General features: G+C 33.2%; 2 protein-coding genes across 14 annotated transcripts in view; one reads left to right on the top strand and one right to left on the bottom strand.

Moving 5' to 3' along the window:
* Positions 1-31,078: 31,078 nt before the first annotated feature.
* LOC123200938 (pentatricopeptide repeat-containing protein At5g57250, mitochondrial) lies at positions 31,079-56,611 on the top strand. 12 transcript variants are annotated; one of them, XM_044616337.1, is made up of 6 exons: positions 31,079-34,628; positions 34,802-34,915; positions 35,015-35,152; positions 36,180-37,514; positions 37,603-37,721; positions 56,507-56,611. In XM_044616337.1, the coding sequence occupies exon 1, from the start codon at positions 31,328-31,330 to the stop codon at positions 34,535-34,537; it is 3,210 nt and encodes a 1,069-aa protein (XP_044472272.1). In that variant the 5' UTR covers positions 31,079-31,327; the 3' UTR covers positions 34,538-34,628; positions 34,802-34,915; positions 35,015-35,152; positions 36,180-37,514; positions 37,603-37,721; positions 56,507-56,611. The 12 variants fall into 12 exon arrangements, with proteins under 12 accessions (XP_044472272.1, XP_044472270.1, XP_044472274.1 ...); XM_044616335.1 differs by lacking the exon at positions 56,507-56,611 and adding an exon at positions 44,241-44,401; XM_044616339.1 differs by lacking the exon at positions 56,507-56,611 and adding an exon at positions 37,996-38,511 and having other exon boundaries at positions 34,834-34,915.
* A 14,617-nt stretch (positions 56,612-71,228) lies between these two features.
* LOC123200374 (uncharacterized protein At4g15970-like) overlaps positions 71,229-72,089 on the bottom strand; it is a 15,099-nt gene continuing 14,238 nt past the window's right edge. For both annotated transcript variants that reach the window (XM_044615545.1, XM_044615544.1), the window contains exon 4: positions 71,229-71,488. In XM_044615545.1, coding sequence (XP_044471480.1) covers positions 71,431-71,488 — 58 coding nt within the window. In that variant the 3' untranslated portion in view covers positions 71,229-71,430. The remainder of the gene's footprint in view (positions 71,489-72,089) is intronic.

The raw sequence follows: 72,089 nt of genomic DNA, 5'->3' as shown, positions 1-72,089 counted from the left end.
ATCGGATACAACTTAGATAATCCTACACCTCCAAAGTTTATTAATTCCTTTTTGTGTGACCCATAGATTTTCCACTAAGTCGACAATGACTAGATTCTTATCGGACATTTGACTCAACATTTGTCCAGATATAGATCAAGTTTGGTCTCTAGCAAGACATCATAGACTTCTTAAAGGTCAGTATATGACTTCTTAACCTGCTAGCAATACAATTACTTATATAATTCAATCTTTTCATCATACAATATTTCTTCAAGTCTGAGGTATAGATGAAGTGTCTCCCATAGGGATTCTCAAATTTCATAGACTAACTTCTGTCAATGACTGGATAATATCAGAATGAGCATCAACTCAATCTCATTATAGCCACAAATTTAATTGGTCGTTGCCATCTTTTAGAAGGCCTTAACTGAGATATCAACTCTTATGCTCAGGAGAGACAAATCATCTATTGATCTATGAAGCCTTTGTGCAAATCATTATATGGCCAATCACGATCTTTTTGACAATCTTCTAACTAGACAATGTTAAGTTAATATCAAACCATACCAATCCTGGCACAAGTCTAGTGATCTGAAGTTTAAAGATCACATGTACATCTATTCACTAAAATATATTCCATAAACAATCGAGCAACCATTCATATAGTATCCTCTTAGTGTGTCAGTTTGGTAAACATGTCTACAACGTGCACCCATATGTTACACTAAGTTGTCAACAAACAACTTTACCACGTGAGAACTATCATTATCTTTCAATGAGGTCATTTAACACTATAATAACATTATCACTATTTGTAACACTCCTCTTCAGATACATACCTCTATATAGAATATACACCCCAAGAGATATGTCTAATTAAAACCTTTATCATATTTTGGATTATATGATAAACCAAAATATCAAGGTCTATACACCAATTACAAAATCCAATATGCATAGTCAATCAATACAACCCAAAACTAGTGAAAAATCCAATAATAGAAATGTGCGTAAACAAAAACAATGAACTTGGAATACATGAAATATGGGGTTTGTGGTTTTAGGCATAATTAATTTGTGTTGGTTGAGTATAGCTTACAATTGGGATGCTTAAATTTTTTCTTTAGCATTTACAATCTTTTTATGGTTGATATATTATGGAATATTACATTTTTTTTTTATTGACATATATTCAGTATTCCCAAAAGGATTTATAAATTTCCCACTCATTAAGCCTTTTCAGCTCACCTTTATAAAAATTTTCCTCTTCAAGACATCTTTAAGGTCGTTCCGACTAATGTTCCACTCAAGGTTATGCTACAACATAATTTCTCTAGTAGGTGTCTCATTTTACATATGTGTATATGGATTCTTATTTGAGAAACTTTATGTAAATGTTGAAAGGTCAGTGGCCTAATTGAAAACTTGTTCTCATAATTTTTGAAATGCAATCAAGATGTTATTTTTTGGTGTGTAAATGTGGTAAGGTCAAAAGCTTATACATGATGTTAAAATAAGTATTAAATATATGTTGTAAAATATCTTTTTTAAACAATTTTACAGGATGCGTCTCAACCATTCTAAGTCTCATAAGAATGTTAGGAAGTTATGGGATTAACGAAGTAATAAAAAAGTTGGTCACTAATGGACCATATTCTTAAGTACCACCTATAGACTTAGTTGCACATAGTCATAATATAGGTTTGAACCAATAGTTTAGCCGAATATGGAATCTCAAACTGATGGGATTAATGTGAAGCAAACTATTGATAGATTAGCTTAACTAGTCACTAGAATGGCTTAAAATCAGGTTGTAGTGCGTCAAAAGAGTATCAACACCATTGAACAGGCAAAGAATAAGATCAATCAAACAAAATTTCTAAGGGAATAGTGATCAATATCAAAGACAATAAGGGCCTTAAACTAGAGAAGGGTCTAGTATGGGTATTCAAGGCTAGATTAATAGTACTCATAGTAGCAATAGTTGGCATAAGGGACCGAGATGACCTCAGGTTCAAACATGCATTTTTTCTTTGACATAACAAGAAGCATATGCCTCTCCAGATATGGTTATGGGTATGTTGCTCATCTTTGACTAAAAAGCTTTCATTTTAATTGATTTTATTTTTACTCATTCTTTTATTTCATAAGCATTTGCTAAACATGCCAATAAAGAGTTCAAATCCTTGAAATGTTTATTGGAGGTAGTTACTCTTGTACAAAGGTTGATTTTAGTGGAGGATGTATACAAGGGTAGCATGGTAAAGGTGGATACCTATGAGTTAGAGGTAGATTTGATTCCTTTAAACATTTAGGATTTTGATGTAATTATTTTTGCAAGAAAGTAACCTTTAGAAAACTTGGGAAAGCAGAATTATTCTTTACAGAAAGCATCAGATTATTCCTTCTTATGTTATCTCTATTGCTATTACTAGACAATTTCTTTAAAAAGGATATAAAGTTTATCTAACACATGTTGTGGACACTAGAGTTGGAGAATCAAGTATAAAAGATACCCTAGTGATTAAAGATTTTCTCAATGTATTCCCTAATGATATACTTGGGTTGTCACCTAACAAAAAAATTGAGTTCTTAATAGATTTGATTCTTGGTATAACTCTCATCTCATTGGCCTTATGTAGAATGACTCTTTTTAAGCTAAGAGAATTAAGGTACAATTGCAAGAACTAATGGAGAAGGGATTTATCAATACCTGTATATCTCTATAGGAGCATTAGTCTTATTTGTTAAGAAGAAAAATGGTACTTTTATATTATGCATTAATTATAGACAGTTAACAAAGTGATTGTACATAACAAGTGTCCACTGCCTTGAATTTCAAATTTGTTTGATCAATTACAAGGTGTGAAAGTTTTCTTTATAATAAACTTACATTCATGGTACCATCATCTAAAGATTAAAAAGTCATATGTTCAAAAGGCTACATTCATAAATAATCCACACCTCATAAGTTTATAAACTCCTTTTTGCATGATCCATAAACTTTCCACTAAGTCGGTAGTGACTGGATTTGTATCGAGCATTTGCCCTAACATTTGTCCAAACACAAATCAAGTTTAGTCTTTAGTAAAACATCATACATGACTACCTAATTAGTGAAGGGTCAACATATGACTTTTTAACCTACTAGCGATACAAGTACTTAAACAATTCAATCTTTTCATCATACGATATCTCTTCAAGTTTGAGGTATAGATGAAGTGTCTTCCTTAAGGATCCTCAAATTTCACAAACTAACTTTTGTCAATGACTGGATAATATCACAACAAGCATAAACTCAATCTCATTGTAGCCATAGGTTTAATTGGTCATTTCCATCTATCAAGAGGTCTTAATTGAAATATCAACTCTTATACTCAAGAGAGATGAATCATTTGTTGATCCACCTAGCCTTTGTACAAATCATTATATACCCAATCACCATCTTTTTGGCAATCTTCTAACTAGACAACATTAAGTTGATATCAAACCATACTGATCCTTGCACAAGTCTAGTGATTTGAAATCTAAGGATTACATGTATAACCATTCACTAAAATATATTCCATAGATAATCAAACAATCATTCATATAAAATCCTCTTAGTAGGTTAGTTCGGTGAACACTTTTACAATGTGCACCCATGTGTTACACCAAATTGTCAACAAATAGTTTTGACACGTGAGAATTATCATTATCTTTTGATGAGGTCATTCAATACTATGATAACTCTATCATTATTTATAACTCTCTTCTTTAGATAAATATCCCTATATGGAATATGCACCCCAAGAGACTTGCCTAATTAAAACTTTTACACATATAATCAGTTATTAAATATGTTTTGTTAAATAAAACCCCACAATCCCAAAAGTGTATTTATTATATGATAAACCAAAATATTAAGGTCTGTGCAATGATTACAAAATCCAATATGCATAGTAAATCAACACCACCCAAAACTAGTGAAAAAGTCCAGTAATAAAAATGTGCATAAACAAATATGGTGAACTCGAAATACATGAAATATGCGGTTTATGGTTTTAGGCATAATTAACTTGTGTTGGTTAAGTATAGCTTACAGTTGGGATGCTTAAATTTTTTTTTTAGAATTTAACATCTTTGTATGGTTGATATATAATGGCATATTATTATTTTTTCTCTATTGACATGTGTTCAATATTCTCGAAATGATTTATAAATTTCCCACTCACTAAGCCTTTTCAACCCGCCTTTATAAAATTTTTTCCTTTCAAGGCATATCTAAAGTTGTGCCTAGTAATGTTCCACTCAAGGTTGTGCTATGACAAAACATCTCCAATAGGTGTCTCATTTTGCATATGTCTATGCGGATTCCTTTTTGAGAAACTTTATATAAATGTTAAAAGGTCAAAGGCTTAATTAAAAACTTATTCTCATGATTTTTAAAATGTAATCAAGATGTTATTTTTTGGTGTGTAAATATGGTAAGGTCAGAGGTCTATACATGATATTATAATAAGTCTTAAATATGTGTTTTAGAATTTTTTTTTAAACAATTTTACAAAATGCGTCTCAACCCTTCTAAGTCCCAAAACAGTTTTACAGGTTATGCCTTTGTTCTTTTATTTTTCTTATAAGTCATAATTTTGATACAAATATATATATATATATTATAAGAAGTTGAAATTTATAAATAAAAAAGGTTTCTTAAAATTAATTAAATATGTTTATATTGTAGGAATTTGTAGCCTTCGACAACAGAATTAAAAACAAAAATTTTTTGCAAACATTACTATAAATCCAACTATGGATCGCTTTAATAGAATAATCAATTCACAAATCATGCAAATAACACACATAGGATGTTTAATCAATATACCTACATACACAGTTCATTCGTTTTTCGTTGATGATGAGAGGTCATGAAGTCGCTCTCATAGTCAATATAGGTATGTTCTTTGGTATACACATAGAACAACAACTAGAATAAAGGATTGAACTATGCTCAAGGTTTGATGGAGAAAGGGTAAAACCATCTCTGTGTGGCTAAGGTTTATGTATATAAAGTGAACTGTGAGAAAACAAGTGAAAAGACATGTATTTATATAAATACACATAAGCCCACCCAAGCCTAAAACAAAGCCTGAGTGGTCTTTTACATGTACACCCAATCTAGGTGCAAGGAGTGGGTGTCCTTTTGCTTGTACACCCAATCCAAGTGTAAAGGGCACATTTACTTAGCCTTGTACACCTCGTTTTTGTGCCAAGACCAAGTTTACACCTTCTTTTCTCTTATATTTCACGCTTTGGCTATGATTTTGCTAAGGCAAGCTTGTCTCGCCTAGTCTTTGGTGTTTGGATTGGACAGTCTTCCTTGATGACATATCCTATGATTTTAGGTATCAACCATAGTTATTAGTAAGTATTATATGATACATGATACATATCCTATGATACAATACGATATAGGTGGAAAACAATCATAAGATATATCATATTAATATGACATAGTTGGTATATCATACGATACAATACATATCCTATAATACGAGTTTATAAATCCTTTTAGAGAAAATAATGATGTATATGAGAAATGTTAAATTTTTTGAGTGTTTGTGATATTCTTCAAAATTAAGGCGTGTCAATTGTAATTTTTTTATTTATTAATATTTTTTTATTTTATTATTAAAAAGTATATCATATGATATAATACACAATATATAATACATAAAATTAGGTTTTCAATACATAATTCTACTACCATAGTATCAACCAAAATCATGGCCTAGATAAAAATCAATCACACTATTATCCAACCATATGCACTTAAGCTTATTGGGTTTAGGTTTATCTAATTGGATAAGTCTAATCCTATATCTTCTCAGATATAACCCCAACTACCAAGATTATTTTGCCTAGGTCCCAAAGTACCATAAAGTGTACTTTTGGTAATAATGTCCATTCCAAGGCTTTAAATCCTCTATCCAAAATTCAGCCCAGATCCAACTTGGATAATCCTACACCTCCAAAATTTATCAACTCCTTTTTGTGTGAGAACCATAGACTCTCCACTAAGTTGGCCATGATTGGATTCGTATCGAGCTTTTGACCTAATATTTATCTAGACACAAACCAAGCTTGGTCTCTAGTAAGGTATCATGGCCACCCAATTAGTGAAAGGTCATAATATGACTTTTTAACCTGCCAAAGATACAATTACTTATATAATTCAATCTTTCTATCATACTATATTTCTTCAAGTTTGAGAATTAGATAAAGTATCTCTCTTAGGGATCCTCAAATTTCATAAACTAACTCTATCAATGACTAAATGATATTGGATCAAGCATCAATTCAATCTCATTATGATGATAAGTTTAATTGGTCGTTGCCATCTATCATAGGGTCCTAACTGAGATATCAAATCCCATACTCAGGAGAGAAGAATCATTTATTGATCCATCATAGCCTTAGTACAGTTCATTATATAACTAATCATCATCTTTTCAGCAATCCTTTGACCATAATATATTAGGTTGATGTCAAACCATACTGATCCTTACACAAGTCTGGTGATCTGAAGTTTAACAATCACACGTAAATTTATTCACTAAAAGGGTATATTCTATAGACATTAGAGCAACTATCCATATGAAATATTCTTAGCGGTTAGTCCGGTGAACATAACTACAACATGCATCTCTGTGTTGCACCAAGTTGTTGTAACACGCCCTTCCATAAGTATTGTCTTTTGAAGGAATATGTTACTAGATTGACTATTTTGGGCATGTATTTAACAAATTTCATAAAAACTTTTACATAAAACTTTGTTTATTATACTTTATAAAATTACTAAAATACCCTTATTAAAGCAAAAGTCAAAAGCATACAAAAGATGTATCAAACCCAAACATAAACTGAAAGACCATAATGTTTATTCAATTACATAAATAAAAGAATTGTGATAAAATAAGGAAACTGGTAAAAGATAAATAATGGGAATGCCCTCGTTGCTCTATGCCCACTAACCATTGCTTGTCCCACAACCATCACAATCACTTGCACTTGCACACATAAAAGTAAGAGAATGAGTGATAAAACGCTTAGACTATAGGAGACTTTACTATTAACTTTTACTTTAATCCCTAAAATACCCTTGATTTCAATCGATATTAACTCTATCATCTAGAGTCGATATTAAACTCTCATAAGGATAATGGTGGGTCTTATTTATCATCTTTATTCTTATACTATATTTTAGAGAAGGCAACATATATTAACTTTCAAGTCAAACTATGTCATGTACGATCACTAAGGAACCATTCCCCGGGTCCTGATATGGTGTGACCATAACTTAACTCGATGGAAACACCTCTATTTGGAAGCTAAATTGAAATTGTATACTAGGTCAATTCCTTTGGATCGAATATAGCATTTTGGCACCTTGGTTATGTAAACTATCTCTTTATTTCACTATACTTAACTTATGTTCAACTGGGCTCTACTGCAACGATTATCTTATTGCAATACAGTATTTTACTATAAATAGTGTAATGAATGTGTACTCATGGTGACTCTCGTAAAAATCCTATAATGTTAAGTATATATATGTCTTAAGCCTTAACTCAACTCTGCTTTCTCTTGCTTCCACTTAAATGTACATTTTGTTCCCTATTAAAACTTATTTCTTAGGCACGTAAGGTATTATTGCGTACGTGGGTGTGTCTTTCTATCACTTGCATATAGCCAACCTCCTCATATGGTATTTTCTTTATACACATAAGGGGTGCACCTTAGACACATGGGCATTTTCCCCTTGAGATATTTATTACACTTTATTTTCTAGAACTTATCTCAACCGTGCCATTTTATAGGGGTATATCAATCATTTCACCCCTATATACAATTGTGCTAAAGCTAGTTGACCACTTATTGGTCAATGGCATCTAATAATCGTCAAAGAACCAGAAAAATGTAAATTGAATTTTGGACTTCATGCATACGATTGTGTGTTCCATACCATATAGCCATATGGTGAGTCCAAAACATAGACTACGTTAAGTTCAAACCCCATTTGGTCTTTACAAAAACTCCTATTTCCCTATGAGTTAGCATTATCTAAAACAAGTTCTATGCATGTAAGTTCATCACTAGATTTCATACAACTATCCATACCACAAATAACATTTGTCATAATTGAATGAAATACATAATAGTGCCATTAACACACAATTTTTTAATACCATATTCATCACTCTATATACATCATATCTCAAACAGATCAATATCATCATAGGCCTGTTACATATCAATCTCAATAAATTATATCAATAGATCATGATTCCACTTATTTATTCATATGCATAAGACATTATCACTACAATTCATAACAAACCATCTCAATTGTCAAATCAATAGCCTTTTTATGATTATAACACTTTATTAAGTATTAAACATAGTCGTACAAACATCCAGAAGCTTTATTAAATCAGATCAGATACAAATTAAATAATAGAAATCTACTTACCTTTGTATGTCCCAAATCGATTACACAAGGGGGCCTCTTTCTCTCTTTTTTCTTTATCAACACATCGCTAAAATTGAGTCATTAAAGTTGCCAGTGAAAAGTTTGAGGATCAACCTTCAAACTTTCTCTCTCTCAAAATGGTGTGTGCGTTTGGTTAGTGATAAAAATCTCTAAAATGGAACCATAATGCCTTTTTTAAAAACTAAAACCGCATATAACACACATGTGCATGTATCTAGGGCATACGGTTATGTCTCTAAATTTGAAAATCATGCAAAAATCATCCTATTTGACTAACGTGACAATGACACATGGGCATAACCTTACTATGCATAGTCATGTGTCATTCGAAACTTATACTTTGACTTTAAACCATATTAACTTATTCAAACATCAATTAAACTCATACATAAAAACTATTTTGCCCACGAGACCTACTTGTGGGTGTTACAATTTCTCTCCATTGGGAGCATCTCAAGATGTTTCTTTCTCATAATCAACTTCATCTCCCAGGTAGCTTTTTCAACCTTAAGATTCCTCCAAAACACCTTGACCAAAGAAATTTACTAGTTTCTCAACTGTTTAATCTTCTTATCCAGAATTTGAATCAATCTTTCGTCATAACTCAAGTCCTCATACAAATAGATCTCTTTTATCTTTAACATATAGGAAAGATCACCAATATACTTGCATAATGATGAAACATGGAACATATTATGAATATGATCTATGTTTACCAGTAAAACAAGTCTATAAGCTACCTTGTTGACTTATTCCATAATCTCACATAGGTTGACGTACCTAGAAGCTAACTTATCCTTTCTCTTGAACCTCATCACGTGCTTGAAAAGGGTCACTCAGAAGAAAACTCAGTCACCTACACTGAACTTTAGTTTTTGACATCTCTAATTAACATAACTTTTTTATTGATCATAGGCTTGTTTCATCCTCTGTCTAATCAGTTTGACATCCTCAATCATTTTCTGAGTTAATTTGATCCAAGAGATTAAATTAAGACATCTCTCTCATCCAACTCATCCCAGTGTAGAAGAGAATGACACCTTTTAACATAGAGTATCTTATTGGGCACCATTTAAATCATTGGTTGATAACTGTTATTATAGGCAAACTTTATCAAAGTCAACATCTTTACCCAACTAGTCTTATGGTCCAAACAATAAGCTATCAACATATCTTCTAACATCTGATTAGTCATTCTAGTCTAACCATCTATCTAAGGGTGATATGTTATACTAAATGTCAAATTCATTTTTAATGATCTGTGTGAACTCTTTTAGAAAGTCGACATAAACCATGTGTCTTTATCTAATATAATTATTTTAGGTACCCCATGTAGTTTAACAATCTTTCAAATATACAAGTTTCCTAGTTGATTTATAAGGATGAAGTTTTTAATAGGTAGAAAATATGTTGACTTAGTCAATTTGTCTACTATTTCCCACAAAGCATTGAAACCACTCTAACTCTCAAGAGCCCAACAAAGAAATCCATCAAGATATGCTCATACTTTTGTTCAAGTATGTTTAGAGACTGAGGCAATCATAATGGTCTTTGATGTTTGGCCTTAATTTGTTAATAGGTAAGATACCTAGTAATGTACTTACCCACATCTTTTTTTGTGCTAGACCACCAAAAACTCCTTCTCAAATCTTGATACATCTTTACACTTTTAGGATGGGTTGTGTAAAGAGAGTTGTTAGCCTTTGCAAGAATCTTTTGCCTCAATAGATCCATAAGTAGAACACATACCTTACCTTTGAATTTAAGAGTACCATCCACAATCTAAACGTCTATCTTGAGACCATCTTGAATCTTCTAGACTTTTTGCTTACACTAGTCATCCTTAAGTTAATTTATCTTGATTTATTCCACTAATGTGGATTTGATCTCCAATTTGGCTAGGGTCCCGATCAGTAACTTAATCTACTCTTGGTTTAGATCTATTTAAATCTCTCTTTGAACCATCAACTGTGATAAAAACACATTTTTGCTAAGAGCATCTACTACTATATTTGCTTTACTTGGATGATACTTAATATCACAGTCATAATCCTTCACCAACTCGAGTTATCTCTTCTATCTCATGTTAAACTCTTTCTAAATGAAAAAGTATCTAAGACTTTTACAATCTGTGTAAATTTTGTATCTTACCCCATATAGGTAGTGTCTTTATATTTTAAGGCAAATACTACCACTGTTAACTCTAAGTCATGAGTGGGGTATCTACTCTTGAAATCTTTTAACTATCTTAAGGCATATGTTATTACCTTGCCTCGTTGCATTAATACTACTCTTAAACCACCATGAGATCCATTGGTATACATATCATATTTGACCTCATTCTAGTAGGGCCAACATTAGAACATAAGTCAATCTTTTCTTCAACTTTTGGAAACTCTCTTTGCAAGCGTTTGACCATTGAAACTAAGTTTCCTTCTTTGTGAGAGCTTTAAGAGGTCTCGCTAGCTTAACAAGCCTCTCAACAAATCTTTTATGGTACCCTACTAAACCCAAGAAAGTATAAACTTTTTTTATAGTCTTTGATCTCTGCTAGTCTAGCACTACTTCAATCTTGCTTGAGTAAACTAATATACCCTTTGTTGATACTATATGCCCTAAGAAAGTCACTTTATTAAGCCAAAATTCATAATTTGTGAACTTTGCATACAACCACTTCTCCTTCAACCTTTTTAAGGTAAACTTTAAGTATTGCTCATCCTTATGACTCTTAGAGTACACAAAAATGTCATCTATGAAGATTATAATGAACTTATCATGGAAAACTCAGTTCATTAAATCCATGAATACTGTAGAGGCATTTGTCAATCCCAATGGTATCACAACAAACTCAAAGTGACCATAGTTCATTCAGAAAGTGTCTTAAGTATTTCTTGCTCAGTCACTCTTACTTAATGATAACCTGACCTCAGAAATATTTTAGAGAACACCACTAATCCTCTCAATTGATCAAATAAATCATCAATCCTAGGTAACAGGTACTTGTTCTTCAATATTAATTTGTTTAACTTTTTGTAATCTATACACATTTTCATGGATATGTCATTCTTTTTCACGAACAGAGAATGAGCTTCTTAAGGAAAATCACTCAACCTAATTTTTAAGTAACTTTTGGAGCTATTTCCTTAACTCATATAATTCAGTTAGGGCTATTTTATAAGGTATTTTTGAAAGAAGTAATATGCTCGTCACCAATTTGATGTTGAACTCTATCTCTCGCTCAGGAGCTGATCTTAATAACTTTTAGAAAAAAACATCTAAAAACTCTTGAATGATTAACATCTCATTTATACTTGGGCCTGACTCCACCTTACTCATCACATGAGCTAAGAAACCTGTGCACCCTTTACTTAACATTTTTCTTGCCTTTATAGCGCTAATCATCATGTTTCTTATTGTAAAACCACTTTTTGGAAATATTACCCTATAGAGAATATAGCCCAAAAAGACGTGCACTACTTGATTTCTTAATTAAGACAACAAAATTTAAGAGCATGTAATTAATTCATTTATAATTAAAAACATGCAAAAAGGTGTCAATTGAATAAGTACTTTAAACATAACAAAACTCTTCATTATTACAAAATAAATGTCTGAAAGTAGTTGAGAATCATTTTAATGCATAAATAGAAATAAAAACACATGTATAAGATAATTTCTAAAAATAACAATTTTACCTCTCACTTTCATGCAATTACTCGGTTGGACCATTGGCTCCCTCCCATGCCTCGCTGGTGATAGCTAAGCACTTTGCACAAAGTGTAAAACTGAGATCTTAGTATTCCACTGTTAAATATACTTATGGTTGAAGCAGATTTTTTTTGGCTCTCTACCTTACTCATTTGTTTATTCTCGACATCCTCGTGCCCTATATGCATATGTCATCTGACACAGATTGGTAAAGTCTAAACTAATATCAGTATTTCTGATGCCCTAATGAAAACAAATGACACCTTGTGTGTTTACTCAACATCGTCCTTTGTGCATGTGTCATATGGCCTATTGGGCTAACTAACTGTGATACCCTAAATAATGCATAAAATTGATCAACTTAGTGTTCCATTTATGAATCTTGGTGTGGTCACAATTGTTTCTATCAAATATCTATTTCCCATTTCCAACCAGTAACTGGTAGATCTATAAGACATACACGAACACATACTCTAAAGTAATACATTCATCAAATTCAAAATGAATTCGACTACAAAAATGCTCTGATGTGATTAATTTTTCATAAGGAAATTGAATAGTTACAGGTAAACAATTTGCTTGGGATAAGGTAATTAGGAAACTTTGACCAATGTACCTTGCAGCCCATACTGTTTATTAACCATAATTGATAAACCCAACTACCATAAAGAACATATCGTGAATAATTATGAATAATTTAATTTTCTTTCTTTCTCTTGTTTGAAACAAGTTAAAAATATAGTATTCCTTTTTTCTTTACAATGAAAGAAGTTGGAAAGAAGTTGTTGGTAATAGATTACCAAGAGAAATAGGTAAAAGAACTTTCCAACCAAGATTTAAGAATTGGTTCATTCTTAATCTAGGTAAAGTCTGTCTTGTTTTGATATAAATGAATAAAAAAAATAAGTTTTAGCTAATATAATACAGATACTAATTGTCGTTACAAAAATTTCATCTGTTTTATTTATTTCAAATAGCTTTAAAACAAATATGTATGAAATAGAAAGATTCCAACCACCCAAGTAAAGAATTGTTACATATAAAGAGGAAACTAATAGATTTAGATAAGAAACAACATAAAATAAACCAAATTGGATCCTTGAATATTCGGTTTGATAACCTGCTACTAATTATTCTTCAACTTTTGGTAAATAAAAAGGCAATCTCTCGCATTCTGCTAGAGAAGAAATTAGAAAAACTATAAACCGTATAGGTTGATCCACAAATTCCACTATAACCAACCATATTTTGATTGCATGCCAACTATATCAGTTGTACTTGAGCTATTAGATAATCATAGTCGGTGATAACATTCATGTTCCCATCACTATTACAAAACCATACATGATGTTTTCACCTCATACGACTCCTTAAGGCCATAAATAAATGTAAAGATTGAACCAGTATTAGTTGTCTTGATATGGTTATCGGATAAAGTCAAAATCTATTGGAAGGTCCCCAATTATATTATACTAATGGAATTATATATGTTATAAACTATAAAAATAAAGAATTTTTCTGAATTGATTTCATCCTTTACGAATTTCAATTTTTCTGTCTTGAGTAATAACTTAATCACTCCTTGTATAAATATCAATAGATATTTCAACCCATCATTTTATTTTCAATTATGAAAAAGAATTAAGCATTGCATTAGTTGATGAATCAGAATAGGAATTTGATTTCTATGAATATATGAAAGAAAGAATAAAAAGATCTTTTTTGTTTAGATTGGAATTTTATTTTTTATTTTTATTTTTGCTCTTCTTCATTCTAAGAAAAGGAAAATGGGTGCTTAAAAAGGGTAAAGTATTATTTCATTCCTAATAGTCATTTCTTTAATTAGTGGATATAAGCATACTCTAGATTGGAATCGGCGAGAGTGCTACCTGATCATTTCTACCAATTTAAAGACCCAATTAGTATTCTTTTTATGATATGCAGAAGTATCCTTTTAGATTATTTACATAATTTCCATTACTAATCCTTTGTGTGTTTTTTAGTGTTCCTTCCTACTCACCCATCTTTTTTTAATCCCCCTTTTGTAATATTTGTATTGTAATACATACAAATGATAGTGAAAACTCCATAAGGTTGATCCTTTGAGTTCAATTCAAGCTAAGATGACCAATCAACCAATCTTAGGGTAAAGGGCTTCCTCCATGTTTGTTTACTTCGACTTAACCTAAACTCTTGTACTTAAGAAATAAGACTCAACCGAATTTTATGATGAATTTCGAAGTTATTTTCTATCACTCATATAAAACTACCTAATTAATTTTATTAACCTAAAGAAGAAATGAATGAATAAAAAGATGAAGATATCTATTAAATTTCTTTTTTTTTTTTTTGTCAAAAGAAAAACATAAGGAAAAGAAAAGTTTTTGTTTTAACGAATCGTATGTAGAGATATTAAAGCCTAAGCTAAGATAAAACACCTTACATGTCACTATCTATCTTAACTTGCGCACATGTCATACAAGCTTTTGGGTTAGCTATTTAGGACACTCTAGTCACACAGAGAATAATCTAACAGTAATATTTTCTCTTATCACATAAGTTAATCGAAACTACCGTCTAAACCATACTAGAATGGCCTCTATTGTAGGTACATATATGATGCATCTAACTGACCAAATGAGAAAATATTTGAGAAACCATAATCTTTACCATACACATCTGAATAAACTGAATGGCTATATGCCTTGACATCGAGTGCATGATGCATCTCATAGGTATCTAACCCTATTGCTTTCGCAAATCTTACCATTTACATACACAATTGGCGGCTATTTGGATGTGAACCACTTTCCTTAACCTTTTTTATTTTTGACCTAGATTTGACTCGGTAAAGGTCATTTTTTGTCTTTCATATAGTCAGACACCTCTTTTATCCCTAACTATCTTAACTTACCTTGCTAAGGTTTTTTATTTTTTTTTTCTTTCTTTCTTCTTCACTATCCTTACACTTAGCTTAAGAGTAAAATATTGTTTTTCTTTTACTAAAATATCTTATGTAGGCGTCTCTTATCTCTTTTTTCCCATGACCTTCACTTAGTCTTACACAAGTGTACTCTTAATTTACTTTTTTATGCTTTTCTTTGGACTAAACATGAGGGTATACTTGGTAAGGAATGAGCATTTCTCTTATTTAATTCTATTTTGTCGTTCTTCCATCAACATGCTCGTCCACTTTTGGAAAATCACACATGGGTGTGTGTCTCATACCGCGCAATCGTGTATGCCCTTCCTCAGAATGAGCTCATGAAAATTACAGAATTTTCTACTTTGCTTAAAGGACACATAAGCATTTATAAGACCATACATAATTATGTTTCAGAATTTGGAATCGCAACCTATCATTTTCCTACACTATTTCAACAATCTTTTGATGGTCTATTAACGCAAAATACTTTACAGTATCCTTAAATAATTATTTATACTTTCCTTTAAACAATAAACACATACAAGGCCTTATCAAACTTAAATCATAACAATATCATCATCTAAGCATATTTTCATCTTAATCAATATATCAATCAATTTATATAACAACTAGGAAGGTTTACAAATATGCCAACATGATTTAGTTCATTATAATCCTTCGTAGAATGATTAATAGAATACATAAAACATTTAAACATTCATGCGACAGTAATTCAACTAAACCAACCATTACATTGATTCATCAATCTCCATCCATACCATCAATAAAACATCATTATTTGATCATCAAAAAGGCCCTTAGGACTCTATAAATCATCATAATTTTTTTTAGCAAACTAACTCATGCTTTAAAAATCTTTAATCAAGCCAAGAGCCACTACTTATCTAACTTTTGAAACTTGCAAGTTATTGGCATTGCTACAAGGATTTTGATGACCGTGGGCTCCTCTTCAATGATTGTAATCCTCTTCTCTCTCTCTTTTCCTTCTAAGTTGGGCGGTTGCTAGGGTTAGTTCCTTACAAAATAATCAAACATTATGTTTAAATACAAATCTTGCCTAGCCACAACACACAGGCATATGTCATAAGGCAGACGGATGTGTAACCCTTTTTAATTAACAACTTTCACACACTCACGTGAAATGACCTTTTCTCCTTTTTCAAGTATGAAAAAATATCACTCTTGTGATGCATAATCGTTCCCATTGTAAATCCATTTAAATGACATTCCAAATATAATTTTGAATATAAAGAAAAGACTAAAATGCCTTTGGGCTTACTTGTCGATTTTACACTTGTACGCCCCCCATCAAACTCAAACAGGTCTTTATCTTCAAGGTTAAACTGAACTTTCTTACACCAATAATTAATTTAAGGTCTTTTTCTCCTTAAGAAATCCATTCCTAATGTCAAAATCTGATATCTCTAAAACTATTAGATCTACAAAAAGTTATCTGCCCTATAGTTTGTCCTACAAGCATCTTATTACTTATCACTAACTCACTATCCTGTAACTATATCTTGACTCTTTAGGCCACCTTTACTAGTTATACTCCTAGTCTCTTAACTAAACTCTTGGATATAAAGCAATTAGTAGCACACAATCAATTAAAATAATAAAAGAGTACTAAGGTAGGAAATCTGACTAGTAATTACTTCCAGGTTAGCCTTAGTTGGCTCATGGTAATGGTGAACACTATGATAATGACTCCTTCCATTGGTTGATCGACTCAAATTGGAATCCTGGGATAAGATCTAGCCATATGCCTTAGTTGACAACCTATAGTAGACTTTTTACCTAGTCAAACACTCTACTCTATGATACCTACTACATTTTTGACAAATTGGATCTGTAGTCCCCTTTGCTTTTTGCTACTCTTTTAACCCTTCTTATTCCCTTTGGGTTGGAATGGTCTATTTCCTTTTTTTTTTTCCCTAAAAGAGAACCCCCTTGCATTGGGGCATTGCTGTTACCCAACTATGATACTTGTATTGGTATTAGTACAAGGGCTAATTAGGTTAGAGTCTAGCCATACCCCTATTTGAAAAAAACCTTAGCCTTTGAGGCTCTACTTAAGGCTTTACTATAAGTTTAGGGTAGCTATGTACCTATCATAATGTCTCGGGTTATCGCTAGATTAAACCTGTATATAAACTTCTCTATTTGCCCTATCTTTGTATTTGTTATCTCAGAGGCATATCTTGTTAGATGATTAAACTTATTAGAGTACTCTTTCATAGAGCATGTGCCCTGAGTTAAAGTGAGGAACTCTTAAGCTATAATGTATGTCACATCTACTTCTTTGTACTTAGCCTCAAATCTCTTCTTGAATTCTGATCATGACATCTTTAAAATCTTTGTTATCTCTTAGACTAGGTTCCACCATGTTTTAGCACTAAACTTGAATAAATAGGTAGTGTATATGGCTTTCTCCTAATCCATCATGTTAAATAAGGGCATCAGACTCTTTATAGACTCCAATCATTCCTAAGTTGCAATCAAGTACTTAACACCATCAAATTTCTAAAACTAATGCATACTTGACAGTTTGAAGATAGGGTGCAACTAAGTCTTAGCTAATACTACTATTGGTATGAAAGTCACCTTAACTAAGCCTTGAACCTATGACGATGGTATCTAAGCTGACTTATTAACCTGAGTTGTAGCACCTCTGCTTCCTAAACATCTCTTTGAATATGTTCTTGACATCATTAGCATTTATACCTGCTTTGAGATCTTATGGTACTACCCTCTCATTTTGAGTCCTCTATGTTAGGGTATAACCCTCTTACTCCGAGTCCCTTATAGGTTCTTAGTTTAATTGTTTTTGTGCTAGCTTTGGTTCACCTCATTTTTTTCCTGAAAAACCCATAACTATGAGTCTTCATACAATTTAGTAGTCATAATAAAATTTTACTTATAGTGATCGACTACAAGGTATTATCACTGCAACTTATAACAAACAATCTCAATTGTCAACATTAATAGCCTCTCTATAATCATAACACTTTATTCAATATTAAACATAGTCCTATAAACATTTGGAAGCCTCATCAAATTATGTCAAATACAAATTAAGTAGCAAAAATCTACTTACCTATATATGTCACAAACCTATCATATAAGGGAGTCTTATTCTCTCATATTTCCTTGGCACCACGTCACCAGAACTACCAACAAAAAGTTTGAGGATCAACCATCAAATTCTCTCTCTAAAAAAAAAGTATGTGCATTTGATTAGGGATAAAAATACCTAAAATACAATTATCATGTCTTTCTAAAAATTGAAATTACGTTTAATACACTTGGTCGTGTGTCACTAAATTTGAAAATAATCTTATTCGATTGACATAGCAATGACACATGGTATAACCTTATTATAAACAACCATGTAACATTATAAACTCATACTTTGATTTTAAAACCATATTAACTAATTTGGACATCAATTAAACTCATGCATAAAGACTATTTTACCCTCAAGACGTACTAATGGATGTTACATTTGTCAATAAACAAATTTGACAATGTTATCATCTTTCATTGAGATCGTTTAACACTATGATAATTCTATCACTATTACTTATGCCCTTGGTTAAGATTAACCACTTAATAGGCATATATGGTTTTCACGATTAGGTGTTATGCAATGATCCCTTTGTCATAACTTAACCATTCTAAGGACATCTGTCTAAACATAAACTAAAACACCTATAAGTAATTTCAAAGGTAAAATAGTCATTTCAAATATTTTCAATTGACTTAAGTTGACCGTGGACCTAAATAAGTCAAAATTGAATAACAACCTATGAACAAACATTTGTAAGTCCATGAACATTCATACATAGTCTTCCACATCAACAGGATGGATTAGGGCCATGTACATAATTTTAAACAAAAGAAATGGATGTTAGCTTGTAAGAAGAATGTAACAGCTATAGGTAAGCCCAAGGGCATTTCAATCTTTTTCCTAGTTTTAAATTTGGCGATTTCTTTAGATTTCAGTAGTACACGCCCTTATGTAGAGATATACACGATCATGTATGGTTAATAAAAAGTTAGTAAGTGGATTAGATTGTGATCATGGTGAAGCATAAGGTTGCCTTAGTTGTGTAACTAGAGACACGGTTGTGTATGGTCCATACATGTCTGTGTATTGCTTCTAGAAATTTAAATAATAATGTGATAACCTTAACTCTCTTATATTATCTTTCATAGCCATAGAAAGCAGAGAGCGTGGGAGAGAGGAGGGGTATTTTTATTGCCTGTGGAGTGACTGACAGTCACCAGAATCACTGTTACAATGTAAGGAGAGGCTTTATTGTTGGAATCCAAGTAAGTAGAGCGAAATCCCTTATATTTTTATAAAATCCTCAAAGTTTGTTTGTTATATAGATGATCCAAATTCAATTAAGCATGGATGAGATGATATGTATGATGTACTTTTTTTGTATGTGATTATAATGAACCATGAGAATGCATAGCCTTTTCAGTTTAAATATTATGTGCTTTGAGATGATAATTTGATAATGTCGTTGATGTGATGCGTGTACTAGTTATAAAGCATGATTTCCATTGAATAAACTATTTAGAGGACTTAAAAACACTTTGTATTGGCTTGAATGTTTGCTTGGATGGCTTTATGTGTGATTGGAACAATGTAGAAACCTTTGGGTACACATATCACATGCCCATGTGTAGTTTCATACATGCTCATGTGTCATTCCAAAAAATTTGAAAGTTCAAAGATCCCATACTCATTCTAACAGGAGAAATGCACAGTCGTATGGTATAAGACATACACTTGTGTATGACTTTCCAAAAGCAGACCATGTGCACTAAAGGACACATGGTCGTAAACGTGGATCTACGTACATTAGAGTGTGTCTAGATTAACTCCTCGTGTGCATTTACTCTATATATGACTATATATTGAGTGTCACATGCCCATGCATATGGTTTAAAAGGCACACGAGCGTAAGTTGAGAAGCACATGACTAAGGATGGTAATTGGGAAGGGCGGGGAGGGGATATCAATTCCTGTCCTCATCCCCGTAGGGGATATCAATCCCCGTCCCCACCCCGTCTCCATTACGGAGATAACAAAGAATCTCCGTCCCCTCCCCGCGAAGGAAAATCCCCTCCCCATCCTCTCCCTGTCCTCACGGGGAAAAATCCCCTCCCTATCCCCGCCCCGTCCCTACGGGGAAAAATCTCCTCCCTATACCCACAAATATAAATTTTAATTCCTTTATGTATTTCAATAAATAAAATAAATCATATTCTCCCAAAATATCACTTGCTACAAGAGCTACAAAATATTCATTATTATTTTAGTTCAAATACAAAGTTTTCATAAAATCTAACAATATGCAATAATCAATCTTTTTATTAGTAGCTCTACATATATGTGATTTAAGGTAATTTTATAATAACATTAAATTTAACATTTTTCATTCACTTCAATTGATTTTATCAAGTTTATAATTTGTTTTTTTTGTGTAAAACCTGGTGGATTGACTGACTAAGTTTTGAAGTTGAAATAGAATTAATTTGGTGCATTTGCATTTTATGATAATGAGATTATGAGGTTTTTTTAATATATTAGATTAATAGTTCAGAAATTAGTAAAAACTGATAATTGATAATTCAAAAATTAGTAAAATTAAAGTTATAGTTTTAATAAATCATAATGTAAAAATTTCTAGAATTTAATAGTTTAGAAATTATTATATTATTATATTAGATTTAAGGGGTGGGAAGGGGAGGGGTGGGGACATATGTATCCCCGTCCCCGACCCATCCCAGATTACGAGAATTTTTTTCATCTCCATCTCTATCCTTTTCCCGTTTTTATCGAGGAATCCCCTCCCCTTTAGGGTCGGGGAGGGTCAGGGCCCCTAAAATCGGGTCCAAATTGCCATCCCTACACATGACTATGTATCCCTAGACAAAGTCAAAAGATAATTATACCCTTCGGTTATGTGCATAAGAGGGGTAAGAGTTATATAAAAAGAATAATGAACCAATAGAGGATAGAGAATTCTAGAAAGACATAGATGAGGTACCCAATTATGTGAATGATAACACAAACTCAAATCGAGTCGAATGTAAGTCAAAAAGTCAGCAATCTTAGGGCCAGTGTCATATAACTAGATAGTCACCAATTATGTGCATAAGTGATGATATTTGTGAGAGCAACAAGGTTGGATACCTATGAGATGTATCATGCACTCAACATTAAGGCATATAGCCACCCAATTCAATTCAGGTGTGCATGGTAAGGATATGACTTCCAAATATTTCTCCTATGATTAGTGGGATGCACCACATATGTACTCGAGCTAGGGGTCATCTTTAAATGGTTAGTCAATAGTTCCAATTAGCTTATGGTAAGGGAAAAAGCTACTATTAGAAATTTTCTCATGTGATTAGGGTGTCTCAATTAGATAGCCCAATAGGTCATTTGACATGTGTGTGAGGTACCTTGGCAACTTTCACTAGGGTATCAAATATACCAATTCCAGTATAGGTCTCTATTATTTTCATAAATGATCTATGTTAAGGTATCTAGGTGTTGTAGTGTAACAATATTTAACTTACAAATGGAACGTTAGTTTTACTTCCAGATAATTTAGTATCCAAGGATGTTGAAAGGTCTCCATTTACTAAGTTTTACTCACACGTTTTATTTTATATGTTTTGCAAGTAAAGGTGAGTAGTGGGGCAGGTAGGGATCTAGTGGTCTAGCAAGCAACTGCATGAGGAAAAGGTGTTTATGCCATTCTAGTTTTACCAAACATACATTTAGCATTTCTATTATTATCATTATTACTTTAAAACACATTGGTTTACTCATGATTTATATAGTTATTTTATAATAGAAATTTCAGATACTTTATTTTATGAATTTGATTAATAAAGTAGTTATTTTTATTACATCATCTTTTTGCATGTTTTATAATTATAATCATGCATTAAAGTTTTTAAATAGTCTAGTTGTACACGTCTCTTCTGGTATAAAGAACCTATGTTCATGCCATTATGGAAATTGCTTTTAAAAATGGCATGTTCTTGTGTTTTTTATGTATATTTTCCAAACGCATGAAAATAGAAACCCCAGAGGAAAAGTTGAGCTATAGAGAAGGCATTTAACTTTGCTACTTTTTACTGTAGGTTGCGATCTCCAATAGAGTTTTTAAGGCAAAGATCGTAAATAGGGAAGAGATTATGTGCAAAAGGTAAGTAGGAACATCGTTTTAGTCATGTTCTTAATTGGAAATGATTTGATAATGATATTTGAGGGTTGTATGTGATTTCCTTGTGGTGTAAATTGGATGACATTTTCTCTCAATTTATATAAATATGTATGAGTGTTTTTGTATACATATGATAACTGTTTGTGATGTAGTGCTTGATAGGGAATTTTAGGCATAACAACATTAATTTAATATTTTTGTAATGATAACGCATGCAGATGTTTGTCTATGTTATGCTTGGTGTGACATTGATGAACACATGAGGCCTAAGAACATGATTAGGGTTTGGTATGTTGTTTGAATATATGTTTAGTTTATGTGCATGTGTGGTTGTGTTATGGCATAATCTATAGTGCTATATTAATGTTGGAATGTTTTTGGCTTTGATGGAATTTAGTAGAGTATATAATAGTCTCAAAAATAGTGTATTTTAGATTTTCCAAAAATTAGAGAGGAATAGATGTTTCATCCTTGGAAGTATACTTTTTTGTATCATGAACATTCATGTGCATGATAGCAAACATCTTTTCATGACCTGTAATTTTTTGAATAAGGTAGGACGAACATGCACGTGTGCTACTTATCGTTCTTTTTCATAGAAAAAGACATCACGTAGAAACGTTCATCACGTAAGAATGAACTTGTTAGTGTAGAAAAACCAGGATACCCTTAGAACCTAAAAACGAGTAAAGAGGATGTAGTACCCACAAGTACATCCAAGATCAATTTAGTCTTTTTGTCTTTTGATTATGCTTGTTTAAGTGTTTTTGGAGTTGTATGACATGTGAGAAAGATCATACACCTCTCTGTGTGTGTATAATGACAAGGGCAAAATAGTCTTTTTTGTGTGATATAAGAAATTGTCTAAATCAAGGAGACATATACACCAGTTTATGTTGGATTATACACCTGTATATAATCAATGAATTTAAACTTTGGATAAGAAGCGATTTGTTATAATTACACAAACTGGCATTTTTGTGTAACAGCTTAAGCACTCGTATGTAAGAAGATACATGACTTTGTAGGGTGTTATTTATGGAAAATAAAAAGAACTCAAACATGTTTGGTTAAATACTTTTCATCATTTTTAATAGCTAAACAAAGAGACTTAAGAACATTGAGTGAGTTTTGGAGTCCTAAAATGCAAAGAATCACAAAGGATATGCGAAAGACCTTATCTAAGCCACGTGAAGACTGACATTTTTATTCATTGCTATTTTGATTGATTATGAGATCTTTTAGTTTTGATTTGATTATGGAGTAGTTAGTTGCAATTGTGAAAACTGACATTTTTGTGTAACAACTTACACACTTGTGTGTAAGAGGACACATGACAATGTAGGATGTTATTTTTTGAAAATAAAATGAAATCAAAATCATTTGGTTGAATACTTTTCATCATTTATTATAGCTAAACAAAAAGGTTTGATAGCACTGAGTGAGCTTTGATCTAAAGACCTTATATAAGCCACGTGAAAATCATATAAATGTCAAAAGCGAGGTAAGTAGCATGACCTCTTTTTATTTGTCCCTATTTTGATTAATTATGAGATCTTTTAGTTTTGATTTGATTATGGAGTAGTTTGTTGCAATTGTGGAAACTGACATTTTTGTGTAACAATTTACACACTCGTGTGTAAGGGGAAACATGACTATGTAAGGTGTTATTTTTGGAAAATAAAAAGAATTCAAACACATTTGGTTGATATACTTTTCATCATTTTTTATAGCTAAACAAAGAGACTTGAGAGCATTAAATGAGTTTTAAAGGCCTAGAATGCAAGCAATCACATAGGATTTGCTAAAGACCTTAGATAAGCCACATAAAGATCATATGGATGCTGGAAGCGAGATAAGTAGCATGACCTCTTCTTATTGGTTGTTATTTTGATTTATTATGAGATCTTTTAGTTTTGATTTGATTATGAAGTAGTTTGTTATCATTACGGAAACTGTCATTTTCATGTAACAACTTACACACTTATGTGTAAGTGGATACATGACTATGTAGGGCGTTCTTTCTAGAAAATAAAAAGAACTCAAACGCATTTGGTTGAATACTTTTCATCATTTTTTATAGCTAAACAAAGAGACTTGAGAGCATTGAGTGAGTTTTAGAGGCCTAAAATGCAAGCAATCACAAAGAATTTGCTAAACATCTTATCTAAGCCACGTGAAGATCATATGGATGTCGAAAGAGAGGTAAGTAGCATAACCTCTTTTTATTCATTACTATTTTGATTGGTTATAAGATCCTTTAGTTTTGATTTGATAGTGAATTCATGCTTTGAAATGTGTATAGTTGAAGTAGAGTAAAGTGAGTTAATCTATAGTTATAATGTGTTGGCAATTTTAATAAGAGGAACAAAGTTTTGACTTAATAATATGATGTTTGAACTGTAAAACATAAGGATTCCATAGTATATGGATAATTGGTGTTGATATGTAGTGTACAACAATGTGATCATTTGTATGGCTAATAAGTTGATTAAATTAAGGTTAGAATGGTTATATTGTTGAGACATTTACTTAAGGTAGGATGTGATCTTTGAGCATATGAAGTTGAGGCTACAATTTGTTGTTTGATGTGAATCTGTTGTTTTGTGATTGTAGACGCATGTTTAGACTTAAGGTGTGGTTAATTGAAATGGTGTGGATGCCTAAAATAGGTTTAGGTAGCTAGAAGAGTTAAATTCAAATGATAACGAAATTCTGTAGAAATGACGTTACACGCTTGTGTATGGTGGGATACACGATCGTGTATAATTAGAAATAAGTAGTTCTCATGTTAGGTTAGTTCACAGACATATTAATTTGGTAGAAGACAAATACCTATGTGGTATAGGACACACGGTCATATACCCTACCCCAAGTTGCATGCTCATGTAGGTGAGATGCATGGCCTTGTATAAGGGACAAAACACACCTTATGTGTGAAAGGTATACCCTTGTTTATAATTAGGGGAAAATGAGAAAAGAAGTGTAATACGTTGCAATGTTCATAAATGAATATAAAAAAAAGACTAATTTACCCCTGAAGGGATGAACATGGGAAAATAATTTTAATATGGCTCGAACAAAGGCAATGTGAGATGAAAATCTGATAAGTGTGCCAAACTGTGTGTAAGATGACACGAAGGGTAATTTGGGTGTTTCCAATTGTATGAATGACAACACGAACCCCAATCAAAGTGATTTCGAGTTGAAAATTAGGAACGATATATCATCTTATTTTGTTAAATCACTAAGACTAGTCTGTGTGACCTTGATATCCAGTTGATGATTATGTATCGATGTTAGACGTCTTAGCATTTGAGATACTTATGCACATATTGACATTAGGTGTCTTAGCATCTGGAATGCTTATGCGATATTAAGAAAGGCCCAAGGTCTTACTGCTCTTATGATATGGTATTTGTAACCCAGAACCTAGTCGACAAATGATTGGGTGCACTTTATATTTAAAATCTGGGATGTCATATGCTTTCACCAGACATCTAGGACATTGATATGTATCGTTTGGCATTAGTCATTTGGGATGACATCACCATTATAGATTGGAAGTTAGGCACTAAAATAATTTGGATAGGTATATAGGATGTTAGGAAAACATCTAAAATTACCATAAAGAGTTTGAATATGGAACACTGTATATGTTATGCATATTATTTATTATAATGCTTAGTACTTAGATATCACCTTCTTATTGAGTGTTTTATCACTCATCATGTTCTTTTTATGGTTTTTTAGATAAGATTGTGGAGTAGTAAGGTAGCAAGGAAGCCAACGAGTCAACTTAAAGCGATGCATGAAGCGGGGCATTTTAGTCATTTGTTCTTTGGAAATTTATTAATGTATTTTGAGATTATTCATATTTATTTTTGTACTCTAATTTTATGATTTGGTTTTTAGACATTCGGATATATTTGGTATTTGAATATGTATTGAATTTTATGCAATGATTTTTATAATTACGGTGTTTGTGTATGAAAAGTTTTGAGCTAACACGTCTCTTCGAGTGTATATTTCAGGTAGGGGTATGTTTCTGAAGAAGAGTGTTATAGAGGAAGAGTAATGGACATTCATCAAAGGATAATGAATAAATGTTCATAAGACCAAGAACATTCATTTGTCATGAATGAATATTCATAGGAAAGAAACGTCTGGTAGTCATGTTATTCATATAATTTTAGAATAACAATGAATCTTGAAAACTCCAAGGGTAGGAAAAAGACAGGTAGAGAAATATGCTACCTTAAGTGTCCAAGTTCCAACAGTGAAAAGGTGAAAACATAACAAGGGCACAACTCGGTAGTTAAGTTAGCATGTATGGTTAATATAATGGTACCATAGTTAGAGGTCTAAGTATTAAGGTCATTATGAAGGGGTACTGATGAGATATTCCTTATATTGCTGACAGTAGGGCACAATCTACAGTAGGGCCAATGGTGTATAGAACTTGATCACCCTAGTACTATGTGGTGAACTATAGTAGGCTCAAGTTCAATAACAATCCAACAGTGGTATAAGGAATGGATTGCATAGTTATAATACTCAAGTGGTCGAAGTGCCAAATACCTATTTTGACTTAGTCTGATCAATAAGTCAGTTATAGTTCAGTTAAGATTAAATGAGTTTTCACCTATAAATGCTCAATATAAAATTAGATCTTCAGAGATCATGAGATATGAGACACAAGGTCAAATTAGTGAGATAGGTTAGAGAGACCCAATAGGTCTTAAGAGTTCATTTAGTTCAAAAGTGGGTCCACATCATCCAAATGAAGTAAATAGCTTACTCTTGATTACCAGTTAAGGTGAATTGTGCCTAAGGGCAAAATAGAAATTTAATATGTTTTGCATTATGTTCTTACTTATTAAGTGTTTATCATTCACCTTCTTCTATTTTGTCTGTTTTGTAGGATATAGAGTTAAGTGATGGATGTAGTCCGAGGCTATAATGACATAAACAACAAGGGCAATCATGTCATTTTTACTTTTATATGTGTTTTAGACCCTTTTGTTAAATCATGGATATTCTATTATGGTATCTGAATATTTAAACCCATTTTGACATAGTAATGATATCTTTTGCATGTTTTCATTGTACATTTTTAAATTAAGAATTTTAGTATTGTTATTAATAAAGATGATTTAATGTTTTGTTCTCATTGAAATGACTACACTGAGGGTAGTACTTTTAAAAAGGGTGTTATGTAAAATATATGCTTTCATGGACAAAGAATGTCACAAAAAATTACAAATATGACCTTTATTAATTAACTTGTATCGTCGTAGGGATTCACTTTGAAACACCAACCGTAACAATCTTTCACTTACATTATAGTCAATCATCTATGCAAACAACATCGGATAATTGTATGTGCCCATCATAACTTCTACTATGACAAAGCATTCATTGATATATTATGTTCAATGAGTTTTCAAAGATTAATTAACCTTTTCCTGTGTCAGTCATTACTGACAAGATGAATTGTCATAGTATGCAATCAAATAGTTTGGTGATACTATGACTCATGAAACATTTGTTTGGCACTAATGGTACCAAATCAATGATGCTAGAAGTCAAATTTTACGGTCTAATATGCCTTTTTAAAGCCTTGCATTTTGAATGTCTCATGCTCGACTTTCAATTATAATTTATTTAAAATATATGACCAATAGTTTCATTTATATTATGTATTTCACAACTAGATTTATCTTATGTCACTGCTCCCAATTCAATGACTTCATCCTTCACAAACCAAAAACTGATCCATATTTCTTTTTAGAATTTCAAGGATATTTCTTAATGTGTCATCCAACAATGTTTATCTGGACATAACATGATATTTCTAAAAAGTTGAGATATCAACTTTGAATGTATATCATGATACTCATGATTATTCTAATAGCTGGTGCAAATAGAAATTTAATCATCTTTGTCTCTTAATTTATGTGTTTAGTGACACATATCCACGAGAGGTATATGTCATCATGACGAATAAGAATCCTTTCAAATTCTTGTTTGTTGAATTTGTCTACTATAAACACTTTGACTTTAATTAATAAGCTCATACGATCAATAACAATAAATCAGATGACATGGACTAGTTAATTTAAGTCCTTTTACAAAGGATTACTTGGTTATCATGGTATTTCTAAAAAGTTTAGATATCAACTTTGAATGTATATCATGATATTCATGATCATTCTAATAGCTAGTGCAAATAGAAATTTAATCATCTTTGTCTCTTAATTTATGTGTTTAGCAACACATATCCACGAGAGGTATGTGTCATCATGACGAATAAGAATCCTTTCAGATTCTTGTTTGTTGAATTTGTCTATTATAAACACTTTAACTTTAATTAATTAGCTCATACGATCAATAACAATAAATTAGATGACATGGACTACTTAATTTAAGTCTTTTTATGAAGGATTACTTGGTTACCTAAGTCTTATGTATGCTACAAATATGACATTTTGATTATGATATGTTTATTATCTTATGGATATACAATGTCAAAATTGTCATTGTAATCTCACTCTTTTTGTATACATATTTCATATTCAGATTAAGAAAACCGAAAGATTTTATGGTTTTATTTGTATGAATATTTCTAGATTCCAACATTCACATGAGTTCTTAAATAAAACTTATTAACCTACATACCCGACCAACTCCTTTTCAAGGTTAATACCATTGGTTGTGATATGGTCACAACCATTCTAGATTTTATCCATTAGAGTTATTCTTGACAATTAATTGTCAAACTTTTAATGGTATGCACCACTTATGAATGCATATGATTTTAACGTCACTTGTAGGTTTCAAACTTTAACGTCATGAATGACCTATGTGTTTATCAAGAGTTATAAAAATTTTAATTTCTATAAACTCATAATGCACCTCATCATTTCAACATTATTTTGTATACATATGCTAATAACCTGTTTCTTTTTAGGAGTGATTAATCTCCTGTTGTGATGTTCAACCATCTTTTAATAACACATTCTCTGTTTTACTTCTATCTTTCTTGTGAGTTAGAATCCCATTTGTTCTTTCAAAGAATGACATTTAAAAGAATCTTCTGAAACAGAATTAAAATTTGTTCGATACTAAAAGGGCAACATTTTTTAGTTTCCTTTAGAATATCATACAAGATAATTTATTTAACATATTGTTCAATTAAATCAAGTTAGTTGTTTAACATTAATGTTACTATCATTGTCAAATATATCATTGGACTTCAATCCAATGTGTACAAAAAATATTAAACATGTTATAAATATAAACGTGGGTTACAATATCTAAGGTATTACTTTAAAATATTTAGTGGATATTAAAACTCCCATTACACCATAGGTATTAAATTGGGTTATTTATCTTACTTATTCACCTTCTTAGTTTAACCAAATTGATTGAATGCACGTATTAACAAATTCTTTATTTCATTTTTGAATTCCTTGAATTTTTTCAAGGAATTTAGATTTGTATTTTTGAAGATTTACAAATCATATTAATTGAAATTTTCAATGAATCATATGAAATTCAAACTTGTTGTGTTCAACACTAACTGTTAATTCTCATTGTTTAGATAAAATTCAACAATCAAATAATGCTTCTAGTAAAAACAGGGAAAGATTGACGTAGCTACCTTTGTTTAAATGACATAATCAATATCCATCCTTCGACAAAAATTGAATTATTCAAAATTCTAATCATGATGAGATGTGATTGATGAAGTTTTTTTAATGAAGAAAAAAGTTTCGAGATGAACCCTAATGAGTGGTTGTGTGCAAAAATACATTGATGAAATGAATCAAAGCGTCATGTTTTTGAAAGAAGGGATAAGAGAGAAGCCTTTAAGACTTAGGTTGTGTGCATAATTAATCTAGAAATAGAATCAAAGGGATATTAAGGTATGAGATAAGTTGTGTGCATGTAAGAGTATCTGATAGGTCATCTATGACACTCATGTATTCCCTTTTATTGTTTTTTAGGTTGGAGGTAAGATGGTAAGGTTGTGGGAAGAGTGCATGTCAGTTGAATAGGATTGCATATTTTATGTTTTTATGAGTCTATTTATGTTTATGTGATGAGTTGATATGACTTGATTTTATCTTATGTAGCTCATGTACCAATTATAGATTTTGAGTATTTGAATTTGTATTATCACAAACACTTTTTACATGTTTTTTTATAAAATTTATTTATACTCATTTATTAAAATTGTTTTATATTCTACTACTTTGAAGAAATATATGTTTTCTGAAAAATCAAGCCAACACATCTTTTAGGATGCAATTATATTTGAAGGAATTTATCTGAAAAATAGTACTATAATTTTTTGTCCATAAAAAATATTAAAATTAAGGTTAATATTATTATTTTTTAAAATATATTATTAACAATGTATTGTATTAGATCTATAAAGGGAGAGAGAAATGTATTGTTTTCGATGCACATAGAGAGGGGAGCGCATACACACCACTTTTTATATTTTTCCGGTATCATTCCCTTGTAATTCTAATATATTTTTTTTCCTCATATTTAATAATTAAGTGCTAACACAGCTTAGTTACTACATCACAGGCAATCCGTCGATGAGAAGTGAAAATTACAAGTTGTACCCTTTCTTTTTCATTTTTGCGAAAGCCGTCTAAATTTGATATGTAGAAATAAGGGAGTAGCCCGCTGCAATAGCTATGGCGTTTCATCATGTTCTCCTACACTTTTGGCCACTATTTCTCTCACACTCTAGAAGGGATTTTCATCAGTCACAGTTAAATTGCCGTAGCTTACAACAATCAACAGTTGAGAGCTCTTTATCATGCATGGCATACTCTTAGTTACACCAAAACCTTGAAACACTCCATTAACTTGCCTATAATGTTTCTCTCTAGGTCTTTCTCTTCTTCTACTCTTTTGAATTCATATAACAATCTTCCAAAATCAGTTTCTCTTCAAACTCTGCTCAAAAGAGGTTATACTCCCAGTCTCAAGTCAATCAACAAATTCCTTCTCTTCCTCTCGCAAACCCGCAGATTCAATTCAATCATATACTTTTTTTCGCAAATGAATTCCGAACAAATCAAGGGTAATTCCCAAACTCACTCAATCTTCACCTGGGCTCTCCTCAAATTGCACAAATTTGAAGAAGCCGAGGATTTTATGAATGCCCAGATGAGAAAGAATCAATTTTCCCCCAAAAGTCGCATGTTTGATTTATTAATTCAAGGGTTTTGTATTAAAAGAAACAACCCAGAAAAAGCATTATTAGTTTTGAAGAGTTGCTTGAGGAATCATGGTACATTGCCTTCTTCTTTTACTTTTTGTTCGTTGATATATAGCTTTAGTTCTTCAGGTAATATGAATAGAGCGGTGGAGGTGTTAGAGTTGATGGCTGATGAAAATGTTAAATATCCTTTTGATAATTTTGTTTGTAGTTCTGTAATATCAGGGTTTTGTAAGATTGGTAAACCTGAATTTGCTATAGGGTTTTTCGAGAAAGCTACAGGTTTAGGAGCTTTAAGGCCTAATGTTGTTAGTTATACTGCTCTTGTAAGTGCCCTTTGCAAGCTGGGTAGAGTTAATGAGGTTAATGATTTGGTTAGTAGGATGGAAAATGAAGGTTTGATATTTGATGTTATTTTTTTCAGTAGTTGGATTTATGGGTGCTTTAGGGAGGGTAATCTGCTTAAGGCATTCCGTAAACATAGGAAAATGGTAGATCAAGGAATTAAAATGGATGCTATTAGCTATACTATACTTATAGATGGGTTTTCAAAAGAAGGACATGTGGAAAAGGCAGTTGGGATTTTAAACAAAATGATAAAAGATGGGTTGAGACCTAATTTAATTACTTATACTGCAATCATCTTGGGATTCTGCAAGAAAGGGAAATTGGAAGAAGCATTCAATGTGTTCAAGAAAGTTGAAGATTTAGGAATTGTAGTGGATGAATTTATTTATGCAACTTTAATTGATGGGGTTTGTAGGAAAGGTGATCTGGATTATGCTTTTCATCTACTGGAAGAGATGGAGAAGAAGGGGATTGAGCCAACTATTGTTACTTACAATACTATTATGAATGGATTGTGCAAAGTTGGCAGGACATCTGAGGCAGATGAGGTCTCAAAAGGGATTCTTGGAGATGTTGTCACGTACAGTACATTGCTACATGGGTACATTAAAGAAGACAACATGAAAGGGATCATAGAAACAAAGCAGAGATTGGAAGAAATGGGGATTCAGATGGATGTTGTCATGTGTAACATACTTATCAAAGCACTGTTTATGGTAGGTGCACTGGAGGATGCTCATGCAGTTTACCATGCCATGCCAGAAATGGATTTGGTTGCAAATTCTGTTACCTATTGTACAATGATTGAAGGCTATTGTAAATTGGGGAGAATTGATGAGGCACTTGAGATATTTGATGACTTTAGAGGGACATCACATTCTTCTGTAGCATGCTATAACTGTATTATTAATGGGCTATGCAGGAAGGGAATGGTGGATTTTGCCACTGAATTTTTAATTGAACTTGATGAGAAAGGATTGGTTTGTGATTTAGGTATCTTCAAGACATTGTTTGAGGCAGCTTTTACTAAAGATGGCGTGGATGGAGTTCTTAACTTAGTTTACAAGGTTCAGAATTTGGGTTCATGGTTATGTGACGTAATGTATAGTACCCTAATATCTTTCTTATGCAAGAAAGGTTATTCGGAGGCTGCAATTAGAGTCTGGTTGATAATGAGGCGACAAGGTTCAGTTGTAACAAGCAAGTCTTACTGTTCCCTATTGAAAGGGCTTACTGTTGATGGAAGAAGATCACTGATTGGGCCTATGTTAAATATATTAGTCAAAGAATATGGCCCTGTTGAACCTTCCATAATCAAGATGCTAATACATTACTTGTGTCTAAATAATGTGAAAAGTGCCCTTCAGTTTATCAAGAAGAGGAAAGATAATGCCTCAACTGTCACCTTTTCTGTTTCTGTTCTCAAGGAACTTATCAAGGATGGCAGAGTCTTGGATGCATATAAACTTGTCATGGGAGCTGAAGGTAATCTACCCTATATGGATGTATTTGATTACTCACTCATTGTTGCTAGCCTCTGCAAAGAAGGGCATCTCAGTAAGGCCTTAGATATTTGTGCCTTTATGACATATAGGGGGACTGCTCTTAATATTTTAACTTATAATTCACTTATAAAGACCTTGTGTCGCCAAGGATGTCTTGTTGAAGCATTTCGCCTATTTGATTCATTAGAAAAGATTGATTTGGCTCCCTCTGAAGTCACATACATCACACTGATTGACAGTTTGTGTAAAGAAGGATTTTTGTTAGATGCCAAGCAATTGTTGGAGAGGTTGGTGCTCAAGGGCTTTAATCCTAGTACACGCATTTATAACTTGCTAATTGATGGTTATTGCAAGCTTGGTCGAATGGAGGAAGCCTCAAAATTTTTGCACGATCTGGAAATAAGATGCCTTAAGCCTGATGAGTTCACTGTTAGTGCTGTGATTAATGGCTTTTGCTTAAAGGGTGAAATGGAAGGGGCTCTTGGACAGTTTTTTGAGTTCAAGAGACAAGGTACATTACCTGATTTCTTGGGTTTTTTGTATTTGATAAGAGGACTATCCACCAAGGGAAGGATGGAAGAGTCGAGAAGCATCTTGAGAGAAATGCTTCAGTCAAAATCTGTTCTGGAGCTAATAAATGGAGTTGATTCCGAGGTTGAGTCAGAGTCTGTATTAAAATTTCTTTTCTCTTTATGTGAGCAAGGGAGTATACGAGAAGCTATTTCTATCCTTGATGAAATTGGATCTATATATTTCCCTGTTCGAAGGTTTAGTACTGATTCTGTATCTCAAACACCAAACAGGCTTTATGAATGTGAAGCTTGTGCATCATCCAGTGAAAAAAATGATTTGGAGATGGTAGAGAACTCCTATAATGTGGGGAATAGAGCTCAAGTTCTTGATTTTGACTTTTGCTACTCCCAAATAGCTTCACTCTGTTTGAAAGGGGAGCTGCAGAAAGCAAATGGTGTAGTGAAAGAGATGCTCTCAAGGTTGAATACAGATTCTTAGTTAATGTGAAGTGCTATTGCACACTGCCATAAAGTTATGAGCTTTTTCTGCCTCGGCATTTGAAAATAAGCGTCAGAATGACATCCTGCTGGTAAATATATACTAGTACTCTTGTCTTCATTTTATGCCTTATTGTTTAGGATGTGTAGGAAAAAGTATGTTGCTATTAAACTAATCACACAAAACATCATCTGAAATTAATTGTCTTCTCTGATAAGTTTCTGAGTGGCATGATACTTATTTTTTGCTCGTGCTTGGATTCAGATTCGTCTTAACACTTTCATGATGGTGCTTAGGGTCAGATTGCTCTAGGCACTTTTATCAAGTTAAAGGGTGCCACTAATTTTTGCACATCCTAATCTTTCTCTGCAAGAAAAGGTATCAATAGAAAATTATTTTTTAATTGGATGCTTCTTGAGGATTACTTTACAGTTCCTGCACCTTAATTTATCATCAAGATTTCTTGTTTTATTTTAGGGAATAAACATGAATACTGCTCGGAAAGCTTTTAGTGAATCAACAGGAAGACTGCTCAGGAAGTTATCTATCCTAGTGCCCTCTCGCAAACGAGCAGTTAACTATGAAATTCTGATGGGATTAACTACATTAGTACTGGTATGGTTGCTTTTGAATTTTCTCATGTGAACAACATTCGACTATTTTGTGTATTTAAACTTTTTTTTATGTCACAGTATTTTTAATTCAAAAAATTTGTGCACGTAGATTTTTTGAAGTAAAAGTAGATCAATTATAAGTCGAAGTATAATAAGAGTTACTGTTGAAAAACAAAGAACTCTGCTAAGAGTCTGCACCATAGAGTTTTCACCCACACACACGAAGACAAATTATAATTGATTTTCATATTATACCGCATTTGACACTCCAAATTTGAAGTTTCTGGCAGGGTACCAGATAAGATGTTAATATAATTTAAATCTCATCAGAAAACCTTTTTAAGATATTTCAAAGTTCTTGAATGGTTAGTTAATGCTTAGAAGCAGTGAATACAGAGCAGTAAATTCATCATAAAAAGTAGCTTAGCAACTTCAAAGTAAACCCTTTGAGGTTAATTTATTGCTTACCTTATTTTTGAAATTCGACTGGCTGTTCTCAACTACTGACAATAAAAATTATAGATCTAATTAAAATAGCTTTAGTGGAAAAAACCAGGAATAATTATCAAAAATATATAATTGAGGCTATGTATCAACTTTCTGTAATAAAATGGTGACATAATCCTTGGTCCTTTGATTTGTTATAATCCAATCTCTGTGAAATAGAAAGTTAAAAAGTAGTTATTTCATTAGCTGCTCATAAATTGTAATCAAACTATTTTAAAAGATATTTAAGTTGATATAGCCCATTATGATTTTTTTTTAGGTGCAGACGCCCACATTCTTTTTAAACCCAAACAATGGCAGTTAATGGTAGACAACAATTTAGGCAGCAAGTTTTCACATTGAGAATTGCAAAATTTTCTCTCTCTAAAGTTAAAAATTCTTTATATGCATTAATTGTTGCACCAGTCACATCATCTCTGTCTTTTCAAGGACACTTTCTCCTCCACTCACTCTCATTACAGTAAACTATAGAGTGCTCTCTATGTTTATCCCACTTACACTCTTAATTTATTTTCTTATAGAATTCACACATGGTTTACCATTCCAGTCTGGAGGGCTTTACAAACCAGTGGTTAAGGCAAAGAGTTCTTTGACCTTTAGCTTGGTTTTCAAAGTGCTTTTTTGAATTTAACATTCCAATCTGGAGGGGTTCTCTTTGGCCATTTAAATGCTGGTTTAACTTCAAAAAAAGTGTTACAGAAAAATTCAGTAAAATCAGACTTCCTAAATTATTTGCAATTGTTTCTTGTCCTTTATATTGTTGGGAAATTCCGCTGGTAAGGTAAAGGAAAGGGAGCCCCTTTCATCAACCCATTGGGGAACTTGTCACTCACTTCCTATTATGCTCTTCTCTCTTCATTTTTGTTCTCTGGATGAAGAGCAAGCAGTAATTTCATTTTCTTCCACTATATATACACAATTGTTTAGAAGTGTCCACAATGGATAAAATATCAGAGGATGGAAAACCATTTTTTATACATCTGAAAACTGCATTAAGTAATCATCTTTTTTCTTTGCAAGTGCTGGAACTTTTATATGCATGACAAAACTTATTAAAATCTACTTCTTTAAAAAACTTTTCTCTTTTACTCATCAATTCTCCTTTCTGCTTATGTTGAATGCAAACATTTATCTTTTGGCTTATTTATACAGTGTATAAGGTAATACAAAAACTAAGCTGAATTTGTATTATCTGAGCTAAAAGAACAATGAAAAGAAAGGTTACTATACTTTGAACAGCCTTAAGTACATATTTAGAGTCAGCCAACAACTCACAGCTAATTGAGATTGATCAAAAAACAATAAATGTCTTGAAAGTCGTTTGAGACAATTCCATGGAAAGGTTAATAATATGGTTTTGTCCTGTAAAACAGTGGCTGTCCATGTTTCAAAAATTCTTTTCTTTCTTCCAGCTGAAAGGAAGAATGAAGAAGCCCTAGTTATCATCTGGAGGATTGTATTTTCCCAGTTGAATTTGAAGTATCTAGCAAGCATGAACATACTCACAAGCAGATAAGTCAACTGATCAACCTGTGTTGACACTATAGTTTCTGTATCTTTGGCGATCGCATTAAATATTAGTGATGAACAGTAAACTAACACACCACCTAATAATCCTACTTATATCAACTAGATAATCAAAAGCACTCCTAATGGACCACGAAAATAAATTATTGAACCGAAAGAAAAAGATAGGCATAAGTCTTTAGCTACTGAAACTTATGATTTCATACAAAGTAGAAACAAATTTTTTGCCCATGCTGCATATGAAAATTTTGAAATCGACGCAGGCTTTGGCAGCCGTGGTTCCTTTGGTGAATGATATATTGTCAAGACTCTCATAATTCTTTCATGAGGTGCTTGAACCATTAATTCTTTTTGCAACCATTTATTTACCATTTCTTTTTGGGAGTTTTAACTTGTTATGCTTTCAACATCTGTCAGGATCTCAGGTTGTTTCCGCAATGACCATGGATATTAACTAGCTTAGTCAACTAGTGGATATTTTCCACACGCGTACTATCACATTCTACATGGTTATTTCTTGGCACATAATTCAACAGGTACAATTCCACTAATCACATAATGGACTGTTAAATGGTTCTTTTTCATGCTTTTATCAAATTTATGCTCATTGCTTTTAGCCTTTGACATTGGAATAAATAACTTGAATAGAGAGGGTGATAAATTAATTGTCTCAAAACAGTTCTTAAATCTTGTTAAATTATGCATTTCTTTTGAAACTATGACGGGATATCATTTTGAATTCTCCAGCCACACCCTCCCCTTTTGTGACCACAAAATTATTAATTAATTTTTTTTTTTTGTCTCCTGTAGGAATATTTATCACCAATTTTTTTTTTTATGCCGGTCTGCTGCTGCCAATTCATGTCAAAGGTTTAATCCTACTCTGACCTAGGTTTAATTTGAGTGGGGTGACCGTAACCAATTTGCATAAAAAATTCTGTACTGGTAGTTTTTATCAGGGAACATTGGCTTCAGCATACTAGTATCAGTGGTAGTTTAATTTGAGCAGATAGGGGTTTAAGCTGTTGCCAACTAAGAGCAATTATTTAGGCATGGGAGTTTGTTTTTATTGAAATTTGGCTTATATTTTGATGGCTTAGAAGTTTGTTAGAAACTGTTACAGATCTGGAACAAGGCCACAAGATTTCCCAGCTGACAACACTTCTACGACAACTTCACTCAGCTTCTGCAAGCAATACGTGCAGGATAATCACAATGGAATAATATTTGTTGTGCAAATATGATTTTGATATTTTTTTGGAAATGTAAATCGGATATTTTTGTACTCAATATTTTGGAATGATAAACAAAGTTTCTGTTCTTCTACACTCTTTTGACAATAAAGCAGTGAAATAACAAATAACATGAGAACTAAATCACTATTTGTGAATACTAATCAAATAGCCAAAACAATAGCCTGAATGACTTGACATTCCGCACTTAGTTCCTCCAGCTTTCGAGAGGCTGAAACTCTCCCATATACTATTTTTCCTTCAAAATGCTCTCCTCCCCTTTCTTTCCCCCTTCCAGGTCTATTTCAATTTCCCTTCTTTCATTAATGCTTGGCCAATCCTGAGTTGCCACCTCATCAGTCATGTACGTACAAATGGTCCCCTGTCTCTGTTGCTCTGCAGTAGTGTCTCCTTTATGTGCGCACTGGACTATTTCTCTTTTCATAGCCTGCTGTCTGCTGTCTGTTTCTATACCTTTAGTCTGCTGGTTGCCCACTATTCTCTCTAATTTGCCGCCAGGTGTCTCCATGTTATTTCCTCTCCTGATTCTCTTCCTTGCATAAACTTTGGACCTAACATTACCCCGCCCATCCAGAGGCACCTTGTCCTCAAGGTGCAGGTAGGGAAAAGGCCTCCTAACATTCTCATATAGCTCCCATGATGATTCAAAATCTGGCAGGTGCTTCCATTTGATTAATAACTCCAGGTTCCCTTGAGGAGAGTATCAAAAGTCTTTCACTAATTCAGGTTGTACCATTAGCTCTCCATCTTCACATAAACCTTCTGGTAGAGGTTGGCTCTGAGCTATAGTCCCAATTTGTTTTTTCAGCTGCGACACATGAAATACAGAATGAATTTTAGCCGTTGTTGGAAGCTTCAATTTATAAGCAACTTGACCAATTTTCTCTTCAATCTCGAATGGACCATAAAATCGGGGGCTTAGTTTTTCATTCGAGCGTGATGCCAATGAATGAAATCGATATGGTTGAAGCTTCAAAAAGACCCAATCTCCTTCATCAAACTCTACCTCTCTGCGACCTTTGTCTGCTATCCTCTTCATGCGTTCCTATGCCTTCTGCAGATTGAGTTTCAATTCATCTAGCACTAAGTTTCTTTCTCGGATAAGAGCATTTACTCCTTCTATCCTTGAGTCTTCTTCTACCCATCTGAAAATTGGAGGGGGATCCTTCCCATATACCGCTTTAAATGGTGTCATCCCGGTTGAACAATGGAAGGAGGTGTTATACCAATATTTTGCCCAAGTTAACCATCTAAGCCATTCTCGTGGCTGTCCACTGCAGAAGCATCGAAGATAAGTCTCGATACTTCTATTAACGACCTTCGTTTGTCCATCCGTTTGAGGATGGTACGCCGAGCTAACTTTAAGAGTCGTCCCTACGGCCTTAAATAATTCTCTCCAAAAACTACTCATAAAGATCTTGTCCCTATTAGTTACAATCGATTTCGGGAACCCGTGAAGACGTACTATCTCCCTAATAAATACCTCCGCCACATCTTTAGCCGTGAATGGGTGTCCCAAGGTCACGAAATGCCCATATTTAGAGAGCCGATCAACTACCACCATAATTGTATCGATTCCCTTTACCTTTGGTAGCCCCAAAATAAAATCCATTGATAATTCTTCCCATATTTGATTTGGAATGGGCAATGGCTGTAACAACCCTACTGGTGACGTGGCCTCATACTTCATCCGGGGCGAATAGGCTTGTAATTCCTCCACAAATTTTGGATTTCGTGACAATGTGTCAGCTGCCTTATTCTCACATCCGGGGTGATACACAATCTCGAAATCGAATCCCAACATTTTGACAAGCCATTTTTATTGATCATGGTTTAATACTTTCTGTTCAAACAAAAATTTCAAGCTTTGCTGATCCGTACGAACCTTGAAATGCCTCCCTAATAAATAATGCCGCCACTTCTAAACCGCAAGCACAATTGCCATCAACTCCTTTTCATATATAGACTTGCATCGATTCTGTGGAGAAAGTGTTTTACTCAAGAACGCCACTGGTCTCCCTTCCTGCATCAATACAGCTCCCAAATCCACCCCTGAAGCATCCGTTTCAACTATAAACTCTTTCGTAAAATCTGGCATGGCTAGAATCGGCACTGTCACCATGACCCTTTTTAAAGCTTCAAAAGCTCTTTGTGAGTCTTCCCCCCAATAGAAGGCATTTTTCTTGAGTAGGTTGGTTAATGGCTCGGTGATCTTTCCATATCCTTGAACAAACTTACGATAGTAACCCGTCAACCCGAGGAATCCTCTAAGATCTCTAATATCTTTTGGTCTTGGCCAATTCTCCATATCCTTTATCTTCTGTGCGTCAGCTTCAACCCCATTCTTGGATACTATGTGGCCTAGTTCCATTCGTTCCTATCCAAATAAACATTTTTTTTTATTGACGACGAGCTGATGATCTCGGAGCAAACTCAACACGACTTGTAAGTGCCACAAATGATCTTTAATCTCTCGACTATAAATCAGTATATCGTCAAAAAATACAAGAACGAATTTTCTCAAATAAGGGCGAAAAATTGTGTTCATCAGGTTCTGAAAGGTGGCAGGAGCGTTGCTTAGGCCGAAAGACATTACTAGAAACTCGTAATGTCCCTCATGTGTTCGGAAAGTTGTTTTCTCTATATCTTCCTCCCTCACACGAATTTAGTGGTACCCAGATTTAAGATCCAACTTGTTGAAGACTGTTGCCCTCACTAATTCATCCAATAATTCGTCAATCGTTGGCATTGGAAATTTATTAGGAATGGTTACTCGATTTAAGGCTCGATAGTCGACACAAAATTGTCATCCTCCGTCTTTTTTCTTCACTAAAATAATGGGACTCGTAAAAGGACTCAAACTGGGGCGGATTATACCTACTGCCATCATCTCCTGCACAATTCGTTCAATCTCATTTTTCTGGAAGTAAGGATATCTATATGGCCACAAATTTGAGGGCTGAACTCCTTCCTTCAATGTAATTGCATGATCTTGGGGTCTTTTGGGAGGTAAGCCCTTTGGTTCTCTAAATAAATTCTCAAATTCTCTGAGTATTTCTTCCACAACAGGTGAAATTTTCTCTACTTCCGAATCCTTTTCGTTCGTCTTCTTAGCTCCCTTCACCCAATATCCTTCTTCTTCAGGGCTGATTGATTTCACCAATGATTGCAGAGACGTTTCCCTCATCATCAAAGATGCTTCTCCCTTTAATTCAATTCTTTTCCTTTCCCAATTATATCGTATTGTTTGCTCTCTCCAATTAGTCTTGACCTCACCCAATCGGTGTAACCAATCCACACCCAATATCACATCCACCCCTCTAAGTTGAAAGGGGAGAAAATCCTGTGTAATCTGCACCCTCTGTATCCATAATGTGACCTTCTCACATTTTCCTTTCCCTTGGACTTTACGATCATCTCCTAACACAACAGCAAAATTGATAGTTTTCACTGGAAGTTTCAGCTCATCCACCACTTTCTTTTAGAGAAAGTTATGGGTAGCCCCACTATCGATTAGCACAATCACCTTTTTCCCTTTGATTTCACCAATCATTTTTAAAGTTTTCAGGTTTCCAATACCTACAACTGAACTGATGTTGAGGCTCACGGTCATCTCCTCCTCTTCAACTTCCTTCTCTTCCTCTTCTGCTTCTATTCCCTCCTCCTGTTCTTTTTCTTCACTGTAAATCATTATTCGAAGTTGACGAAATTGGCATCGATGACTTGGAACGGAAGCAAAGCCCTCTTTCAACCTTAGCACGAAACTCTTCATCTGTGAGGCATCGATAGTTACCTTTATGCCATGGAAATGAGGCTGATGCTCCAGAACTCGTTGGAGCTCTAAAAGTGGATGATTTGTTTGTTAGAGAAGAACGTGGGTCATAAGAGGGGCGATTGGATCCAGGTTGGTTGCTTTGATTTGGGTTTGTATGTGTTCGGGTTTGGGCTACATTGGAAATGAGGGTTGGGCTGGTTACTGTAGTGTAATGGGGTCTAGTATTTGGGTTGTTAGTGGCTAAAGGGACTGGGTTGGATTGAGCTACATAAGAAGGCCGAGTCAACCCAACGATGTTTTTAGGATAAGCTCGCCTTGGACGTAATACATATTTGGTGTCGATGATGCCGTTTTTCTTCTCTACCTATCGTGCTCTGTCCATCATCTCCTCTAAAGTGTGCGGGTTGAACAACTTCACTTCTTCCCTAACCTCCTTAATCAATTCGTTCATAAACACTACTTTCAACGTATCTTCAGACAACCCTATGATGTAGTTCAAACTTGGAGTGGTATTCTCGGATAGTTCCGATCTGATACAGCGAGAATAACTCCTCTTAGGGTGTCTTTTCATCTGGCGGTGGGAATCGTTGTAGAACCTCTTGCTTAAAGTCGTCCCAACCAACAAACGCTTGGCGTTTCTCCCTCCATTGCAACTAGTGGAGTGTTTCGTCTTCCATATAGACACCAGTAGCTGTAAGACGTTCCTATTCAGTTAAACGATTCACATTGAAGTATCTTTCACTCTTGACACCCAATCTAAGGCCCCTTCTCCATTAAACAGCGGAAGGTCCAAATGTCGGTATTGTAGATCCCTTCTGTTGCCTCTCATTTGTTCTTACCCTACTGACATGTTTTGGTTCATCCTTTCCTCTCCCACAACTTTTTCTGTCGTTCCTAACGGTGGTCTAGATGGTTCCCCCATCGACGGTGAGTATGAGGGGGAGGTTTCTGGATGCATTATTGCCTTGCCTTTATCTCCACCATCTCTACCAAAAGTTGTCTCTCTAAGATCTCTCAAGTACTCTTTAATAGTCTCCACATCAGAGCCCATGTTTCCTATTTTAGAATTCAACTCCCCTATATGCATTTTCGTTCCATCCATTCTTTCTTTTACTGCAGACATCTCTTTCTCTAATGCTTCAACTCGCGTCTCCATTCTCGTTGCCATGCTCTGATACCACGTTTGTTATAGATCTGGAACAAGGCCATAAGATTTCCCAGCTCACAACACTTCTACGACAATTTCACTTAGCTTTCGAAAGCAATACGTGCAGGATAATCACAATGGAATAATATTTGTTGTGCAAATATGATTTTGATATTTTTTTGGAAATGTAAATCGGATATTTTTGTACTCAATATTTTGGAATGATAAACAAAGTTTCTGTTCTTTTACACCCTTTTGACAATAAAGCAATGAAATAACAAATAACATGAGAACTAAATCACTATTTGTGAATACTAATCAAATAGCCAAAACAATAGCCTGAATGACTTGATGTTCTGCACCTAGTTCCTACAACTTTCGAGAGGCTGGAACTCTCTCATATACTATTTTTCCTTCCAAATGCTCTCCTCCCCTTTCTTTCCTCCTTCCAGGTCTATATCAATTTCCCTTCTTTCATTAATGCTTGGCCAATCCTGAGTTGCCACCTCATTAGTCATGTACGTACAAATAGTCCCCTGTCTCTGTTGCTCTGCAGTAGTGTCTCCTTTGTGTGCGCACTGGACTATTTCTCTTTCATAGCCTGCTGTCTACTCTCTGTTGCTATACCTTTAGTTTGCTGGTTGCTCACTATTCTCTCTAATTTGCCGCCAAGTGTCTCCATGTTATTTCCTCTCTTGATTCTCTTCCTTGCATAAACTTTGGACCTAACAGAAACCTCCCTCACAATCCTATAAATATCTATAACTATTTCATGAAATCATTAATCTGGTTATGTTGAAATCATTTGAACATTTCTAAAATTTTCCCCTATAGATAAAGTCATTATTGTTCAACTTGGCTTATTTTTCTACTTATACAGTGTTAGAGCTCGGGTATACGTAAAGAAAATAAGAAGAAGCAAAAACATCAATCCAAATGTACAGGCTGTGAAAATGCTAAATAACTTTAGCAATAGAAGTACAAGTGGCAAAGGTGTGGATTCAACAAGTGGCAGCATTTCAGAAATGAGACAAATAGCAAAACATGATAGAAAGCCTGCAGGTGACAACAATTCATGCGGGCAGCAATTCAGAAATAACACAATCTGTAGCACATCAGCAAGAAAAGAGGGATATGCAGAAAAAAGAGGGAGCCACGATTATATTGGCTGATGAGCTGGCGAATCAAGACTGGAGGAGCAACAGTGAGGAGAAAGAAAAGATAAAGAGCCTGGAGAGTATGAGGGAAGAGGAGGTGATTTCAGAGAAAAGAGAAAATTGAGAGAACCAACTTTTCGAAAACTGGAAATGGTTCTTGGTTGTTCTTGTTGGTTTTAATTTGTCTTTTATGCTTTTGGTTTGTAAACAAGATGCAAATGGCACCAGTTATGAGTTGAGTTTCTGGTATAATTACTCTTTTGTTCTGAATTTCGTATGATAAGTGCTCAAGCTCGATGCTACATCTTTATTTATATAACATGATCAATACAAATAGTATTATCTTCAATATTGTTTCATACAAAGTTACATTTACAGTACTAATATCACTGAAAACTTAACAATTAAATAATAGTCTTGTGAAGATTTGTAGTTGGGACAGGGTTGAGCGATATAAGCAGCCTCCGTTTACTCCAAATCCCTATCATCTGGTATCAGAGCATGACGAGAATGGAAAGCCGAGTAAAAGGATTAGAGAAGGAGATGACAAAAGTTAGAGAGAAGATGTCCGAAGTGGATAAGCGATTGGAAGAACTGAACAGAGACATAGGAACAAAAATGAACGAAAATAGGGTAAGGATGGAAGGATTGGAAAGTAGTGTGGAGGTCATGAAAGGATACCTCCAGGACTTGAAAGAAGCTATGCTTGGGAGTAATGGGGGTGACAAAGGGAAAGCTCCTGTAGGAGTCGGACCTTCTTCATCTCAGATGCCCACTCAACAAAACACAATGCTCATTGATAGAGAACTATCTCCATTTCATAACCCATCCATTGGAGAGAGGCCAACACCTTCGTCAGCAAGAATGGAAGAATTGAGGGATGATGAAGAGGCCACGAGAGATGACAAAAACAACAACAATTATCGGGGAGGGACCAGAAGGGATGTCCAATTTCAATGGCTAGATTTACCCTTGTTTGATGGGGAGAAAACCTTGGAATGGCTAGAAAAGATTGAACGTTACTTCGATGTTAACAGAATAACAGAACGGGAGAGACTTGCAGCAGTATAAGTGTGTATGGAGGGATCAGCCTTTCACTGGTTTCGATGGAGGAGACGTAGGCAACCATTTAGCAATTGGAGAGACTTCCGAAGCGCGACACTTAAGCGCTTTCGATCAGATGATGAATGATTAGCCTAGGAGGAGCTATTTTCCATTCGTCTTATCGATTCAGTTAAAGAGTATAGGTGTCGATTTGAGTTATTACCAGCGGAGGTAGAGAAATTATTAGATAACACTTTGATGGTAATTTTCTTAAGTGGGCTAACAGAAGAGCTTAAGGAGGAGGTCCGTTTATTTCTACCAACGACATTGGAAGAGACCATGGAAAGAGCGTAGGAAATAGAAAAGAAAAATGCAGTGATTGAAGAAAAGGCAAGTAATCGATTTGGAAAACTCTACTCAAAAACCCATTAACCGTTGACCAGCCACACATTTACCTCAAACCCAAACCCAACATCTACCATAAGTTACCCAGTTCATTATCCAAACTCACGGCCTAATGCTTCCAATAATCCCAACTTATCTTATACATCCACTACCCAGCCCACTCGTCCTGTAGTTAACCCATCCATGAATCCAAGTCTTAGTCCAAACCATCCCACACTAAGCCTTCATCTATTTAGCTAAAACAAAACAGAGAACGTCTTTCCCTACACTAACACAACATCGATGACCAAAGCTCCAATCCAATCGATGGCTTCAACTTCCAATCAACGATGAGAATATAACTCATATCGGTTGTCAGATGCAGAGTATCGATCTAAGATAGAAAAAAGGGCTATGTTTCAGATGTGATGAAAAATACACGTCAGGGCACCAGTGCCGATTCAGACAACTTCGTGTAATGGTATCCTACGAAGATGATTCTGAAAAAGATGATGAAGAAGGGACAAAAAAAGAAGTAATGGAAGAGAGAGAGTTAGAAGCAAGTTTAAACTCTAGCTCCACAGTGGGAATTGACTCCCCAAAAAAAATGAAATTCGCTGTAACTGTGAGAGGAAAACAGGTGCTGGTGTTATTGAACAGTGGTGCGGCACACAACTTTATTTCAGATAAAATGGTGACTGAATTACAAATCCCTATTAAGCTTGCAAAATTCACAGTATTGTTAGGGGATAACAGAAAAATGTCAGGGATTGGGAGGTGCAAGGATGTTGAGTTGATAGTTCAGGGAGTTTGAATAGTTCAGGATTTCATTCCTTTCAAATTGGGAGGAGTGGACATGATACTTGGAATTAATTGGCTCAGTCGACTCGGAGAGGTGAAATCAAATTAGGGTAAGCAAACCATGAGATTCAAATAGAAGGGACGAGAAGTGGAATTGGAAGGGGATGTTTTGTTGTCTAAATTGGAGTCTTTTGTAAGTACGCTATTGAAAATTGTCATGAATAGGGGTCATGGGTTTTGCCTAAAATCAGGAGAAGAACTTAACACTTGTGAGGCTGAAGTTGACGAAATCCTTCCTGCCTTAGTGCCTTTGCTAAATGAATTTGAGGGCTTATTCAGGGAGCCCCACGGACTGCCTCTAAAAAGGGAAAGGGACCATGCCATTCGCTTGGTAGAAAGAGCGCAACCGTCAAACCTGAGACCATACCGTTATCCGTATTTTCAGAAGAACGAGATTGAAAGAATTATGAGGGAGATGTTAATGGCTGGAATAATATGATCTAGCGTAAGCCCTTACTCAAGCCTCGTGTTACTAGTAAGGAAAAAGGATGGAGGATGAAGATTTTGCGTGGATTACAGAGCGCTAAACCGGATAACCATACTTGATAAATTCTTGATTCCAGCGATAGATGAACTTCTTGATGAGCTAGTAGGAGCTTTGATTTTCAGTAAAGTAGACCTTCGATTGGGGTACCACCAAATAAAAGTGAAGGAGTCAGATGTAAAGAAAACGACTTTTCGTATGCACGATGGCCATTACGAATTTCTTGTGATGCCCTTCGGGTTATCGAATGCACCAGCGACATTTCAAGGCTTGATGAATGATATATTTCGTCCTTATCTTTGAAAATTTGTATTGGTTTTTTTTGATGACATTTTATTTTATAGTAAAAGACTCAACGATCACTGCTAACATCTTAGAGAGGTATTTGGTGTGTTAAGAAATCATCAACTTGTAATTAACAAAAAGAAGTGTTAGTTTGGCAGGGACAAAATAAATTACTTAGGCCACGTTGTGTCACGAGAAGGAGTTGAAGCTGACCCTAAAAAAATTAGCGATATGCAAAATTGGCCAACACCCCGTGACTTACGGGATTTGAGAGGTTTTTTGGGATTAACTGGATATTACAAAAGGTTTGTTCGTGGATATGGAAAAATCGCCGAACCTTTAACTAATTTATTAAAGAAAAATTCTTTCAAGTGGAGCGATGAAGCATAGGTAGCTTTCGAAGCCCTTAAGAAGGCCATGGTGACGGTACCGATGTTAGCAATGCCCGACTTCACTAAAGAGTTCATTGTTGAAACTTATGCATCTGGGTCAGGGCTAGGAGCAGTTCTTATGTAGTTCGGAAGACCAATTGCATTTTTGAGCAAGGCGTTGTCACCCCAAAACAAAGGAAAATCAGTCTATGAACGTGAACTAATGGCGATTGTTATGGCTTTTCAAAAGTGGGGTCATTATTTGTTAGGGCAACATTTCCAGGTGAGAACTGACTAAAGAAGTTTCAAGTTCTTGACTGAACAGAAAATTGTGGGGCATGAATAGCAGAAATGGCTAGTAAAAATGCTTGGATTTGACTTCGACATTGTGTATAGGCCAGGGTGCGAGAACAAAGCAGCGGATGCTCTATCAAGGAAACTAGGAAATGATGGGGAATTAAAAACTATTTCTGTTCAGATTCCTGTTGGTATGAATGTCATACAAAAGGAAACACTCAGAGATGATAAGCTTCGACAGATTATTCAAGATTTATTGAAGGGCTCTAATTCACAAGGAGGTTATAGTTTGAAGAATGAGAGCTTGATGTACCAAAGCAAAATGGTAGTGTCGCATGGGTCTAGGTTGGTTCCAATTTTCTTAGCTGAATTTCACTCTTCTCCTATGGGAGGGCATTCTGGTTTCCTTAGAACATACAAAAGAATATCTACAGTACTCTATTGGTAGGGAATGAAGAACGATATCAAACAATTTGTAGCCGAATGTGAAGTGTGTCAGCAAGCCAAGTATGAGGCCATTTCCCCTGTAGGACTTCTTCAGCCTCTTCCCATTCCTTCCAAAATTTGGGAAGACGTATCTATGGATTTCATAACGGGGTTATCGAAGGTGAAAGGCTTTGACATTATACTCGTAGTGGTTGATAGATTAACCAAATACGGACATTTTATGGTTGTACACCACCCTTACACAATAAGAGATATCGCGGGTATCTTTATTAGGGAAATTGTTCGGCTTCATGGGTTTCCCCGCACTATTGTTTCAGATTGTTTTTATGAGTAGTTTTTGGTTTGAAATGTTTAAAGCGTCAGGAACAACATTTAAATTTAGCTCGACCTACCACCCTCACACCGACGGGCAAACCAAGGTAGTAAACTAGGGTCTCGAGACTTATCTTAGATGTTTTTGTTTTGATCAACAACGCACATGGCTGAATTAGTTACCATGGGCCGAATATTGGTTCAACACCACATTTAACACTTCGATAGGTATGACACCATTTAAAGGGGTTTACGATAGGGATCCCCCGTCACTTCTGAGGCTGGTAGATGAGCCTTCGAAAATAGATGACGTAGATGCAATGATTAAACAGCGGAATGAAATCTTGGATAGACTAAAGAGGAACCTGCATGCTACCCAAGAAAGAATGAAAAAAATAGCAGACAAGAACATAAGAGAATTAGAATTTTCAGTAGGTGATCAAGTCTTTTTGAAGCTACAACCGTATAGGTTTCGATCCTTAGCTAGGAAACTGAACGAAAAATTGAGTCCTCACTTATATGGACCTTTTTAGATTGAAGAAAGAATTGGATCAGTTGCTTACAAATTAAAACTTCCTGAGACAGCAAAAATCCATCCTGTATTTCACGTATCACAGCTGAAGAGGCGAGTAGGACCGTCAGTGCTAAGTCAACCCCTTCCACACTGCTTAAATGAAGAAGGCGAGCTGGAGGTCTAGCCTGAAGAAGTTTTAAATTTCAGATATTCACAGCAGGGGGATTTGGAGCTACTCATTAAATGGCACAACCTACCAGACCATGAGAATTCATGGGAAATGTACAAGAACTTAATACAGACCTTTCCCCACTTACACCTTAAGGACAAGGTGCCTTTGGATGGGCGGGGTAATGTTAGAGCTCGGGTATACGTAAAAAAAATAAGAAGAAGCAAAAACATCAATCCAAATGTACAGGCTGTGAAAATGCTAAATAACTCTAGCAATGGAAGTGCAGGTGGCAAAGGTGTGGATTCAACAAATGGCAACATTTCAGAAATGATACAAATAGCAGAGCATGATAAAAAGCCTGCAGGTGACAGCAATTCAGAAATAACACAATCTGCAGCACATCAACAAGAAAAGAGGGATATGTAGAAAAAAGGAGCCATGGTTATATTGGCTGATGAGCTGGCGAATCAAGACTGGAGGAGCAACAGTGAGGAGAAAGAAAAGATAAAGAGCCTGGAGAGTATGAGGGAAGAGGAGGTGATTTCAGAGAAAGAGAAGATTGAGGAGAGAACCAGCCTCTCGAAAGCTGGAAATGGTTTTTGGTTGTTCTTGTTGGTTTTAATTTGTCTTTTATGCTTTTGGTTTGTAAACAAGATGCAAATGGCACCAGTTATGAGTTGAGTTTCTGGTATAATTACTCTTTTGTTCTGAATTTCATATGATAAGTGCTCAAGCTCGATGCTACATCTTTATTTATACAACATGATCAATACAAATAGTATTATCTTCAATATTGTTTCATACAAAGTTACATTTACAGTACCAATATCACAGGGAACTTAACAATTAAACAGTAGTCTTGTGAAGATTTGTAGTTGGGACAGGGTTGAGCGATGTAAGCAGCCTCCGCTTACTCCAGATCCCTATCATACAGCAAGAAGGATCTCTGCAAAATAGCTTTAAAATTTAGCTTTACAGTCCTAGCTGTAACTTATCATCTCTGTTAGTTTGAATAAAATTATGAGTTTAATGTGCAAGTTAATTATATATGGGCTTGGCATTGTCCTTAACTTCTGTATATCTTTAGTTAGGTCCACAAATGATCAAAGCCAGCTCTGATACCTGAGATAATGTTTATATGATTTCAAGATAATATTTTGTGCATAAGGATATGACACAGAAAATGAAGCAGTCTGCTTTATCTTTTTTCTAATGAATATGCTTATGTTTTATTAAATGAGTAAATATAAAGGTGTGGGAAAACATTTGGGATGGAACTGCTTCAAGTTTTTCTTTTGAAAATCAGTAGTGTATACATATGTAAAACAAAGCAAAGAACATTTCATTTTAATAAGACTTAAAAGAACATATGAAATTGAATTGTTCTTTGGGTTATTAAGTTGAAACACCAAATTGCCGCAACATGTTTTTGTTAGTGCGTGTTATTGTTTCCTTTGATTGTGTTGTCTCTCTGACCATAATTCATTTTAGTTGAAGAAGTGGAGTTGATCTATTTATAGATATTGAAGGAATAACTGCACTTTACTGATCTGAGATTCAAATTTCTGATAGAAATAGTTTAATAAGAGACTTGATAAAGCTTGCTCCTTCATTGCAAATGAAAAAAAAGTAATGTTATGTGTATACACTTTTGAATATATAATTAGCTATATAAATGATGTATTGGGTGTTATTTTTTCCTTAAAATCAAAATAACTTAAACATATAATGACATAATCTGTATGCCCGATTGTATATATAAAAGTGTGCAGATAATTTTATTAAATAAATAATGGGAGATTTGCTTTTATGCTCATCTATCATGATTTCATCCTAATCAAGTGGATTAAAGTCTATTAAGTTGTCTTGTTATAAGTTTTTTATTTTTGAAGATAAAGTAGTGAAATTTGATAAGTTAAAATTAGTTAAAATGTCTTTGGAAATAATGCAGTACCACCTTATTTGTTTGATGTAATCTTGTGCTACGTATACAAAAGATATATAGTTCATATTTTATTATTAATTTAGCAATTTAAAATCTTACTTTCTGTTTCATTTATTTTATTTAGATGGAAAGTTGGGGGACTTTAACAAAATTAGGGTTGGAAAGTTTTTTTTTTTTGGGTTAAGTTTGCATTAAAGAACAAAAAGAAGTCGGCCAAAGGGCACAGAAGGAACAACCCAAGCTCATTCAGACGATAAAATGACCCATGACAACTCACAAAGAAAAAATTCTATACAAGAACGAAACAAAGGACAAGCCTCGAAAACATGGGGGACTAACCAGCCCAACCGGTAGAAAAGGAAAACGTAGCCACCTATTCTTGAGAGTGTATCTAAGTTCCTCCAATGATAAAACTTGAGCAGGAACATAATAACCCAAGATAAATAACGCTCTAAATTTCTAAATACCAACTTTTGCCTTACAAGCCCACATGATCCACCCTACAGACCAAAATCCAGTAGAGAGTAGTACCAAGCCTGAGAAAGGAATCTTGTAACAATCTAATATGAGGAGAATATGAGAGCTGTGCAATCCTTAATATCTTGAATAAGGCGAGATGTGTTAAGCCTATCCAAAGAGATTCCATCCTGCTAGCCCAAAGAACAAAAATCGTTGCCTGAAGGGAAACACATATGGCCTGAGCGGAGATACAGGGGACTACAACACGTCCTTGAAATTAATTCCATGAAGAAACTATCCGCTTCCTCTTCATAGACATGAAGACTCTTTTAACTTCTAAAAGCACAAAATAAGACTGCTTCAAAAGCCAAGAGTTGAAAGACGAAGCAGATAGAGGGAGAACTGGACCTTTGAAATCAAAATGACCAAACCAAAAGTTGCCACAACATTGTCTCCACAAATTCCAACCCAAAGTAACAAGCATCTCAGTGTCGCACCTAAGAAGATTTCTTGGAGGAGAAAGAATTCTTTTCAGACCACCAACGGACGAGAACCAAGGATCCTGAACTATTATTCCAGATAAGAGATTGGTCTTCATGAAATTTGTGATGCCTTTATCCAACCAGCAACCTAAGAAATCAAGCAAGCCAAGGAAACCATCTTCATAGGAGAACTAGGGATTCATTCTTTCATGCATTATGCAAGAGTTCTTCTGGAAATTACGTTTCTGGAAACAATTGCTAAAACCTGCAAAACAAGAGCACATGTTAGGAAAATAAAAGTCAACCAAGCAGCAGGAGTTCTCAATTTCTCCTTGCAAAGATGCATTATGGCAAACCTAACCCCAATTTTGAACAATTGCGTCATCTCCATTCTTAGGTTGGATCTTCCTAAAATCCATAGCTCTTTCTCTGATGAATATTCTGATCCTTTTGATTATCAAAAGGTTTTCATTTTATTCATTCATTGGAGAACACCTTTTTGTTCCTTTCCACCCAAATAAAATAGATGGTGGCACCAAGGCTTAGCTTTGCCATTCTGTGCATTACGCTATTAGAATTTTAGTTAGCCGCCATCCACAAAACATAATCTTTCCAGGCCATTCTAGAATAATAAAGACAACTCTAGCTAAAGACTTCTTTCCATATATTACCTGTTACTTGACAAGAGAAGAAGAGGTGGTCAATGGATTTCGTAGGCCTATCACAAAATTTACAAGCCAGGACGATAGTTTGCTGAAAGTAGCCAATTTATCTTTTGTATAAAGTCTATCTTTTGTTGCAAACCAAAGGATAAATAAGTGTTTTGGAATGAAGTTTTTAGGCTAAACAAGATTGCTCCATAAAACTTTTGGATTTCTACTTTTCAATGTGTTCCAGATAGAATTTATAGAAAGTTTCTTCAAATTATTTACACTCCACTTTTCTACGTCACGACCCTCCCTTTGATTGAAGGTTATGTTATTCTTTATTTCCGTCAATCCTTGTGTTTGCCACCGGCCAATGCCATCTTCCCTCCCTTATAATATCACTAATCTTAGCATTTTTCTTCAATTTGGAATCATAGATGATTCTAGTCTCATACTTTTCACAAGGGGGCCAAAATTGTGTCAATTGTCAAACCAAAGATATGTACCCTCTCCATTCCTATTATCAAGGAGAATATGTTTTTGTATGTCTTTCCTAAGATTTAGAATACTTCTCCATATCCAAGGACAATCTTGAGGGACCTTAATTGCCCATAAGGAGTTGTATCTAAGATAACGCCTTATTACCCATTGGACCCAAATGGAATCTTCTATTCTACTGGCAATATTCCAAAGATGTCTTACCATTGTTGCTTTGTTCCACTCTTTGGTGTTGATAATTCCCAACACTCCTTCATTCAATGACATACAAATGTCCCTCCAAGCCACTTTTGATTTGGTTTTTTCAAGGTTAATCCTCGACCATAGGAAGACTTTAGTGATGTTCTCAATCTCCTTATGAACTTTTACCAGAAGGATGAAAATAGACAATCAATACACTTGGATGTTGAGAAAGAGGATGGACTTGATGAGAACAATTCTACCAACATGAGAAAGGAATCTACTTCTCCAAGATTTAATTTTTCCAATGGTTTTCTCCATTAGAGGTTTGCAATCTTCATAGCTCTATTTTATGGTAATCAATGGAACCCTACGGTATCTAATAGGGAGGGAACCAATGTAATGGAGTATTTAGGGGAAAAAAATGCATGAGAGAATCCACTTCACCATTATGATTGGAAAGTCGAAAACCTTCAAAACATAAGAAATAAAATCCCATCTAACCGATTCATAAGCCTTCATTAGGTCAATCTTCATTGTACAATTCCCTTTATTGGCTTTCTTATGATAGTTGTAGAGAAAATGTTGACAAAGAGGAATGTTGTCCCCTGTTCTTTACCCTCTTACAAAAGCAGCTTGAACTTTGTTAATTATATTAGGAAGGACATCTTTGATCCTATTAACCAAGATCTTTGTAATGCATTTGTAAATTGTTTTACAACAATAAATAGGCCTAGTTATTACAAAAGAGTGGGTTAGCACATTTCGAAACAATGACTATGATACTACAGTTAATTTCTTTGAAGAGGTCCCCTAAACTAAAAACTTTGAATAACATCCATCACATCATTGCCAACAATATTCCAAACCTTTTTGAAAAACAAAGTTCCATAACCATCCAAACCAGGTGCCTTATCATTGGCCAAACTAAACACAGTAGCTTTAATTTCTGCTCTCGTTATTTCCTCCACCATCTTGGTAATCGCATGTTGAGAAATCCTTTTGGTCAATATATTCTTAATCACTTCTCCATTCCAAAGACTATGATTGACATGAAAAAGGTTCTTAAAAAAATAAAAAAGGCCATTCTTGATACTTTCATAATCCTCCATAAAGGAACCATCCGTTAGCTTTAATTTTGAAATTCTATTTCTATTCGTCCTCCCATTGACACATTTATGGAAGTAACTTGTATTACCATCACCTTCTTTCAACCATTTGATTCTAGAATTTTGTTTGAATAATGAGTCCTCCACTTTTTGAAGTTTTATGTAGTCTTCAAGGTAAGGTTTCTCTTCTAACAAAAGGTTCTCATTCTCGATCCAAGGAAACCATCCCTAGCTTTCTTAGCTCTTTTTGAGATATTCCAAAATTCTTTCCTATTGAGAGCTTTAAACTTTACCTTGAGGGTTTTGAGTTTAGTAACAAGCTTAAACACGGGGGATCCTTCATAATCCATTTTCCATATCCTATCAACAAGAGGAAGAAAGCTATCATGATTAGCGCACATATTAAAAATACTAAAAGGGATTCTCCACTGCCTTTCTTGTTCTCCAAAAGACACAATGCTAGGGCAATGATTGAAAATAAAGGGGACTCCAAAGACAACAAATGAATGAGGGAAAAAGTTCAACCAAATGTCATAAATCAAGACCCTATTAAGCTTGCAACATATTCTCCTTGTACCTTCACTTTTGTTACTTCATGTGTATAAATTTCCACTGAAGTTTAAGTCATCCAGATTAGCTTCATAACACATCATAATCAGGTCTTCTTTATGCTGATTTTAGCACCACACACCACTAGTCTTTTCATATTGAAAATAAGTAACATTGAAGTCTCTAAGGATAGTCCGAGAAGCATTATGCTACCCACCTACTATATTGATTATTTCTCGCCAAAAATTTCTTCTCTCAATTGGATTATTCAAGGTATAAACAAAAGTGCAGAAAAACTAGGATTGATTATCAAATGGTTTAATTTTGCAATGTATAAATTGGTTAGACTTCATGATGACTTCCAACTCCACCTTTCCAGTGTTCCAAATAGGTTCTAAAGAGAGAAACTTTTATTCTTCACATTCATACAATTGTCTATTTTGATTCTAGTTTTTAAATCTGCACAACATCAATACTGGAATTATTAATGGTCAGTGCATATTACTCGATGAATTTTTTATAAGAGGTGTATAAAGAAGAGATTAATCTACTAGGTGATCAATCAACTTGGACACCATCAAATATGTCTGTAATTTATCATCCAGTGATGGAACAATGATGGTCCGGTCATCCTTTCAGCCATGCAAGAAGACCTTCACAAGAAAAGAAAGTCTGACCATAAAACTGTAATCGATGTCATCAATCAGACCATAATCGCTTGAATTGTTTGAGTCCAGCTTCAGTGCTAGTGATTGGCTCATCTCGTAGATCAAGTAGATGATAAGGACGTGGTCATTGTAATCACGGTGCAACCTATATGGTCAAACAGATTATCATAGTTGATTTTTTTTTATTGTTTGATACTATAATTTAAGTGTATATATATTACATGTTTAATTTATCTATTGGGTCTTATCTAAATTTTAATGTATTAATTTTTTATTTTCAGGCTTTTACCTGGATGCGATGATAGTGGTGCAAAACAACAGAGCATAATTACCGTGGTATTTATTTATTATTGTTCATTTTATGTATTTATTAGATTTCATTGTATCACATACTATTTATTTTGTATTAACATATTTTCTTAATTCATTTCATTTCGTGAATAAGCGTTAAAAAATAATCAAAAGGAAGTTATAATAGAAATTGCAAATACATCACTGAAATAATAGTAAAATGAAATCTAATTTATATGCATGCCTATCCACGCCGTAAGTGAATTTCTTGAAACTTTTATTTTGACAATCTAATTGAAACTAATAAATATGACTAATTAAGTCAAGTCTATGAACAAATAAACAAATCTTAAACCTTAAATACTTACTGAAGGCCACATGCCTTTTTAGCCTTCTAGAATGTTTGGAAGTGAAGTTAAATGGACGATCTTGGGTAAGGTATTCTATAAACATAAGCAAAAAAACATTATAGTCTTCAATTGCTAAATCTTGTTTTGGCACATCACGAGCACACTTGTATTGTAACGTTGGTTAAGTCTTGGCGATTGGATTCCCTTTAATGTATAAAAGTTGTTTGCCTTTATTAGGTATGTCAGTGTTATATATGATATTATCAACTTCTTTATTCTCTCTAAACTAGTGGTATATTCGGCGAAGTCATAGTCATACACCCAACGTGGTCATTGAAGTTGAGAGAAATGAATACCTACCAACTAGTAAAGAGAAATAAGTACAGTTAGCAATAATCGTAAACCTTAAACAACTTACGTTTGTAAACCACCTTATTGACATTGCTCTATTGTCGAAAGCATTCATTGGGTTGTATATGTGAGACAACATTAATTTGATATAAGAAAAATGAGGGCCACTCTATATTTGCACCCAAACGTTTGAACTTATTGTAGCACTATAAGAGATGTGTAATGAATTGAGTCGAAACAATCATCTAATTACTATCTCAAAAAAATTTATGGAGTATTCTCATGAAAGCTTTGATGTGCTGTGTACGCAAATTAGTTAGGTCATTAGTTGAAAGTAATATCCAATACGAATGAAGACAAAAGACGAGTGCACATCGTGTTTCCAACCATTGCTCACATTAATTGTCATTCCGTTCGATCCCCCAAGGATGACATGTTTGATGTCATTACTTAAAGCACCACAGTACCATAATAAAAACTTTGAGTCATCCTCGACTAATTGCAAGTCTATAGGACGCTTCTCAGGTACAAACTATTTGTTCTTTCACACATTCATTGGATCTATGAAAGAATTTACCAATTTCTTTCCTTTTTGTAGCACATGTCCAAATGTTGACACTTTTGGTAATCAGTGGATTCTCAAAAGTTGTTGTGGGTATTTCTGTTGTTATTGCACATCATCGTTTGATGAGTCATCCAGCTGAAAAAGAAATTATAGTTGTTATTATTCTATAACACAATTAATTGAAATAATAATAAAAAGTATAATGGATAAAACCCTGTAATGATCCTGATACCTAAACATATGAATCCTCAAGTCTTGTAATTTATTGCTTTAAGGAGGATTAGAGTTTTTACACATCCCTACGAAGCATTGATGTCTGTTGTTGTCACTACTCTTATAATTCCCCACAAAACATTGATGTCTGTTGCTACCACCGCTTTTACATCTCTCTATGAAGCATTGATGTTTGCCCTTACATCTCTCTATGAATCATTAATGCAAGTTTCTCCCACTCAACGTACATCATCGTAGCTTGCTGGTCGAGTTGTTGTTGCACCTGAGAGCTGATGACTCTTGAATGCTCCTTCAAGAGTTGTTAAAGATAGTCATGCGATACACTATTGTATAAAGTCTCGTGAATTAAGTGTCTTGCAAAAGAGGCCTTTTGATACTCCCAAGGACAAGAGGCGTAGGAGATAAACATCCGTGGAGAGGATGCATGTATATTATGAGAAGCCCTCTATGACTCTCGAGGGTGCGTGGTGTAGGACAATAATGCTCATGAAAGGGTTGCTTGCTTAATACGAGAAATGCTAAGAACAATGGGTCAAAGCCTTTGTGATAAGGATATCCGTACAAAAGCGATGGAGACTTGAGGGCTGGCCACATGGGTAGGTGGAACCTATGCCTAGAGAGGAAGGGGGAATGCCATTGAAACATGGGGGAGTTGAGACCTAGCAGTTAAAGACCATGAAGACCCTCTAGAGGCTTCCTCAAAGGCATCAGGATAAATCGATAAGTTATCATCATCATCGTCTGAATTTGTAGACTCGTCATTTGATTATGCTTGTGGTGTCTATTCTCTTATAAACTCCAAAACTCGTATACACCACTTGATCTTAGTCAGACGCAATGAAGCTGTAGTTCCTTTCTAGAATATTAAAGAAATTTATAAAAATTAATGAAATGAAACATTGAATGATAAAGTATAAATCTACCAATGAGCAACTTACTGAAGAAATGTCCCAAAGTATTAATATGTCATTTCAGGTCGATAGTATAGTTATCTTCTATTTCAAGATACGGGGGGTCAAATCATTTTCTTCTAGACAGATATAAAGTGATAAATTGTGAATCATCTTATAAATCTAATATTGTACAATGTATAATATTTATGGTTAGTATTTACAATCGTCAGTATGAATGTTAATTTTATCTATTATGTAATATTTTCTGGAAAGTAATCGGATATCCTAAAACATTGTGCCTAAGCAATGGGAGTGGACTCATGTACGATGAGTAATGTTGTACATAATACTAATATTTGCTATATATGCCACTCCACATCAAATCAATTGTTCTGTTTCATGTCACTGTTACACATAGGTACCTACTAAATGCATCTAAATTATCAGCTAAATGCAAAAAATGATAGGGTATTTTTGTTATGTTATCCACCCTTAATAGTCTTGTAAACATAAAAAAACAATAGTGCGAACTTCACAGTGTTCTCGTTATTGTCTCCTAAAATTTGATTGTTAATTGTTTATTTGATCTCCTCATGGGATAACAACTTGTTAATATCTCGAAAGTATTTCTCTCTCAACCAAGATATTCCCGTACAATAAACGTAGTTGGACACCTCTGTGTCCTTTTCGAATATCAGACTAATGACTAGCACAAACTCAATAGGGCTTAATCGTAACTCAAGCCATTTAATCTAAACCACATTTCTCTCACTAGTTTCCCACGATTGATCATACGAAGTAACATCACTTGCATCAAAATGACACTAAACCTGGGCTCCACTAAATCTAATAAGTGTCTGAAACAAATTGTCTAAAAAATAGCTCTCTGATTAAGCATTAATTTTGTTCTAATTATAGTCACGGTGTCCATCTTTGTCTGAAATGACATGTGCACTCAGAATCTGTATGCCTTCTTTTGGTAGTTAATTGCAAATGCCTAAAAAATATATTATTTGTTTATTACATTAATGAAAGATTAATCAAACAAACTGGATTATCATTAAATTAATATGGTTGACGTCAACTAATTCAATTGACTCTTCTGTTTTTCAAAATTAATAATAGCCTTAAAATTATATTTTAAAATGAATTTTTTCATGACATAGAAGCTATATATGAAAATTGTTAAATTTGATGTGAGATTGTTTTTTTTTTTTCTTTATTTACTTCATTTATCTTCCTAATGAGTATTTCTAATATTTTCAAATAAATTAGTTATAGCCCTAGTTTTAAATTAGCATACTTAAGTTTAAATGTCATTTTACCTATGCTAATCTAAAAAATTTAAACTCAATCACTAGCATACTTGATAATTTTCAATCTCTAAACTCAAGGATGGATGAGAGACTGAATAATTCTAAACCAGCTTGATAATTTAAACTCAATCATCTATACTTGATAGTTTTCAATCACCAGCATACATAAAATAAATTTTATTCAACTAACCAGTTTGAGTAACATTTTATAAAAAAATCAATATAGATGTGATGTAAAAAATGGATAATTTTATAAAAATTGGTGGCAATGGCATCGCCACCAATATGTTCTTCCACTTCCAAATCCTTAGCTTGATAATAAACCTTTCGATTTGAATTTAGCTTGAATTAAAATTAAACAATAATTTGATCTGAATCAAATTAAGATTTACATGGAATTACTTAATTAATTCAGATCGAATTAAATTTCATATGATACATTTATGCTTTCATTTTTATAAGGAAACTTTACCTGTCGTCTTGTTATTGTTTCGCCGCTACCAATCCAAGAAGTGTCATCGTCAACCAATGATTGATGAAGTTGTCCACTGAATTTTTTTCGTGCAGGGAAAAACAATTTGATTATCTCTTATGCTATATATATTTAATACTCTTATGCGATATTATATAATCTTCACAAGAAAACAAGCAAATATGCTTCTGCAGAAAATATTTGTAAAAGCATGTAGTTATGTACATTCATGTGAATGAAAACATGGAAGCAAATAAGCATGCAAAATGTATTTTGCACATTCCTCAATAATATATTCTCTGCAATATTCTATGCAAAAATGTATTCTTTGTTTCTTTGCATATTTCATATTTTTTATATATCTCATGCTAAGGTCTTCCTTCAGAGTGCATGCTCCTCAAGGTTGACTTATTAGATTATTTTTTTATGTGTTACTTCAATATTAGATTAATATCAACTAGAATTTGGGAAGATAAGATAAAGTGAGTTTAAAATTTTTTAGATTTAATCAAAAAAATTTAAACTAAAAAATTTTTAAATTCACTTGATCTTATCTAACATATATATAAATCTTGTTTCAAATATTTATATCAAATATCTATATGTGTTCTCTCTATAATATATAAAGAGAATAGTGTTGTCTTGTCTAGTTTCTTAATGTTGAAAAAAAATAATTTAAGTATTCTAACATATAAAGTGGTAAAATTATTTATATATAAAAAATATGATATAAATATATAAGTGAGCCTAAATTAGGATAAAAAACTCAATATTCCTTCTAAAAATCCAGCACCAAACTAGATTTCCTAGCTGCAAATAGACTTTTCCACCCTACGTAATTCACTCTAGTGCAACCATTACCCGACGAGCCCCTTGCCATAGACGGATTTGGAAGCAGGGGATTTGGAAGTTCCACCTTCAGAAAAGCAACCGGGACCAAAATCCTTGCAAGACTCAGATTCGGCTATGGCAGGAGGAGCACCACTCCTAGGAAAGCTGGGACAAGATGAAGCTTTAGGCAAAGGAATAGAAACAGGAGACTCAAAACCCGTGACACTGAGAAATAACGATGTATGCATGCACCGAGTAAAAGACCAATAAAAAACCTAATAGGAACCACGTCAGATACAAATAAAACTCCCTTAACTGGACGGCAGTGTGGAAAAAAAAAATCTTCCATGTCAGCAAGCACCTAGACAAAGAAAGCCACTGCCTAAGACAACTACGCCATACCTTGACAGAAAATGCAGCGCCCAATCCAAAAAAGACACCAACAATCGCCAGAAATCAAAAAAGCTTTCGAAAAAGAGACCTCCAAAAAAAGACACCGGAGCCAACATCAGACAAAAACCCACCAGCAGAAGAAGCACAACCAACAGAAAGGACTAGGAAACAAGCAACCATCAGGGAGCAACAGAACCAAGAGGAAATTACCTTACAGGGAGAATCTAGAGAAGCGAGGGTCCGAAGAAAATTCCAAACCCACGACCAACCAGAATAATGTAGACCAGGAAAAGAGAAACAACGGGGAGAGCAGAGGAGTCCAGGAATCCCAAATCAACAAAGCTGTAAAGCGAACAAGAAGACGACAAACAACGAGGAGAAAAAGCAAACAAAGGCAGAAACACAGCAAGGAGGTCGCCAGAAAAGAAATCAGAAAACCAGAGGGGTTAACCGACAGAGACCTGTGAGATTCATTTCTTAAAACATAATAAAATAAGTCAATCATGAATCCACATAATCAATGCTCAAGATATAAAATACTGAATTAAATTTTAGAGTTTTATAAATATTTAGATCGTTATGCAAACTAAATTCTTAAAATACCTAAAATTACCTGTTGAAATCACCTCCCGACGTAACTTGGGCTTTCCTTCCATAAACCTCTTTTAATAACAACTTTAAATGAATAAGTTATACTGTGTAAAGTTTTGGAGTAACGACCTAGCCAATTTTATAGTAGGTTAATTATCCTTCATCAAGGGCCAATAAACCTCAAATCTCACACTTATGTTATCCACCCAGATCATAACTTTTAAGTATATTAGACTTATTGTTATTAATCACTTAAACCCATTTGTAAACTGAAATTGAACTATTCAATTATCTGGTTTTATTAAAACAAAACTATAATTAATGTCAATTTACATTAGAAAATTTCTAACATTTTCCACTTGGGCAACATTAATTATTTTTATTTTATTTTAAAAAATAAAACAATTTTTTTAACTCACGAGGAATTAACAATTTTCACTTTAAGTAGCCACTATTTTAAAAAATAAAAAATTCTAAAGATAAATTGCACTTTAATAAACAATCCAGTTAATATGAGCATCAATAATGAAACAAGACATTACTTATATCCCCTATCAACATAAGATTATATTCAATCACAATTACTAATAATCAAATTAACATTGATCAAATCCGAGAGTGTGATAGAAATAACACCTACAAAGTGATCATAACTTGTGTTATGTTTTTATCAATCATCTTTATAATTTCTCTTTAACCTTATGCTTCAAAAGAAACAAGAGAAATCTCTTTATTTCCAACGAAGTTTGCATGTTTTAACCCTACTCGAGACTCGTGAAATATATACATATAACTATTATAGTCAAGAGAAACTTTATTTTAAGACACATGTTAAACCTTAATCGTATATATACTCATACATCCATAGACAAATAAATATATCAATATGATTTTGATCAATAAATAAATAAATAACAATAACAATACATATCAATAATAATAAAACTCCCACTAACCCTAGATATAAAAAAACCTTAAACACCCTCATATTTTTAATATGACTTTATGAGTTATAGGTCTCGTTCCTTTTGTTAAGGGCTTAACCTATATTAATTCTATACTTTGTACTTTAGCCTAATGTCATATTTCTTTATGAGATTTTTTACTGTAATATATTTTATTTGTATGTCTCAATCTACAAGTAGTCTTTTATCTAATTGCACTACTATCATTGTGGATAAAACCTATACCAAATAGGTCAACCAAGTAATTCATCAACCATATGCTTGAGAAGTTACCCCATGGTAAGCTATAAATTGAATGTCTATGGTTGATGTTGTGGCAAACAACTATTTAGTATTTTTTCAAATATGAGCCATTCAACGAATATAATACTTTATCTAAAAATAAACTTTAGCTTATCTTTACAACCACCAAAATCTTGATCTTTTGCAAGCATCTCATTACCTCTTAAACTACAACCCAATAATCAAACGAGGATTTAAGAGGTGTAAATTGGAAGCCATAAATACAAAAGCTACTTGTGCATTCATCAAGCTTCAAATAGTATAATTATAAGGGACATTTCAAATGGATTCCCTTTCAACCTCATTCTTTACTCAATGCTTGATGTCAAACTTATCTTTTTTTACTATAGGCACATGATTGCCTTGAAATTCTACATGTTGAGTCTCTTAAGCACATATTTCAAGTATGCATTTAAGAGAAGTCTTTAAATCCACGAGTCCTATCATAGTTGATTTTAACACGAAAAACAAATAATATATCTTCAAGTTCCTTCACATCAAAAGTCTTATATAAAACTAAACTGATCTCAAAAACAACTTGACATCATTACTACCAATATATTGAACCATACAATGAAGGATAATATGCTTCCATTGATCTTCACATTTCTATATTGGTCTAATTTATTCTCTATGAGGTGATAAGAAGTCCATTTTATTGAAATTAATACACCATTGTCAAGAAGTTTATTTCAACCATAGATAAACTTTTTAAAATCACATACTAAAAGTTTTATCTCATATGTTTTTGATAAACCTAATTGCACTATTATAAACTCCCTTATTAAGACTTTCATTCAAAAAGACAATTTTGACATTCACCTTTTATAACTCTAATCCAAATGAACTTTCAATGTCATGGGGTCTCATATATTATTATCAATCATAGACTTTATCTTTTCTCGTGACTTTAAAACTACTTTTTCAAATTGATAATTCATAAAGGTTTTTAAACAATAGTTTGACTAATAAAAAATCTCTCTTACTAAAATGCACATAAAAAAATTTCTTAATGATAATAAATAATCCTTTTATAATATATTTTCTTATCAGAATTTTCATAACTTCGTCCATTGTATTTGACTTATCTATTATAAGATTAATTATCAATTCTTTAAGGGAACATCCTTTAAGCTGATCTCAAATTCAATTAGGCTTTGTAAACTTTATTGACCCCCATTATTGATTTAGTCATGACATTATCCAATTTTATGGACATTTCAAGAATTGGATGTCAATCCTTTTAGTACCTTAATCGGGATAATAAATTCTTTTCTTTAAAAAGCTCCAAAACTTTAAAGAAATCTTCGGCACAAATTTACTAAGAAATTCATTTAGAACATACTATGTCTTCTTGTCTACTTTACCCCAAGGATATTCAGTCACAATTGCTTCTCATCATGGCTTTAAAACTATGATTGAGATTTATAGTCATGCCATTTTAGAATTCCAAAATCTTGGTTAAATATTTATGATGCCCATATTGGTAACTTTAATGTCCACACAATTTTCAACCTAAACGTGAACCCCCACTTACCTAGCCTTTATTTATTGACCAACTTCACATCCAAAACTTTTAACTTTATTTGGGCAAAAAGATAATATTTCTTATTATTGTTCTTCCTTTATAATTGACATCATTTGAATAACCAAGCCTACCATTAAAACTTCTTCACTTTATGCTTCTCTTATTCAATAACATTTAAGAATCAGATTAATAATACTTTAAATCTGATTCTAAACCACAACTAGTCTTGATTTGACTGAAATCAAATGAGTCTTATGGTGTCTTTTAAAACCCAACATATACTCATCAATATTTGACTTCTTCATGACTATCATACCTTGTCCAAGTCATATCATTTACTAAACCAGTAATTCCAATATTTTCAAATATTTACCTAATCTTTGTAAGAACCTTCTTAACACTTATAGTTTAAGGTAAACCTTCAATGACGTAATTGTCAATGGACTCTTTATGACAAGTAAACTTAAACGAATGGATTTCTTCCACTCAAGATAGAAATCCTTTTATTCAGTTAAATTTTCATCTTAGGCTTGGCTGGTTCATTAACTTGCTGGGCCAAAGCTATATCCACATTAGCAATGCAAATTCAAATCTTATCTCTAACTTCTAAAATTAGAGTCAGTTAGAACCTCAATTGTGACATTATTGTTATTTTTCATAGTAGTTGATTTTATTAAAGATGGGATGTAATAAATAAGCAATATTGTTGGCAATAAATAGCTTCAAATCTTATAAGCTATTATTCTTAATGGTTCCAAATGCATAATCATATAATCACCTTTGTGCAGGGAATATGACATGCAATTAGGGCCCTCGAGTATAAGGTTATAAATAAAGAGAACAAATAACTTTTGGAAGTCTATCACCTTTGAGCAAATAAACCCTCTGGGTTACTACTCCCATTCACACCAATAGGATAAACATATGTTAATTGTAAAATCACAACCACCTTTGGGTGAATTGAATTTTTTTTTACGATTAATGTAATTCTACAAACACCTTATGCAACCATCAATTTTAACACATAATAACCACATTTGGGTAGCAAATTGTATGTGTCAATTAAAGAATGTCTTTTTCACCAAATATAGAAATTTTGCAAGCTTTAATGAATGCATCGTTTTGACGATTAACATTCTGACAACTTACAATAACTTCTACTATAACTAAATAATATTGCCAAAATTAAGATTTCATGAGATATGACACTGAATTATCTCTGAATATTTTAATTAAGTGTTGCAACAAAACTGTATTAGACAATAATTAAGGTAGCTTTAAAACCTTATAAGTCATACTTTATAAGAATTTTTGGTGCATCATCATTAAATCACCTTTAGGTATAAAAAATGACATGCTATTTTGATCCCAAACACAAGGTCACATACCCATATGAGAACCTTCAAAGTATATGGTTTTGAAAGAAACATCACCTTTGGACAAATAAAACATAGTAAACCATTGTTTCTCCTCTATTTAATAGAAAAACACATATCAATTGAATAAGTCTAACCACCTTTGGGTGTATTGAGTCCTTCATGATCAACGTATTTCTAAAATTAGCCTTATGTTTTAAAAACCAAAAAATGTATCATTATTGAAGGGAAAATTTTATATGTCTCAATAATGTATTAGGGTGATTACTATCATGAAAACTCACAAAATATTCTTATAACACTAAATATTATTGCCTTAAGTAAGATTTCATAAGACACGATACCTTATTGGCTCTGACAGTCTTCCTTAAATTATTGCATCTATCTCAATGAACAATAATCCTTATTTTAGGGGAGTACTTTATGTTATAATACTTAACCTAAAATTCAATTCATCTTCAAATGGAGACTTATAAGGTGACTAATATGTCTTTATATGTCACCACAAGCCATTTATGTGCTACCATAAGTCCTTTTTGCATATCATGGATTATTGCTTGTCTTTCATGAGTTCCAACGTGTATCTTTAAACCTTTATTATGATCTCACTTACATACCCTAGGATAACTTTAAAACCATATTACATGCTCTCATAAGACATTCACACACACTAATATGTCCAAATGATCCTTTATGCATGAACACACACCTATTAGGACCTAGATTATGTATTATTTACAAGCATTAACACATTTTTGAAAGACCTTATATGCTACTTATGCCCACCATAAGCCTATACTTGCCTCCAAGGATTGCCAAAAGCACTAAATAAATGATCTCACGTATTGAACGCACCTCTAAAACATATTCGCACTCTTCACGCCCACCCAAATATGTTCCACATGTCTAAACGTGCCTCCCAACCATGGTCATGCACTCCAGTATGCTTCCAAAACAACTCATGCACCCTAACCCTATTGTTCTTTATATTCACATGCTAGATGTTTCTCCAAAAGTGTCTCATGTGCATACATGTGCCTTAATGACTATTACAGGTGCCTTCACGCGCTATTGACTTTGACCATTATGGACTATCCTTTTATTTGAGAAGTCAAATTTCAGGTTTTCCTAATCCAATTTCGACTTGCGAACTAAAAAAGAACCCTAGGTTCAAGATCCCTTGCCGTGGATGCCTCAATTTCTAGTCTTCAATCATCTAATATGATTGATAGGAGAGGGGAAACAAAACTAAGCTCTTGGTAATTGTTCTAATGAAGACTCAGTCACCAGATTTGAGTCGATACATAAGGATAAAGAAAAGAAAGCATCAACATTGATGACTTCTTATCACTTACTTTGGCCATCGAGTTTGCTCCTAGTGTTAGGGTTTTAACTGGGTTTGAGCTCGTGGCTCAAGCTAGCTAAGGATTAGCCAACGCTGCAGTTGGCTTCACAGCCAAATTGTGACAAAAAGGCAGCTGCGCACAAAGGCTTTCTAGATCAGATTTTGGCTTCCAAATTCAAAAATCAAATTAACCAAACTAAAATTTGACTTTTGAAAAACGAAATCATAGATTATCAAAATCTTATTTAAAGGTTTAATTGATCAATTTGAAATCCTAACTTCAAATAATTTATCCATAATTTTAATTTTAGTTCACAATTCAGAATTACCAAATCATTATTTCAAACTAGAATTCAACTATAATGCATTAAAACAAGGATTATTGGATTTAAATTTCAGATTTAGTGGATCAATTAGAAACCCTAATTTCATACCTTGATTTTAGAGTTTCAGTCATATTTCTAGATCTTTAAACCATAATTTCAGAGTTAATAAATCATAATTTTAATTCTGAATTTCAAATTTCATAACTTAATGTGAACCGCTCTGATATCACATATAAGATTTATTTTTTAAAACAGAATAAAATAAATCAATCATGAATCCACAAGATATAAAATATTGAATTAAACTTTAGGGTTTTAGAAATACTTGAATCATTATGCAAACTAAATTCATAAAGTGTCTAAAATTACCTGTTGAGATCACCTTCTGACATGACTTGGTTTTTTACTCCATAAAATCTCTAAATGACAGTTTTGAATGGATAAGTTATACTACAATTATACTACATTAGGTTTTGGAGTAAAGACCTAGTCAATTTTATAATAGTTTAATTGACCCCCCATCAAGGTTTAATAAACTTCAAGATCCACACTTATATTGTCCACTCAAATCATAACTTTTAAATGTATTATACTTATCCTTATTGATCACTTAAGTTTATGCTTAAACTGATATTGGACTATTTAATTATCCAGTTTTATTAAACCAACATCATAATTAATGTTAGCCCATATCAAAAAATTTCTAACGAGACCAACACTAGCAAACCCATTAGGGAAGCTCGGAAAGTTACTGGCCTATTAGATATTCACCTTATTTTTTTTTTCAAATTTTGAATTAAAATTCAACCTTATGTATTTGTACATGTCTCTTAAAAACATGAATTAATTTCAAAGCATAAAGTAAAAGCAAATTGGAGTTTTCACAATTTTTCATGGTACTTATTTTATATAATTTTTAATAAAATTATATGTACTTATAATGAATAAGTACTAATGATGATGTATTACCATACAATTAAATAATTTTAAATTAAGAATAAAGTAATATCTAATTAGATAATTACATATTATTATTTATATTCAAATTATTTCTCATCATAAGTATATATGAGATACTCATTAACAGTAATTCTCTTTCATCAACTTTTCATAACTCAAATTTTACATTTAAAAAGTTGATATCCATGTGTTAGATTGACTTAAATGAAATCAAATCGTTAAAGAAAGACAAAACATGTCCAAAGATTGACTTAAATAAAATCAAATTGTTAATAAAAAGACAAAACTATTATTACATCCTACTAGCACCTAATTTAAAAAGGGTAATTTTATATATGCATTTTTTTTATTATAAAATTAAGATATACAAATGTTATATCATCATATAATTAGGTTTTATTTTATCATTTATGTATCTAATTATATACTTAAGTGTATAAATAGTTTTATTGATATGAGAGTCAATATGTATTATAGCCTATGTCAACATTCAAATTTTGTATATAAATAATAAAGTCAAAATTTGAAGATGATATATGTATATATCTTTGCAAATACATGATATTAGAAAAGGGGAGCAAAGTGGTATAAAATTGAAGATTAAAACTACATGTGCAAGCAAAATTGAATGGCTGGAACGCGCATCTACAAGACTTATTTCCTTTTCAGTCTGTTTAAATGGTCCATTTGTGTAGTGTGGGCAAAACTGGCAAGATTTATGGACTGTTGCGTGCTCTATTAGATTTCTACGTATGAGCACAATGTCAATTGAATTACATTATTGAAAAAATAATAAAATTATATGTATATATTTTTAAATATATAATTGACTAAATAGATTATGTGTTATCATATGATTAGAAATTTTAAATTAAAGATAAAATATAATTTAATTATATAATAACATATTATCTGTGTGTCAAATTATATATTCAAAATTGTATACACATAACATTGCGCTTGAAAAAAATAGAACAATTAATTTGCATTCATATTGGGAATGAAACATCACATGAAAAGAATTGTTTTGGCAGAATTTTGTGGTCACAATTATTTTACAAATATGTCAAATTATGTGATCGTAAAATTCGCCAACATATATCTATAGTGTTTGACATAACATTAAAAGGAGGAAATATATAATGACATGTTTAATATATTTTTTGAGATGCTTAAGCATACAATAAAGATGTTATTGTGTTTATATATTAGGTAAGAAGTAAAGATGTATATATATTTCTGAGTATAATTTCTAAAAAAGTAGAAGTATAAATTTAATAAAGCTAATAGAAGTACAATTATATATATTTAGAATAATACTATACACTTTGAGTGTATAAATAGGTACACAGATAATGTATCATCATATGATTAAGAGTTATTTTATCCTTAATTTAAAAATATTTAATTATACGATGATATATAATTTATATACTCAATTATGTGCATAAAAACATGTATATATAGTTTTAATGATATATTTATATATTATAAAGAAAATGTTGGTTATTTTTATCATTGTGAAAATCTTTAATGAGCTTAGGTCATTGTTTTGACTATTGTAACCTCAGAATGTTTAATCCTATTATATTTTACTTTATTCAACTTTAGCTCCTTTCTGTTTCATCTCTTGATCTACCACTGCAAAAAACTACACAAAGAATAATGTTATATATTTAAATTAAGAAGTCATGTATTTTAATTTGCTTGAATTATGTTACATATTTTAAGTACATGAGCGTTGTTTTAATGAGAAAAAAGGTGAAATTTATTAAAAAAACACAGAACAGTTTTGAATTTGACATTTTAAATTCCAAAAAAAAAAAAAACAATTAAATAAATGGCGTAAAAGAATATATAACTAAAACAATTACATTAAAAAAGGATTGGCCTTTGGAAGGTGGTTTTTGCATGACTTATATATAAAGCAGACATTGAACACAACACTAATTGATTTATTTCAAAATTAGGAATTCAAAATTCTAATGCACGGTTCAAAATAGTAGAAACGAGACAAATTTTATGTTGACAAATAGAAGAAGTACTGACAATAATAATAAACACAAGTTTAATTTATTGTTGATTCATCCAACAGGCGAAAAGAACTTAAAGTTATGACGTCTGATTATTGCCATCTCAAGCATTCATCTGAGGAGGCGGAGGAGGAGAAGGAGGAGGATGGAAGTCTCTGATACTGTTTACAGGAAAAAATAAATAATTTAGAACTGAAAAACCTTAAAACTTTGTATAGAAATGATCAACAAATTATATAACCTTCCCATAAAATACAACAAATTCTTTATACAAAATAATTAATGTAGACGGATATATATATATATATATATATATATTAAATATCTGAGTAACAGTGAACATGCAGAATAATATGCAGTAATCTCCATACATAATTGGTAGTCAAGCAATTGGTAGTCGAGCATGCATATATATATATATATATATATATATATATTTTGTAAGTGTGAAATTTAATACTAATATCGTGCTATAGGTGTAATTTATTTAAAAATTATTAAAATAAACAAAACAAATATGGGATAGTGCAGAATTCCCTCCTATAAGACTGCTTTATATTAACTCATTCACTTCATTCATAAAATATTAAAAACACATCTAATAGAGGTTTTTCATAATTTTGTAAGAGAGTGCTTGATATTTTTAAGTTCTTTTTTTTAATATTTCGTCAAAGAATTGGGCAGGTTTAATTCTAAGTGATTTTGCAGGTAAAAATATATATATATATATATATATATATATATATCAAGGGTTGACAATTG

This window comes from Mangifera indica, chromosome 17 (assembly GCF_011075055.1).
Source record: "Mangifera indica cultivar Alphonso chromosome 17, CATAS_Mindica_2.1, whole genome shotgun sequence".
Classification (NCBI taxonomy): domain Eukaryota; kingdom Viridiplantae; phylum Streptophyta; class Magnoliopsida; order Sapindales; family Anacardiaceae; genus Mangifera; species Mangifera indica.
Note: the sequence above shows the minus strand (reverse complement) of the source record. Positions and strands in the feature narration are given on the sequence as shown.

Coding starts and splice junctions, on each gene's coding strand:
- LOC123200938 (XM_044616337.1), top strand. CDS start 31,328: ATGTTTCTCTCTAGGTCTTTCTCTTCTTCTACTCTTTTGAATTCATAT.